This window comes from Apteryx rowi, unplaced genomic scaffold (assembly GCF_003343035.1).
Source record: "Apteryx rowi isolate R43461 unplaced genomic scaffold, aptRow1 scaffold_46, whole genome shotgun sequence".
Lineage (NCBI taxonomy): Eukaryota > Metazoa > Chordata > Aves > Apterygiformes > Apterygidae > Apteryx > Apteryx rowi.
Window position 1 is genome coordinate 798,319 of NW_020450716.1, and position 71,741 is coordinate 870,059.

Below are 71,741 nucleotides of genomic sequence, written 5' to 3' on the forward strand. Positions count from 1 at the left end.
CCCTGTCGTCTTCCTGCGTTGCCGAGGCATGGGGAGAAGCTGCCCGCGCCGGTGAGCGCTGCAGCCCTCAGGGGGTTATCGCGGGCAATGGTACAGCCCAACGGCTTGGCCGGGCGCTGAGCGCCCCCTGGCGGCGGCGGCGCGGGGGGGCCGGACCTCCGCCAGGCCCCGGCCCGGCCCGGCCCGGCCCGGCCCGACCAGCCCGGGTGGCCCCCGCTACGGGCCGGGGGCGACTGGAGCGTCYGGGCCTTCGCGGGGCCCCGCCGCGCCAGGCGACGCTTCGCAGCGTCCCAGCCGTATGCTGGGGAAGCGGCTTCCCTCTTTACTGCTCCCCACAGGGAACCTCGGCTCTTTGCTGGAGCCTCAGCACCACCTCTGTAGAGCTTCCAAAGTTGCTAAAATCAAGCCACTTTCAGAACGACAGACTACCAGGAGGAATCGGCAGCAATATGGGGATTAACGTGGGCAGGGTCTGGCAATGAACCTTCCRTCGTGACCCCTTAACTGCTATCTCTGTTCCTGATAGCACTAATGCTTCCGAGGCATCCTATCAGCTGCCACATTTCTGTGCGTCCTTGTGCATAAGGCCCTTTTTTTCCTGCTCATCCTGGCAAAGCAAATTTCAGTATTGCCATTATMCTGAAGTTAGTAAAGGCATATTTAACTATTTTCCTTTTGTTCCAACTGGTTTTAGGCAAGAAGTACTTTGTAATTGACAAATTTTGTAACTGGCAAATTAGTCTAAAAATTTTGTAGACACAGCTTTCACAGAGTTTAAATTGTCAAATTTAAAAAACGCTCAGGTCAAATATAAGAAGCCCTCAGTTTTCTTTTCTAAAGGCTTAAAAGAAAGTTAATGATATGCTAAACTTTTAGTACTCTCATGGGGGAAAAGAAACTAGCAAAATACCCATGAAAAAGTAAAATACCTTATCTTGCCAGACAATTTATATACTGTGGAAACACAAAATATGTCTTGAAGTAGAGAGGTTTATTAATTTACATAACCTCAGCTTTTTAATTTCTTTTTCTGTTGCTTGCATGCAGCTCYGGTAGTTCAAAGTGGCTGAAAAAGTCAAAGAAAATCCACTTGTTTGATTACTCAAAATGAGAGACTAGAATGTGGCTTTTGAAGTTACGATGGATACTGTTTCAGCAATGATCTTCAATAAATTTTATGTTAATATACTCTCTTATTCTCTTGAGATCACCTGTCTTTTCCCTTCCTAGCCAGATTTTAGTAGTATAATTTGTCATGTTGTTCTTCTAGCAAATAAAAGCTACTGTTAATGGCAGTTAGGCTGCCTTATGCACACCTCAGAAAAATGGAAACAAGATGTGAAGCCAAGAAGACTTCCACATGTCCTTTCACCCTCCAATTGTGTACATCGTTGTCACTCCAGAGCTGGAGAAGGTACCAAAAAAACCCAGTACTGGCCTAACTTCACCAAATATTACTTACTATAAAATCCTAGCAATTATTCACAAGCTTTTATATAGCCCACGTGGCTATTGCACATTCCATCCATTTGGGAAGTCAGTGTCTGCCTGAGGTCAGCATGCACACATAAAATGTTGCATAACTCCAGAGAAATGTGTGACACGTGTGGAATTTGTGTGACAAAACATGAAAACATTTTGCAGTAGTTTACAACATTATTTACCGATCTGTCTTAGTCATAAAAGTCAAAGCCAAATCTTCATAAATGGGGTGGAATTAGAGCATAGATGCAATCAGGGTCTTAAGTTTCAGTTGGGGCTCCCTCCTAATGCAACACCTGTTGAACAGTTAAGTATAATGTTTCCCCTTGTTTAGACATGAAAATAAATATATTCAGTACCATGGCCATGACCTTAGCTTATATTTTAAACTGCACTGTCATCAATTTAAAGTTTAAATTTCTAAATTTTAGTTTTGTGTAACTTCCAAAAAGAGCAAAGAACTCAGATTCTTGATGTTGTCTTTAACAAATGATGTGCATGTCCTAAAATATAGCATGTTGCTTAAAATATTTTTTTAATTAACCTCTGAGGGTTTGCTCTCTTTTTAAAGGTTTTCTCTTGCAAAGTTTTTATTATTTGACTGCACCAGTTGTGTATGGATGCATAAYTATATTCATCTTGTTATGATTTCCACCTAACTTTTCAATCCATTTGCCAATTTTACAACAAGACAGAGGTCTTCTAGAATTTCAAAGAAATAGGTAGTCAGGAAGAAGAGACAGATCCTACTAGTCTCCCACTGAGGGAACAGTGGCAGCATCACATCAGTTGATAGCAGGCACTGGAGACTCTCCTGGTGGGAGAGACCACAGAAGTGCTCAAACTGTTGGTAAGCTTTGTTCAAAGCGTGCACCCAAACCAACCAACCTCCAGCCCAATCAGCTTGCTTAGCTCTGGTGCTCATGAATCTGCTGCTTAATAAATCATTTAAAAAATAACTGAGAATGTTGGGTTTTGCATCAGAAGTTAGGCTAATTCAAAGCATACATATCATACTAAGCATTTGGGACTTCGTGTCAGGAAAGTAACCCCATTTATTACATGCACCACTGCAGCACTGCCAGGATTCCAAGGGCGTCCTGGCCCTTGGAATTGGATCAAGTAGTAGATTTATTTATGAAGTTACCTCTGGAGATGGCCTGGCTACTTTACAGTCTAATGAATGTTCACATCACCTTTCATATGATGTTGATATAAATGTGTTTGTTTCATACTGGAAAAGTCCATTTTATCTACTACAATGGTATATCACTTGTCAGATTTCTTTAGAAATATCCCTCCTGATTTCCAGTGCTAAATTTCTACCATGAAACTGTACAGCATTTATATTATTTACTGAGGGATGTTTAACAAGTTGCTTGCTTTCTGTATTTCATCTCCCTCAAGAGTCTAAAACAACACGTATACAAATAAAACCAGAGCCACTACTGCTATACGTTCCCTAAATACTGTACAACTCCAAGCAAACAAAACAGATGATGCCCATCAAYTGGTTCAGGGTATCTGCGTATGTGGGTACCTACCTGAAAATAGCCAGGATAAGATTTTAAGAGTGGTGAGTAACCACCACTCTAGTCAAGATCAGTGGGGTCCAAAGAAAAGATAACAAAATTCCAAAGTGGGAAACGTGAAGTTTCATTTGGGTACTATTCCTTCAGGTATATAAGTGCTATGAATAGCTAACCTTGTGAAGTCGTTTGTAGACAATAAAAATTGGCCTCCAAGCCTAGGACTTTGTCCATCTGGCAGTTTCATTTACTGTCAGCTCCAAGATGAAGTACAGTCTTTCCAGAATAAAAAGGAAAACTGAAAAAATTCCAGTGTAAAATATCATCATTTCTCCTACTGTTTTTTCATTGTTTGAGATTAAAAGCTAAAAAAAAAAAATTATGCTGATGTGAGATTGGAGTTTCAATTATATTCTGCATTTAAATGTTTCAAGTAATACTTGAGTAGCACATATTATCTAATTTTCTTAACACATTTTTAAAGTGAGAGGAACTCCACAGCATTAGAAGTCAGGACACTGCCTGTATGTTGGGTCATACTACTGTCAGTGTTGGGTTCAATTAAAATTATCTATGGATGTAAATAAATTCTCAGTGTTCTTGTCATCTTCATTATTTATGTAGGAAAACAATGAAATAGAAGATTTAAGGAAAAAAAGTTGTTAATTTATCTATATTTTCTTCATATTTTAGTTAAGTTGACCTCAGACCCTGTAGGCATTTGTGCAGTGCAGTTTTAAAAAATGAATGCACTGCACTACACTGTGCCGTACTCTTTACTGTTGGAACCATATGGCTACAAAAGCGTGGTCCACACTACAGTTGTCAGCATTGCAGGGGACCCAGACAGAAATCATCTGGCTCCAATCCACCTTAAACGCTGGAAGTTTTAGAGCAGACCAGTTGYCTTACTGCTTGCTCCCATACATTTCGATCACTGGCCTTCCAAAGCAAAGCTTGGCGGAACAGCACACTCAGACCTCTGTACTTCTCCTTCAGAAAGCCCCAGAAGCCTTGCACGCTGTTTGTATCCAAACGATGCAGAAGCAGATACAGCTTCCATTCCCAAACTTTTGCTGCTGATGCCTGACCACATCCTGCACAAGCTACGGCATCCCAAAGAAACGGCCTCCACTGAGCTCTCACAATTGTGAATGCAGTTCCTGTATTGTCTCATGTCACCACAGTTACTGCATTGCCAGACATTCTCTTTGGCTAATAAATTCCAAAGTAAAAATGGTAGTGCCACCCTCTATAAAGAAAGGCAGTAAATCATGTGTAAAGGTTTTCCACACTAGAACAGACTGTTATTACTTCATCTCTTTTCTAACCCTTAAACTTTATACAATACTCATTCTGCAAGTGTGCTGGAATCTGAAAGCAACAAAACACTTTAGACATAATGGACATGGGAGAGGAGCAARGAGGCAGCTTTAAAAACAAACCAAACCATATGGCTGAACAATGTAAGCCCTGTCCTGAGATCCAGCCTGCCTGCCATGCACTCTGTACAGCCTGTTCTCTACCTTCTGCTCTCAGCAAACAGCCTTCCCCTGGAAGTGTGCCATGCACAGTCCCAGCGTCCATCACAGGGGGATCTGCTTCTCTCGCATAAGCTCCTTCCTGATTCTGACTGGCCCTGTGAACAGCCACTATTTTCTGTGTCTTCTCAATTATCTGACACATCTACTCTCATCTCCTGCTGCTGAGGTTACATCCACACAGCTGCTTCTCCTTCTTCTAGTACTGCATCATTCAACTACAAAGGTTGTGTAGAGATCTGTYCCCTGTTCCTCCTTCTGTCATCTGAAAAACCTGTCTCTATTATCACCAACTGCACCATGAGAAATGACATCTCTGAATTTGATGGTGACTGCTTAGCCATCATCTTCCACTTTTTTTCCTTTCCCTAAACAGCTTAAGTAGATTTAACAGAGAACAAGCACTGTGGAAAGGCTCAATACAAGAGTTTGAAAAATATCTTTCGTACAACTTTCAAACACATAATTCGCTTCTCTTGAATGCAAAAAACAGTTCTTGAGTTAGACTTAAGAGCTTTATAGAACATAGGGGATACTTTGAAACTGATTTGTATTTGATGATGGATACTATCCAGCTACATTAAATTTACCTGGGACTCTTACAGTCTGATCTGTGCCCCTGTGAAAGTCTAGATTGGGGTTCGGTTGGAAAGTTTGTACATCCCAACTAGAAGGGCACAGAGCTTTTGAAACTTAATGATTCAAACAGTGTTTCAAATATGAAGAACTAGGTTTGATTTTCCACTATTGGATTACATCTTTTAAAATTGTATACAAACTATTACTAAAATAAAACAGCCAAGTTTTATTTTGCCAAGATATCAGTAACTACAAATAAAAGAGCATAGCAAAACCATACTCCTTCTGTTTTACATCAGAACGATAGTCAAGTTTCTCTATTACCCAGTTTGCTTTTGGAGCTATGACACTGTAGACAGTCTGCTTGTAGTACATAAAATGCATAAAAAGCTTTATACAGGGATTTTGTAATTGATCTGTTGCCCTTAAACTTCAGGCCTCGATAAGCGATTTTTTTCTTCATGGAAAACAGATTAACATGAGAGCTCCAGGGCAGCGCTCATCCTCCTCTCTGACTATCTGTGGGGCAGGACTCACATGGCAATTCTTCCAAAAACAATAGCTACTGTATCCTTAAAGGACCAACTAATAATCACACCTTTGTTTTGGGCTGATAACTGATTACTAAAAAAACACATTATTATTACGCACAATGCCTTTTGATCTAAGGCTTCCCTGAACACAAACTGTACCAGGGGAAACTGATGAAAAACCCAGCTCACCACACCACTCTGGCATCATCCGTTGACTCTTGGTTAAGAATTAACATGCCTTTTACTGAAATGACAGATTTATATGCAATTGTTTCCTGCTCCTTCACCATCTCCTAGCATGAGGAAGAGGGTAGCAGCCTCCTCTTGTAGAGGGCAGCCCTGTGGGCACCTCGGCCTGACAAGGAAGACRGGATGCTGCAGCAGAGCACCCGCCACGGCTTTCCTGCTGGCTGACAGGTTGCGGTGGAGAAAGAGCTGCACAGTTATAGCCTGGCAGTGGCTGAAGCCTGCCTGGCTCCTGCTCTCAGCAGCAGCACCCCACAGTGTGGGRATTCTCTGGCCACCCTGACCTGTAGCTCTGCCTCCAGAGCTTTCAGCTGAAGCCCCGGGCTAGTTAATGATCCCTTGCCTTACACTTGCATATAATACCAGTTTTCATAAAAAGGGAGACAAAAAAGGATAAGGCTTTCTCTTCAACCCCAATGTTTGCAGACGAAAATCGGAAAGTAAGGCACAGCCAGTTCCAATGACAGGAAGGAACAATAAAGCACTCTCAGAATTTTTAAACCACCTTCCTTGCACTTGCTGGTCTCGTGATCTGCAGCCCTGGGGTTGGCGACAGTGCAGGCCAGGACACTAGTTTTAAGCCCTGCTCTACTACAGCTTGTCACTGGCTGGATGGATCAGCGAGCTCTTAAAATGGTGCAGGACTACAACCAATTTAACTTGTCCTCCAACACAGTCCAAAATCCCATGCAGATGTGGGCCTGTACACATTTAGGCAGGCTCTGAGCTGACTTGTGAGTGTGTACAAATATGGTGGGTGGGGGGGGTTTACATCTTTTTTCTGCCTGGTCACACAATGTTTAACACTTTGCAAGGTTGAGATATTAGAGATATATGGAAAGATGCTTTGATTTCACTAGTGTTCCACAGAGGTACAGGCATATAGCTGCCCTCCTGCCCAGGGCAGGGACCTGAAGTTCTCTGGTAGCCTTTCAAGGCTAAGCATTTGAAATGCAACAGTTGAAATTTAAGAACAAATTTGGTGCTCTCCATATCATTGCTTGCCCTGCTTGTAATTTTGCTTGGATGATTTGTTTTGGTTACCATAATAATTACGTATTTCAGTCCTACCCTGTAACACTACTATAACATTCACAGTTCACTTTCTCTACTACATGGACAGCACTTAATCCAAGTTTTTAAATATAGAAACTTCTGACTGTGCAATAAATGAACTGCAAGTCCTAGAGAACAGTTTTGTAAGTTAGTTTCGTAGTTTATTTTCTCTTTATATATTCTGAACATCACACATTCCAGCAACAAATCTGGGTGCAGAAAGTGTAGACATACGTTCAAACAAACATTATAGATTTTTACCATGAGGATAAGCTAGTTGTACAAATATAAACCAGTAAGAAATCATTTTTTGATATGCATGTTAATACAGACATTAATAAAGTCAGATTATTTTCTTCTGTTAATGGTAAAATCACTGATATTTTTATTTTCACCTAGTTCTATTTTGTAATAATAATAAGGAATCTCTATATAGCAGTGATTCTGTTCCAGTCTTATTAACCTTCCCCCAAACTGGTCAGACTGTAGCAAAACAAAAAACCTCCTACATTAAAAAAAAAAAGACAAAAAAACCCACCCTACAACCCCCAAAAAGCAAATATGGTCCCCAGAAAGATCTACTACACTGAAAAAGGGTAAGGCATCTGCCTCCTCATCCCAACTCCATGTCAGAGTTAGGCTATTTCAAAGAGAGTGAGAGAAAGGCTGGCAATGATTTAATTAAGAGCAAATTCAGGTAAAACAAGGTCAAATACCTCTATATTACGGCAACACCACATTAATTCACATCATCTGGGCTGGAATACCCACAAATCAGATTTCTGGCAACATGGTCAATGGTGTGTGGAAGCCAACGGACATTGCTGTGCGCTGGGAGGTGTGCCCTAGTGTAGATATGATCCTGGAGAAGTACCATAACTGTAACCCTCATTGTAATGATAACGGAGCCTGGTGCTGCTAGGGACAGGATGAGACTGCTCTGGGTAAATGCCCTCCCAGGGCACAGTCTGAGCCACAGCCATGTTACCACCTCTATGTGGCTGCATACATAAGCTCACCAGGATCGAACAGTTTTGTTACTAAGAAATTGGCCATGAGGACCATCAGCATCAGCAGGCAAAAGGGCTAAGTAAACTGGGGTCTCAGCCCCTTCATCTGGTGATTTAGTGGCTTTAGGACCTGCCATGTCTGTTCTCACCCATCCGGGACAGCAGGCATTGAGAAGGATGTGGTCACCTTTTCTTTTCTCATTTAACATCCGGGCTTGAATCCTGGACAAGACTGTGACACCAATTTTGGATACCCCATAGGCAGTATTTGGCCAACCCTCCTTCTCATGTGCACTCTTCGTGGTATCTTCTACAAATTTTGTCATGAGTTTCACTAACTCTTCCTCGGTAATTGTGTCACTGCGAAACTTTTGCTGAAGTTCTTGGCTGCAACTTGCCAGAGCTGAGCTACTTACCATACTAGAAACATTCACCACTCTGCCTGGTAAAAGAAAATAGAGACTAATTAATTACTTTTACACACACTAAACAAGCCCAAACATTGAAGTGAGCTTGTTCTACAATTATGTATTCACTACTTAGGTGAACACCTGTAAAACATTTCATGTGGACTGTTTTGCAGAGCCTCTGGAAGATCACAGTTCACTCAATGTCAAATGTTTCCAGTGAATTCCATTATAAAAGGTAATTTAAGGTGTGAACCTGCAAAAGCTCTCTAAGTTAAGGCATGCTTCCATGAAATAGCCTGTTACAATCTGCAGGCATATTCATAGTACTAAATAGTTTCCTCAGTAATGGCTGCTAGACTTTAAATATAATCGTGATGTTCTGGTGGAAAGCCTTCTCACTTCTGCAATAGTTTGAGTAAGGTGCCACAAGAATGTACAGTACCCCAAAAGCCAGAAGAATACAGAATTCAGCAAAAGCAATCTGGGTCCTAACGCAGAGAGACCATCAGCTTGTACGCAGAGTACCTGAAGATTTACAGATCTCAGCATGCAAAACTGCAGTATGCTATCTGTCTCCCACCATTTAGTACAGAGGGATGAGTCAGCTGGATCAGTAACTCACTAATCTTCCCCACAATTGTTTGTTACACTGCTATCCTGCGCTTTTTTGCTAGTGCACAACAATTTGGGCTGTGAACTAAGGAATTAACAGAAAGATTTAGATCTGAAAGGCCACAGAAATTAATACTTTCTGTTAATTATTTCATTAACATGCCTGTCCTTCACCCTTAGCAGAAGAAAACTAGTTTACAATTTTGGCACTTTATACTCTTCCCCTCCCCCAAAAGTCATTTGCTCTGTCCTTTCCCCCCTCCCTAGAGGCTAACAGTCCCCAGCTTCTATCCCATGTACTGTACTCCTTTTTTCTTAAAAACCTAGATGTATTTAAACATTAATATACACTATATTTTATTTACAGCAGCAAACACTTATTTTTACATACCCATGCAAAGATCTGTTGCTCACAAATCTTGAAAATACTTSCATTAAAAACAAACAAACAAAGAAAACCCCAACCCTTAGATTTAATGTGGGTGTTTAATCCAAATATGTCCCTTTCAAATTATCTGTGATGCACCAGCAGAATTCCAGGGCACTTTCAGTGCTCCAACGTTAGGAAAACAGGAGCATTCTGTGCAGGACAGTAGTCTGATAAGTACAGATTATTTGCATGTTGCTAACACCTTCTTATTATTGATGTCTATCTTTTTTGATCTTGGTCTCCTCCACTCTATTTACCACTTTTGGTAAAGTGTTTTCCTCCAGTTCCTTCTAACATTACCTAAGCATGGTAACTTAAAGTGATGTTAATCTTCAAGTGCTGTTTATAACTACATCTCTTGATATTTGCAAATACTGGATACAAAGCAAAGGCTGTGACTCTAGAGACAGACCAACAAGCCTGTGGAGGTTTCTTCAGCAGTTGCAAGGGCAAATGCATCACATCAAACTCAACTGATACACTCCATTTTTAGGTACTTCCTTATGGTAGCTGTATCCTCAAAACGTCCTTTCTTAAGCAAGAACCCTTTATGTAGGCAGATGTCATGGAAAGAACGTGGGTAACTTCTCCATTTCTTCTTAAGGATGCCATAAGAATTTCACTCCAATCCATAACAGAAGAATGGGACCGGACAGAAAGCAGATTTAAATACATACAATAGAGAACATTTGGGACAAGAAATCCCACAAGCTATCTCTGTTCTCTTACCTATAATGCAGCAAAGTGTTAGAGAATATCGGACTGAAGCTGTCTAGAATTAATTGCTTAGCATAACTTGCTTAGCATTAGTAGCTAAGTTTGCTGAAGCCTTAGGCCTCAGGCTGTGAACTTTTACTTAGATAAGTAAAAGGGGGCCCCAGGGCCGGTTCAAGCTGGAGGGATAAAGAAGTTACATGGAYAGCAGGAGTAGCAGACCTTGAAGATAAGAAGTAGCCTGCCTAGAGACAATGAAGGGGCCCAGTGAAGAAGGGGAAGACCCCAGACCTAACTATTACTATTGGTCCAAACTATCGCTTAAGGGGTGGGGAATTTAGATTGTAAGTGTATAATTGCCCAGGGATTTCTTTGTTCGGGGTCCCTCTTCAGAGGCACCCAGCTCGAGCTGTAATTACCGCACGTGTATCATTAAATTTTATTTCTCTCCAATCTGACTTCGAACTTCTGCCTCAGCAGGAACCTAGGGTCGGACCCTGTTATGGAGGCCGGCGAGCCTGATTTTCCATAACAAAAGTATATTCCTCCTGCTATGGGGCAGCGTACTTCTGAGACAGGACAGGATTTTGCCATTTAATGAGCAGCAAAATTCACATAGAACTATTTTTCTACCTGTTAAGTTACACATACCATAAGGCTTCACAAGAGGCAACAATTCTGTGCAAACATTCCTGGTTCCAAAAAAGTTTGTCTTCAGTGTGACCTCTGCTTGGACTGCAAATGGAGTAGTGTCGAGAACTTTTTATAGGAGGTGGCAGCAAGGGAAGGGAAAAAAAAAAAAAAAAAAATCAGAGTTATACTACTGTTTGAAAAGTAGTTACAGAACTACTGAAAGACAAAAGTTTATCTTAGTTCCTTCTATTAACTAGGAAACAGACACTTGAGCAATTAAAATACATAGAATAAAAAAAAAAAATGCAACATCACTAACATTAGCTGGATCTTTTCATTAAAAGGAATGCTAAGCAAAATTATTTTAATAATGGGCCACTGATGTTTTCACCTCTTCTTAGCTGAAGATTTTAACTTTGCCTCAGGAGAGCTGATAGTGTAACACTGAAGAGTTATTTGCAGACCCATGAGCCTTTTATGTGGAAGAGAYGAGGAAAGACTGCTCTCAAAGGATATGCTGTCTCAGCCTGCCTAATGCCTTTCCTGTACCTACTCACACCCAGTGTTCAGAGACCAGGTGGCCACTGCCACATCCAAGTAATCTTGGAAGTGCCTTCTCCTCCTAGGTGCACAATGGAGCACTTTGCTGCCGCACTGACAGGGTTACCTGTGTGTTGGGGGGGGGGGAGGAGGGGTGGGAAATCATAGGGAAAGAAGGTCCTAAACCTAGGATGCTGCTTCTGAAGCCGCAGAAGTTAGACTACCCTGGTATTAACATAAAATCAGGTCAGACAACTGCTTCCTCATCCTGACTGGTATGTTGTCATGTCTACTGGATTGTCAGCTGAGTCTTGGGGGCCAGGGCAGTGCAGAATTGCAGCAGGCATTGTAAAAGCAGAAGAAAGAATGCAGAGGCAAGATTTAGTGCAGTTGGGGGGGGGGGGGGAACAACACACGACCCAGTAAATGTTTCATAAATCATCCCCCCTGAACTGACAGATCTGTGCTGACACAATGGAAAGAGTGGGTATTAGCAGCTAGGAAAGAGAAGGGAGCTGACTTAGGTCAGTGTAAATGGACCACAGAACTGCAACATAAGCGTATGATTTCACAAGACAGCATTGACAGCTTGCCACCACCAAAAGGGGGGCAGGATGTGCCATCAACTGACAAATTGGCTCAGCAATAAAGCCATATGCTAAGTCTCCTCCACTATGAGGGTAAAGCAAGAGTTACAAAGTGACAGTATTCCTCTTCATCTGCTACCGGCTCAATCTGTGCAGTGGTAAAGGCCACCTACATAGATTAGGCAGGTCTCCACTTGTCTGGACATAGCTGAGACCTGTATCAACTCAAAAGTGAATCAATAACACATCATTCAGCATTTAATCTAGTTGTGTTTTTACTGCAAAACACAGCTTTAATTACTGACTTGTCCACTCTCTCGAGCAATAGGCATTGAGTCAAAGGTTGCAGAACACTAGCTTGCATTTAAACCTGAGACAAAGGCCAGATCACAATCTATTTATTGCAAGAGGAGGAGCAAAGAAACCAAAACCCCCCCACAACCATGAATTCCTGCTTTCATACCCACTCAGCAACAGAGAAGCTCCCCTACGCCCCAAAAACCCACTCATTTGTCTGACAAGATATATTGCTTCTAACATCTGACTGATACACTCTCCCTAGGCTTAACAAGCATTACAACAGTTCTGACAGAACCTCACTCGGAAGGCAATCCCTGAGTACACATCCATTTCATACAGGAACTTTTTTTGCTGGACTAAGGACTTCGCTGGACTATCTGTACAGCAGCACAAATAAACTGAACAGATAAATTAATGACAAATCTAAGGTCTGACAGACAGTGATAACACACAGTACAATAAGGAAAGGAAAGCATATAGTCTGAGATGCTAGCAGAAACCTGGGGAGGCAGAAAGCAAGCTTGGGTAGAAACGCCAATCTTAGAAGCTAGAATTAAAGCCAGAGTATGAGATAAGCATCACAGCAAGCTGTTACATAGGTACTAAGCTCTCCAGCCTCAGTGCTAGACACGTATGCAATAGTAGTTACAACTGGCTCCTCTATCACAATTCTTAACTGTAGCACCTACTGCTGACATATAGCAAGTTGTCAGCTTGAAGAAAGCCTAGGCTAAACATCTAGAGGTAACTTCCGAATAGAAAAATATATGATGTTGTAAAGGAAGTAACAGGACCTCCACTGCTCACAATACTTTACCTGTTTATCTGTTCAGTGCCCACCCCATAATAAATCAGTTACTAAGATCTCTCACAGATGAGCTCTGGCGAATCTTGCTGCAGCAATTTGAGGAGCTTTTATTTCAGCTGTCCAGGTATCCTCCTTGATGGAGGATACAGCTTCTGCAAAGCCAGCAACAAGAAACATGCATTGCACTTCGACTGCTGCAGTCACAGTCCAGTCTTGCTCAAACTCACTGTCACAAGTAGGTTGAGCTAGGGCCCTGATTACGAATTGAAGAAATACTGGTCTGAGCACCTGCAGGTTTTTGTATATCTGTCCAAGCTTATCATTCCAATCTCTTAACCACTGCTGCAAGGTTTTAGCATCTCTCTGTCACAAGCTCACCCTAGAGCTCAACTATGTTAAGAGTTCAGCCCTGTGGAATATATCTTGAACATAAGCAGTCTTGCTACAAAGTACCATGTAAAACACACAGAGTGACTGGAACTCAGAGTTGCTGCATTCCTAATACATGAGAAACTCAATTTTCAGCACTGTGTGAGACTTGATCCATACTACCTGACAGGCCTCCTTAAATCATCCTTAAATCATGCTGTGAGCAGATGAAAGTCAGCACTTACGCTGTGCTGGAACACGTCCCAGCTGAAGATCAGGCAAAGAAATAAACAAAACAAAACAACCTCCCCCCCCCCCCCGAAGACGTGGGGAAAAAAGTTTGCACTGACAGGGAAATGAATTGATAATTGGTCACACTCAAGATCTGCTCCATCTGGAGCTAACATGATTCTCCATTTGTTTTTAAGAACACATACGAGGCAAATGCACTCTTCTACCTCATAACTGTTGTGCCTCCCTCACTTTCTCAACATCCCTGTCTGCTAGAGAATGAAGGAGTTAATTCTTACTCAGGACTGTGGCTCAGCAAGATTTAGGTTAACTGTTTGTAGGTAACTGAATGRCCTGAGGAAGTCAAAGATAGGTTAGGATGTTAAGAGCACGCAGGGCTGAAGGTTGTTTTTTAACAGCTGTAATCCTTGAGCAGACAATGCATAAAAGATAGTACAAGGAGGCTTGCAGAAGGGAAAAAGGGCAGGGCAGAAGAGAGAAAACACAGATCCCAGAGGAGCATGGCTGATATTCATGCAAATGATGAGTTCCCATGGGCCTGGTGAAACTCAATGGCACAGAGGCAATAAACCCAACCCTGCTCATATACAGCAAGCTGATTGTGCACCTAAATTACTTTCATGCTCTGTGCATGAAGTAAACACCATCCTCCAGGGAAGCACTTTTACATGCACAGTTGGCCCGTCAAATCCTAAATGAAGAGCCATTTCACCTTGCCTTATTGCTTTGCTTGAGAAGATAGGTAACTTGTCCAGCCAAAAAGTCAAGCATGGCACCGGCACAAAAGCCCCATACAAGAAGCTTCATAAAATCCTTAATGCATCTAGTATCTTTCTACACATAACTTTATAGCACAGAAGACCTTCCAGACAATCAGCTTCCTACCTTTGAAAGCAATCCCTGCATTGTTAACCAGCACATTCAGCCCTCCATACTTCTCCTTTAGGAAGTCCCGGAGAGCTCTGATGCTCTGCAGATCATCAACATCCAACTGGTGGAAGAGAGGATGAAGCCCTTCCTCCTGCAGCTTAGCCACTGCTTCCTGGCCACGTCCAGGGTCTCGGGCTGTCAAGTACACATCCCCTGGGAACTGCTTGCATAGAGCCCGCACAATTGCGAATCCGATCCCTTTGTTGGCCCCTGTCACCACAGCCACCGGGGTGCTGGACATTGTTTTCTCTGAACGTATGCCAAAGTTACACTAACTGCAAATGGAAAAGAAGAAAATTTCAGTGTGGGACAGACAGAGATGGATGTTTGAAAATGGATTAAAATGTTTTTCTTAAAAGTCCTATTTAGAATTCCATTTTGAATTATGTAAATCCATATTAGAACATACACTAATTCTAACCTACTAAAGTAAATTAGAGTATTAGCAAAGAAATACATGTTTTGCGTTCATGTTTTGAAGAAAGCGCAACCACTGACTGGGTAAAAATCACTGACTAAGCACCTGAAGTGCTCAGTTAACTTTTGATGGGAAAAGCTCTTCTGCAGGTACACCTTACAGGAAGGCCATTTCCTTCTTTCCAGGATATTCAGCTAGTTCAGTTCAAGCACTGATGCAGTCAAAGTTAAAAAAAGACAGGGCTCGGAAAAGCAGAAGAGTGGCTTAACCCTGAAGTGCCAGGTAGAATTAGTTTTAGCATTTTTAGAGAGAAACAATGGTCCATGTATTGGCTACAATGTTCTTTCTGTTTAACACATCATGCTTTAGATACAATACGTTTGAGAAAATTACTGCTTTTCTTGTAGCCACAGCACGCTTGAAGAAGCTGTATTTCCCCCATAAAAACAAGTGTAAAACATTGTTTTGTTCCTTTTGACTGAATTCCCATTTCCCCTCCCAATTAGCTTGTAATTAACCACGAGCTGACATCTAGCGAGGAAGAAACCTTAAGCAGCTGCTAAAAACACACACGTAAAAGCTACGAGGCCCGACAAACGCCTGCCCAACTACTGACTGACTTCACCAGAGCCCGGAGCCACCCTCCCGCCTCGCCATAAAGTCTCGATTTCGTTGCAAATAGGCACGCTTTACTCTCCACCAGCTCCCCGGGACCGATTTTGCTTCTTAATGGGAACCCAAAGCGAACCGGCAGGCCAAGATTAAACCCGACTCCTTAGCGGGCTCCGCTTGCTCGTGGGCCGATCGCGGCCGGTTGACGGGCGGCCGTTACCGGGGGACCGACCCCCCTCCCCACCCCCCACCGCAATGGGGGCGAGGAGGATCTGCGCGGGGGTGCCGAGCTCGACGGGGCAGCCAACACGCCCCGACCCACCTGCAGCGCTGCGCGGCTTCCCCCACCTGCTCCGCAGCACCGCGGGGGTGGACGAGCTGGCCGCCGACCACAGAACCCCTGCACGCTGCCGCGGAAGAGCGCAGCTAAGATGGCACCCGACGAGCCCCCGCCTCCCGCGGCGGCGCGAGGCGGGCAACGGTCGGGAGTGGCGGCTGCTTCGTCCAGTCCGCCAGGTGGGCCGGCGCTGGGAGGGGCGGGCAGGRTGTGCGCTTCCTCTCTTTTCCCTGTCACGAGTTCAAGCCGGGAGGGAGCCGGGAGCTGGGCCGCTGTTGGCTGCGCCCGGGAGAAGAGGGATTTCTCATTGCGCTGTTGAATCTTTGACTCCTTACCCCCCTCCCCCCCTTGAAATGTGAGGGGGCAGGAATGGCCCGAGGCGGTGCTTGTTTCGGTTAAGCAGCTCGCGGGTTGTCTGGAAGACCGGGAACGCAGTGAGAGGCCTAGTCACGTGGTGGTAAAATCCTCTCTCTCTCTCAAACCCCTAACCACCAAGAAGGAGTTACGTTGAGCTGGAAAGAGAGGTTTTGTTAAAAGAGCAACCTCTCTCCTAAAGAGGTTTGCCTCTCTTCCTGGATAACTGGCATCATCAGGCATGCTCACAACTTACCAGGGTTGTGCCTTGGAAGCAGAAGTGAGTACGTTGGTGTCGCTGTCTTTGCTCGACTGTCTGTTACAGCTCTAATTTCAAGCGAAAACCGCTGTTCTGAAATTCAATCAATGGTGTTGACAAGGAGAAATTAAACACACGTTTCCATTATGGCCTAAGCTATAACCATTAAGGTTGATGCAATTTATTAATTATGCATGTTGAATGAACATGAATAATGTTTGACTACCTGAGGTGTAGTATTATTGTGGTGTATGATGTGGGATTTTGAGATCATATATATGTGGGGTAGGATTGTTGTTTCACACGTGGATGATTAGATGTCTCCATTCTGCTATTCTTGTTGTTAGAAGAAATAAACTACAGAGGCTGTRTATGTCAGTTAATTCTCAAAAACTGTAGTACATTTTTTGTTTGAAAAGTGCTTTAATTCTGTGTATGTAGATAACAGTATCCCTTTTCCTGTAGAGGACTATGGTCGTACCCTGGCCAAGATGACAGTTGGAGATAAAGCCTTCCCCCCTTCCTTCACCCCCATCATTCACCCTCATTTAGGAGTTTGCTTGTGGCATGTTTTCTAACCTTTAAAGAGCAGTATGTTTAATAACATACTAAATAAGTAGCGCTCTGACTTCTCTAATTGAGATAAAAAATGTGCAATAGGTGAAAGAAACTAAAGATTTTTTAAGGAACTTTTTTTTTTAATTCAGGTTGTCTAAATAAGGCAAAACTTGTTTCTTAATATGAAGAAAAACAGAGGTCGGACAGGTCGAAAGAGGAGAAGGAAACACTTGCAGAGTTTTATGAATGGAGGTACAATTCATGGAAGTAATGCTAAATAATAAAATAATCAATTGCTTGTCCAGGTGCATATTTGTCAAACACCTTTGTGTTCTGAAAATAACTTTTATAAATGTTAGCTTTTTCAAAGATTCTGGTATTAATTTACAGTCCCAATCAGAGCATGGTGAATATTGTGAGCTCTGTTTTCTGACTGATGGGAAGTACTACATTATTCTTAAATTCTTTGGCCCTGGAATGTGCTGAATAACTCCTACAGTTCTGAGAACTCCCAGTTTCCAGAGGCCCAGAACTTAGCAAGCTAATGAGAGGGGAGCCTTTTTTGCTGTCCTATTGTGTTATGCTAAAATGTCCAAAACATATCTTTTCTGGGCATACAATAACGTTTTTCAATTTATTTTGTTTTCCGTTAGAACGATATTTTATAGCATTAATTCACTTTCTTTTTAATTTTTAAGTCGACTGTAGTCACAAGCTGGAATACATTAAACTAAAGAAGTGGCTGAAAGACAGAGGATTTGAAGACAATGATATAAGGCCAGCAGAGTTCTGGGGTAATCTTTTAATTATTTATTGGTGGTACATACTGCTGTTTCTTCTAAAGATGTTAGTTTCCTACTTTTGTTTTAGATCACACACTTGGCTGTCTTCAGTTACCGTTACTCTTTCAAGGACTTCTAGCAAAAGCACAGGAATATCGTTTAATGCATATGAATAAATGTGGAGGCCTGAAGTCTTGTAAAGTGTTTCTTATATAAAGATACTCTTGTGTAAAGCTTCAGTATGAGAATCTGCTACAAAACATATGCAGACCTATGCAGAATTCCTTGTAGAAATTGAGGTTTTAAATGTTAATAACACAGTTTTCAAGAAAAGAGTATCTCTTAAGTGTTTCCAGGCTTAAAACTTAACCTTGTTATCATTTCTTCATCTTTTTTTTTTTGCATGCTATTTCAACAGATCTATGATATCTAATGATAATTAAATGGTTGTAGAGATGGGATTCATTTAGTAGTGATGACACATGGCTGTTTACAAGAAAGATAAATATACTTGCATTTTCTCTCTTTAATTAGACTGTATTTCAAAAACTTTTGTAGTATTTTATTTAAGGAAAGTAGAGAATATAGTATGAATCAGACAAAAATATTGTGAATAGAAACCGTAAGGCACAGTTAAATCGCTCAAACCTAGAGCAACAGCCAGTGATGAAGGATGTGTTTAATGAAAAAGTGGAAAATAAAGAAGGTGAGTAATCTATTAAACTGGACAGCAAGCATTGCTGGGGATGTAGGGGAGAGGGCTTTCGCAGGATCCTGAAAAATAGAAGAAAAGTAAAAAGAGACTCAAAGAACCAAGAAATGAGCTGCGTGTCTGGAACAATCCGTAAGTGGCTTTTACGATTTGTAAGAGATATGTATGTTCTTCTAGAGTTTTGCCTTGCAGGCATGTTAATTTCTGCAGCTTATTATAGTTTCTATATTTTACTATAAGCATCCTCTTTGTTTCTGCTTCTTCAGATACAGGAAGAGGACTGATGACAACAAAAGCCCTTCAGGTTGGTAATGTTGATTCTTATGCAAGAGCTCCTCTGAGCTCTCTGGGATGTAGTGGCATTTGCAACAAAGAAAGCTCAAAAGTCTATACGAGGTCTTTGGGGTCCCTATGGTGGATATAGTTTCTAGCCTAATATCAGAATTTGCAGTGTAGTTATGATCTGTAAGATGATATCCTGTGTGCCCTGAGGACTTGTTGGATGAAGTCACTCCTGTCTTCATCTACAGCGATTTATCGTTCAGTTTCACGTTGCAGTTTAAGGCAATCAGTGGCTAGCTGATGCCAGAAGGAGCAGGCCCCTTTGCTCCTGTGTGCCTTCTCCTTCAGCTGTAGTCTCCCACGGCTTCTTTTGGGCTGGCTTTAGCAGTCTTTTCATCTTTGTGGTAAGTTACATCAAGCAGCTAAAATAGGAGAAAACCCTCTTAAAAAAAAAATTAGCTTTGCTAACTTTGCTCCTTGAAATGGCTCCTCTTGGTCAGACCAGTGCTGGTGCAAAGGGAAAAGGGGGATATTAGGGATGGAGATAGAAGAAATGGACAGGCCCTTTAAGCAGTATTTGGCTTTTAGACTAGTTTAGCCATAACGTGAAACCACTGCTTTAACCTCACCTTGGTGTCCCTCTTCTTTCTTGGTAGACCAGCTAATAAAAATGTGATTCTTTAAACATTCCCAGCAGAAAAGGGGAATGAGGAAAAGTACATTGTCCTTCAGATATTGGCACAGAAAGTCTGAGATCTGGCTGCAAAATGCATTCAGAGAATAGGCTTATCAGAAAAGTTTTCTAACTAATATGGGAGTGGTATATTAAATATTGATATAATGTGATATAATAATCAAACCAAACCCTGAGCCTTTTGCAGAGTAGAGAATGTAGCAAGAGATAGGAAGGAGACGCAGTGGATGTGCAGAACTGTGTATATTCTTATGCTGGCTCAGGGTTTGAGCCAGCAGTTGAAGCCAGAGACTCAGGTTATCCACCATGCTAGGAGTCTGGAGTGAGTGAAATGCGAGCTAGGCTTATCTGGGCTTGAGCCAGGCAGGGAAACTTAGATGCAGAATGGGAAGGGAAGAGTATTGACTTGATCTGTGCCCTCTTCCTATGGGGCTGGACACGTATGGCTCAAGCCAGACAGGAAGGCTATTTTACACAGACACAGGCTTGGTGAACAAGGACAGGATAAACATGACCTTAAATATCTTTCCCATACTGCTGTGCTGATAGAAGTCCAGGTATTTGTAAGATCTAATCTACAGTATATCTCAGTGCAAAGAAGGTGGTGATGCTGAGCAGCCAGGCACCAAACTCTGAACAGCTAACTCTCTACCAGTGACAGTTCAGACTGACTGCAGTCATCCTGCTTCCCTGGACTGTGACTGTCTTAAAACTATGCCAGTTTCCATCAAGTCGGACATCACATCCTTTTGCTTCCTGACATTAGTATTCTCTGGGGAATGTTTCTGTTTTCAGAAATCATGTACCAGACGAGCCATTTATACTTGACCTTTACTATTCTTTTTGTATGTATGTGCATGTTGTGTTTGTTCTGTTTGGGTTTTTTTTTTTGTCCCCCTCATAGGCAGGGGAACTGGTTATCTCATTGCCTGAAAAATGCTTACTCACCACGGGCACTGTCCTTAGTAGCTGCTTAGGAGAATACATTACAAAGTAAGTGAAAAGTTACGTTTGTGACAGGAAAGGAAAACAAGACTTTCTCAGCTGGCCTTTCCTGTGGGTTGCTCATTAGTAGATGAATCATCTTAAGTGGTGGTAGGATTTTACACTGCAGACCCTAACTTTTAGGAGTATTTCTTGTGGTCTTTCATGTGTGTGGAATGCTCAGATAAGAAAGATTTGGACACAGAACAGTCCCTTCTAGGTAGGCAGAGTTGGAGAGACGGTAGTGGCTTGAACTTGGCCTGCCTCTAAGGCCAGCTTGGACCAAAATGACTTCAGCCAGTTATGAATGATTTCTTGGGAATCTTTGAATGTGCTTCAATAAGAGAAGGGATTAAAATGAGGTTAAAAAGCACTTACATGAACACAGCCTTTTAGAAAGTTCAGGACAAAGGCCTATACTGGACAATGAGTACTTGTTTTGTATCTTAAAAAAAAAAAAAAAAAAGCCAAGTGGTGAACCTAAAATTGCTACTACAAGCCAGCTTTTATAGTTTCTCAATAGAATGAACTCAAAAGCCCCTTTGAAATCATCAAAGGGACTTGGAGATGAACTACAAAGAAGTTTAAAGTAAAAGCTATTTATAACATTTAAAAGTACTAGAACAGAGAGAAAATATTATTGCAGCCATTTCCTATCTTACCTCTGTGTATCTGCTGTGTTGGTAATTTTATTTTATTTTTTAATAGATGGAAGCCTCCTGTATCTCCTTTGATAGCCCTGTGCACATTTTTAATAGCAGAGAAGCATGCTGGTGAGCAATCTCTGTGGAAGCCGTATCTTGATGTTTTACCCAAGACATACACTTGCCCTGTTTGTTTGGAGGAAGATGTAGTAAGCCTTCTTCCTGAACCTTTAAGAAAGAAGGCTCAGGAGCAAAGAACAATGGTTCATGAGTTGTACGTGTCTTCCAAGGCTTTTTTCTCTTCCCTGCAGCCATTGTTTGCTGAGAACACAGAGACTATTTTTAACTACAGTGCCCTAGAGTGGGCTTGGTGCACTGTTAATACCAGAACAGTGTACATGAAACATTCACAGAGGGAATGTTTCTCTCTTGAGCCAGATGTTTATGCTTTGGCACCATATTTAGATCTGCTAAACCACAGCCCAAATGTTCAGGTAAGAGACTAAAAATAGATCACTTAGTGCCTTTACAAATAAAGAAGTTAACTCAGTACAGTATACATGTATGTGATTGATTAAGAATGTCTGGAGTTCAGTGAGAGATGGCAGAGTGGGGAAATTGTCTGTCTGGAGGACAGCAGCAGGCTGGGTGTGCACAGTCTGTATATACCCTGGGACTTGTTATTCAGCCTGGGACAGCTGAATAATAATGATTCAAACATTTTAGTTCAACAAGTGAAGCAGAGGAATGGGGAGAGCGCACAATGTTTGGGTGAGATTTGCTGCAGTGTCACTACTCGGAAGAACCATTTGTAAATAACCCTACTCTGCTCTCCCAAAAGGCTCAGGTCCTCTGGCAAATCTAAAGACTTACATAGTCCCTTTGCCTCTGGGTTCAGAGCAGCTTCTGTGCAGTCTGAGGAGAATGCCGTGTATAGAGCAGTTCCACCTTATGACAGGGACTGTGTGTCAGCACAGAGCTGGGATAGCACAAAAGTGGCCAGCCCTGCATGAGACCATCATTATTTGTGGATCTGGGGTTTCTGTCTACAGGGTGGGTGGCGCATCCTGCAGACTAAGGTTTTGATGTTTGTTCTTCATATTAGTATTTATAGGGTAATCCTAGCTTGGAATCCACTAAATCAGTTGCCTGTTCAGACATCTGCAACACTAGATGTTTGCATCCTTTTGTTATAGTATTAGAGAAGAGATCAATACAGTTGGTCTTTAATGTTCAAGGTCTAATTTCTTTTTTTCTCCTCTCTTCCTCCCATAAAGTAAAATATCTTGTTTTTAATTTCTCAAAGGTAAAGGCTGCATTTAATGAACAGATCAGAAGCTATGAAATTAGAACAGATTCACAGTGCAAAAAATACGAAGAAGTGTTTATCTGCTATGGGCCTCATGATAACCAGCGACTCCTCCTAGAATATGGATTTGTTGCCGTTGATAACCCACACAGCAGTGTTTATGTCTCATCAGGTTGGATTTGTAGATTGAAAGGTAGAATAATGGAGAGCAGTGTCTGAACAAGTTAATGCTGCATCTCTTCAAAAGGAGATCTGGGTAGAAGGAATAATTAAAAGATAGTGAAGAAGTTCACACACTTGCATTTATATGCACAGTGCACATATGCACAATGTMTATTAAGGCATTGTCAAAATTAATTTTAGTACCATCAAAATACTTTTCAATTCCAAGAAGTAGAACAGTGATTGATACCACTTTGAACTGCACAGAATTTAGAGACTGGAGATTTCCAATTGAAAGTCTTCTTTGGTAACTTTGTCTTTTGTAAAATTGTGATCCCTATTCAGCATTTATGTAAGGCTTCCAAATGGATGTCTTAGACTCTATCATTGACTTCAGGATTGAAGCCCTGGTCCTGAATAACTGAAAGTACTGCAAGTTTTTCATCAGCTTCAATTTGAGTCAGGATTTCTGTTATAAGGATACAATCTTGCAGATCGCTGATTGCTTTTGAGAAGTAGTGAGCACTTTTCAAATTAATTTTTGATTATATTTAAGTTCACTCAAGTGTAGCAGTTTTTGGTCTTTGTCCTGTAGCCACTTGGAAAATATGGCTGAAATGTTATTTCAGAATTGAAGATTATGGTTTCTTCTGCATAGCATTTATTTAAATTTTTAAAATGTGTTTTTACGCAGATACTCTCCTCAGATATTTTTCACCGCTGGACAACCAGAAAAATGCGAAACTCTCCATTCTAAAGAATCATGATTTCTTAGAGTAGGTATCTGGTTCAGTGTGGGCTTTCATTTCATTTTTTCCAGGAGTCAAATTTTGCTTCTGTTGTCAAAATCCAACATGAAATAATTACCTGTTTTTTAACAAACTGATATGCTTGCTGTTTGTGGAAGAGCATACAAGTGGTAAATACCAATATCAAAGCTTGAGATAGGCTTCAAGGTCCAGTCTGTCTCCTAGCTGTGGATAGCAGCAGAGTAAGGGGAGTCAGGGAATCCTGTATTCCCTAAGACCAGAAATTATTTCTCCAGTGACACTTGTCAGAAGCATGGTTGTCATGCTATAAAAGATCACATATACTTTCTGCTTGTTGGTAATTCTCATTTTTTAGAAACTTGACCTTTGGGTGGGATGGACCATCTTGGAGACTCCTCACAGCCCTCAAGTTATTAAATCTTGGAGAAGATGAATTGTAAGTTTCAGTACTCTTTAAATATTTAGAAAATGAGCACGTTTCATTTTCCTTTACTTGTTCTTTCCTGGTTCCATGTATGAGATACTGTGATAATTGTTTTGGATCATCTTCTGTGACAATCTCATTGACTCCATGTGAGAGAGGCAAGGAAGAAAGGCCAAAGAGATTATATAATGTGACTTCATGGCCTACTTGTTGCTTTGGTCTTTTACTTTCCTGTTTTAAACACTAGGCATACACTATTGTTTTCCCTCTCCATTTCAAGAACTGGGTATTACTTTAAGGTTCATACTCCAGACCATCTTTTTGTTGGCTTGAGGTACTTGTAAGTGCTATTAACTCTGCTTGATTTCTCTGAGGTATGCATTCCAGAGACTGCTTCTGAAATTCTAGGGCTAAATATGTTGCTGAAGTTCATCTCCAGTGACTCTCAGTACAGTTTTGATCATTTATTCCAAATGGCAAACTTGCCTCAACCAGCATTGATACAAAAAATGTTCAGGTAACCATTTTCTAATAATAAATACAAAAAAATGTTTTCTTGTGGTTTTAATTTGGATGACCATCTATGCTTTGAAGATTCATTGCTGAGTGGAATAAGTTGATCTACAAATAAATCCCTGTGATGCTGGTTTAAAGCCCATGAAGTGTGTCATTATGTGAGGTGACGTTTAGTGGAAGCCACGCTAATAAGTCCTACCTGAATGTGATTAACTTTTACTCCTTACTAAGGTGCTGGTGAAGTTGGTGGTAGCATGGCAGAGCAGTAAGGCCCAGAAACATTAGACTAAGTGCAGACTGTGGCCTTGGCTGAAAGGGTGGGAGTGGAAGGAGTGTCATCCCAGCAGTGGAACCACTGCTGCAGACCATTAAATCTCTCTTCTATTTTCCTTGCGTTATTAGTTTGATGTCTGAATGTTTTGTGCCTTTTTTACATATGTTAACCTTACTTGCCTTATGCCAGTGACTTTATATCTTAGCATAACCATTGGTTTATTGCTCAGTAGGGGAATACAGCAAATGATTGTGTATTGTTTGAATGTTTTGGTTCTAGTAATTGCTGGAAGAGAGCGCTGCTTGGTGATGTAATTTCAGCCACAAATGAAGAGCAGACTTTGAATGTAACAGAAAAAATATGCCTTTTTTTAATAGAGGAGACGCAACATGTCCTTCTCCAGGTAATTTGTTAGAAGAAAAAGGTAGCCCAGATTCTTTTCTCTCCTAGCATAAATGCATGGTAGTGTAATTTTCAGGGGTGAGAACAGAATGAGGGGAGGGTATTGACTTCACTGGGGAGATATAGGCTTTGTTACCACGGTGACTGACACCACTGAATTGCTCAGCAGAATTTCAAGCTGCAGCAAAAAAAAGGGATCATGTTACAAAGCTTATCCAAAGCCCTGTAAACAGGTTAAAAGTGTTTAGCCTTCCGTTGCCCACTGTGTGAAGGCATTTGTTGAGGGTAACCTCTTAGAAGAGAATGTGAACTTATATAACGTGGAAACAGAAGATACTGCAGAGCTGCTGTGAGGTGCACTTGTTGCAGAAGGTGAAGACTGTGCTCTTTAGAGCTGGTCAAGCCAAATGAACTACCCTTGTCAGCCAGTCTTCTCTGAGAGATCTCCAAGACCAAGTAACAGCTCTCTTAAAAACAATCTCTCCTTCCTTTCTGAATTTTGGCAAGAAAACTTGTGTACGTAATGTCAAGTTGGATAGTCATCATTGAAAAGGGTTATGATTTTATTTTGTTTTTTTTTTTTTGCGAAGGAAACGCATGTAGCTCATGACTTGGTTAGGTTCACACTCTGTGCATACATCTTGAGGCTTGTATAGGCTTAGGAGCCTGATGTCAGGGAGACATTTTCCATCTCCCTTTCTCTTCTTGGTTCCAGTGTGCTTCCTATCCATGCGATGATGTTTTCCAATTTTTTTTTTCCATTCGCAGTTATTCTTGTGGAAGATATAAAAATACTGTATTTCAACATGGTTGCACAGAATCTGTACCACAAATCAGCTTTCCAGAATTGTCTGTTCATGTCTTATATTAAATAATGTGAATTTTAAGTAATTTCATACCATTTTTATAAACTTCAGATTTACCGGTTGAAAAGGGACAAAGAAAACCTTAAAAATCACCTGACTTTGGTAGAAGCACTACGCTTGGAAGATCTGAAGATTCTACAAAAATCAGCAGAGATTCTGTGCAATTTGAAAATGGCAACAACTTGACCCATCTGGAATTGTGATAGCTGCAGTTGATTTGTTCTCATTTGCCTTGGACCTGTCTGGCTCAACTGTTTTTAATGGACTTGAGCAACAAAGAATAATGTAGAATGTCATCATAATATGCTCAGTTTTGTTTACAGGTCACATGGAATATGAAGTCTTACTCTGTTTTTTGCTGAACTTCTCCAGTAATACAAAAGGTTAGCCCAAAGGGTAGGGAGGAGCAGAGGTGGCTTTCTGTACATCTCATCCAAATCACGACTGCTATAAGCTAAACAACTTCTGGGGTAATCTGAGCAGCCCCAGAATTGTGGGCTCTGGAAGTCCTATAGTTTACAGCTCTGAGTGATCCACAGCGTGGATCATGAAGTCATCAGATACTCCTCAGTGTGTGTTTGATTTCTGGCACTCATCAAAGAGGGGAAAGGACAGAGCTGCTTATATCTGCCCTGTATTGATCCTGCACCTTTTTCCTGGCATCCATACGTGTCCCTGAGATTTAGTGGTTTGTATAGTGTCTGTTAATTGCTGGAGCAGTAGATGTGGACTAAAGCACAGATTACTGTCAGTCCTGTTGTGAACCCAAGACATTCCCTTCTCAGTTTAAGCCCAAGTGTTTCTTGGACAGGCTGTTATTGAAGGTTCAGGCTTGAAATGCCATAAAGAAGTATGAATTTCCCTCCTTTACTCAAAGCGCTCTCCAAATTCACTCATTTGTGTTCTGACTCCTCGTGCTCAGAATGTGAACTGAAATGATACATCATTCTGAACTGTTTCTTCCTTGCATTTTGATCACCTGGCAATTCATTCTGTTTCCATTCAGTTCCAGTGATCACACTGAAATGTTCTTACCCTGTTGAGAAGGGGATAGTCTCATGAGCTGCCTTTCAGTATCTAGTTCTGCCTAAAGTAGGGGCCTTTAGGCGGCAAAGACAAAGACTTCTCCAAAGGACATTTAGAGCAGGACTCTTATTTAAATTTTATAAGCTTTGTTTTTAATGGTGGTTGTATTGTGATTATTTTCTGTTGTATAAAGTATCAAATTTCATAGAATTTTTCATTAATATTTTTAACATTTTTTTTAAGAAATAAGTTTTTAAAGACTGGTTGTTTTTATAAATATATTGGTCCATTTTCTATGACTATGCTCTGCTTTTTAAAATAAAAATTAGAATTGTATACAGCAGTGAAAACATTTTAGGTAATGACATCATTTGAAGAAAAAAAGTGCAACAAGATAAAGCTGTTAAGAAATATTCAAGGCCAAGTACAACTTCTGACTTTCTCTGGTACCTAGTAAACAAGAATGTTACTGTGGAAACTTGCTTGGATTTGAGGATTCTGAAGCTTTTCCCTATTTTTTTTTTTCTGTTGGTCTATTTGGGACAGGAAGTGTGTGTTTGGATACCTCTCCTGTGTTAACTGCTGTTCCTAAAATGTAGTTACTGAGAGTCCACATAAGACTACATGAACATGTGAAGCATTTTTTTAAGCAAATCATCTGTGTGTGCATCATCTCCATAAGCTGCTCCTGCATTTCACCAATATCCCTGTCCTGTTGAGGACATCTGCTCCTATGCTATCTCGTGCCATTGCTTTGAGGCATGTGGAAGCTCTTCAGCTTATCTCCCTTTTTGTTTTTCTTGCTATCCCTTCACATTTCCAGATCCTGGAAGTCTGAAAAGGGATTTTCCTTCCCTATAAGGATATATTAATTTTGGTTCAAAATGTTGGGGGAACAGAGAATTATAGCCGTTGGCTATTACTCAGTTTCCATGCCACCAAAGACAGAAGTTCTCCTTGGTTTTGAGATGGTAGTTTCATAACCTCTTCCCAGGATTCAGAAATTCTGAAAATAAGGTATTTTCCACCTTGTTTACCCTAGTGCACTGAGATTCTTTTGCAGTCTCAGGCTGTCTGTATGGCTCATGCAGAGATGCTGACAGTGAGTGATTACTCTACATATCAGAGCAGAGGGCAGGGTGAATGGGTTGGGAAAGGAACTGGAGTGCTTCAAGGAGCTACAAGTGCATATATTACATCCTTTGAACCAACTTAGTTTCACATTTGCTTAAATTGTGGTTTTAACCCCTGAAAATCACTTGGCTCTGCCTTATTTTACCCTGTTTGGGGTACAGTACTTCCTGGGCCAGGTTATGAGATGACTGCCTGGATGTGGGTGTGCAATCTCTGCTACCCCACCAAGGGCAATGCTCATCAGCTCATGTAAGGGTCCTTCTGTACCAGTGAGCATGGCTACAGCTCAGTAGCTTGGAGAAGCTGTGTTCAGCAATAACAGAAGGTAGTAGTTCTTCACACTATTGGAAACAAAAGTGTTGAGGTCACTGAAGGATATGGATACAAAAAGTTTACATAGATTCAAGGTGAAACTCTATAAATGCATGGAATACAGATTTGTTGACAGTTACCAACCAGACAAACCACTTTGGTCTTAGGATGTCCCCTGCTCTCAAAATGCTTGGAGGCTGGGAGGGTACTAGTGGTAAGTATTGTATATGCTTGATCTGTGCTTGCTCTTTCAAGGTGTTAGTTGAGACTGTGAGAAACAGAATACAGAGCTAGAGACTCTTTCTTTGAACATGTACTGCAGTTTTAATGATTACTGTTGGGCTGCTTGTCCTTTTAGATTCATTTTATAAGATCTTCATTCTCTAAAAACTAGAAGATGTGATCCTCAGCTACAGTAAATCTGTATAGTCCCACAGTAGTCAGTAGGGTCATGCTGACTTAACCCAGCTGAGCATCCAGTTCTGTGTGTTTGGAATACTGACTGGTGTTTTTTTCTTAAGTTGGGGGTTGTGAGACCATTCTGTGATGAGATGGTACTATAATTAAAGAAGAAGAGTGGGATTTTGTTTTTTCTGGAGGCGGCTATTATAAGAACAACCTCTGTACGATGGATCTTGCAAGATGGTTACTAGTTTAACAGAAGTTTATTTGCTTTAATACTTCAGTATAGGCTGCGCATTTATATCAGGTAGTTTAAATACAGGTTCAACTTCTGTAACTCCTACATTCCCTCGAGGGACTATAGGAAGGGAATCTGGCAGTGCAGGATAGTAGGCAGTTTGAATTGCTTTTCTGTCTCTTGAATATAAACACTGCAGTAAGCCCCCAGCTTTACCTTAAGCACTATAGCAAGTATTAGGAACACAGCCATGTGTTTCCTGTCAAAGGCAAAATCCTGCTTGAATAAATTATGGAATTGGGACTGGTGCTTTTATAACACACATCAATAGCAATGTATCTTTAACAGGAATAAACAAGCATGACATAGGTCATGATTCAGCATTTATATATATGCCTAATCATCAAAAGCTTAACATATTTTTTGAATCAAACCTAAACTATGTGCGAGACAGGGCATCCTAAGCTGGTCTAAGAACTTGGTTGCCTGAGGAAGTAACTGCATTGGGAGTGCTCTCTGTCTTAGAGAACACTAAAGCTAGTTTTCAGAGTGAAGATGCTTAGTCTCTACTTTAGAGCTCTTTTGAGCTTCTAACAACTTAATCGTTTAGCTTTAGTGACTTGCTGTAAACATTTGGCTCTGGATATCCGTTAGTTTAAAAAGGGATTTAGCCATGATCCTACTGTGGAAAGACATATGGTATTTCCCTTTTTCTGTCCTCCTTTCAAATCAGATCAGCAAACTTCAGCAATACTAGGAATAAAAACACAGCTTTTTACCATTAGCAACGCAAAAATTAATGTAGACCACGGCAGTGAACTAGATTCTCTTCTGGCTTATGCATCCACAATATTATTCAGCAAGAGCAAAAGTAGGACTGCGTTCTGTGACTGCAGTGAAGACACTGGGTTTGGGTAGGTGTAATGAGAGAAGTTTTATTTCTTGTGATAACAGTATGAGACAGAAATAAAGCAGTTTGATTTTTTGGGGGATGGGGGTGGGGAATTGATGTAGTTCAGTCTGAAGTCACTGAAAAATGATAAACATGAAACCCCATGATACTATCTTTCCTCTGTCAATTTATGTAAATATGGCATGGATTTTCTTTGATCTCCTACAGAGAGTGGCTTCTRGTTTACAGTTTTCTTCAGCTATAATGTGTGGAGATCATTCATCATTGCTAAGTGCCTTTAGACCTGTCTGTTCAGGACAAGATAAGGGAGTATCAACTCTCATACCCTGGTAATTAAAGCTTTTGGGTACACTATGAAAACATTTCAAAGATGACATTCCCAAAGAAAGAGCTTTTAAAAATGATTTTTCCCAGGGTATGTAACCCCTCCCCTCCCAGAAGGTAAATGAATACCCCTTTAAAGATGCCCAAATTTGGCATAATTTGAAGTGACTGTATGCACTCACTGCATCTGTGACTACAGAGATGAAGACGATGAACTCTAGGACTGCAGGAAATAGTCCCAACAAAGCTAATAGTTTCGTTTTGCACAATAAATATAAACTAATGCTGTTAAAAGATTTACAAATTTTGCATCATTTTTCCGTGCGAGTTTGGACCAGCAATTGGTTTTGAACCATGTGAAATTCATGATTTTTATCATTCCAGTACAAAAGCAGGGAAATGACAGCTCAGAGATTGAAATTATCTAGAAGACCTTGATTTTATTCTCATCTATAACAAAGCTGAGGTGATATCAATCTATTGCAGGCTGTAGTGGAAAGAAAAAATTTAATTTCCATGTTTCACTTCTGAATGTTTTTGAAGACATCTTTAATGCCAGAATTAAGTTTTAAAAGACACCACAATGAGCTATATTGAGTGCAAATGCAAAGATATTTAATGAGTCTGGAACTAAATTGTGTAAAACTAATGTAAAACTAGTGCAATCTCTGTCTTGTCCACTAGATGATGCAACTGTACTACAGAGAAATAAGAAATTACAGTATGTCCACCTGCAATTGTAATCCTATTTACTGTATTCTATAATTTTAATAGTAAAAACGTTGTTTTTAATGGATGCAGAATGGTGGTTTTAGATAAATATTTAAAAATGTAGTTTTCTTTCTGCTGGGTTCAAGTGAAACTTGAAGCTTTGTAATCTTTTATCTTTCCATTTTTTTATTGTATTTTAACTCTGTTGGAGTTGCTCCTTTCTCAGGTTAAAGCATGTTGTTCTTTTCTGAAACTACCACCTGAGACATAACTCATGGGTCAAATCATCTGTGTTATATTGATTCAACCCTAATGGTTTAGCTAGTGGGGTTGTAATTGAGAACTGTCTGCTCACGTGTTTTTCCTTCAGAGATTAGGGGCCAGATTCATCTTTTGCACAGATCTCTTTCAATAATGTCCTTTGATGTGGCTGAATGAACTCTGATTGAAACATTTCCTCTGTGTGTGGTGATTTTGTGGGCTCTACCTTGTGTGAATTCTCAAGTGTCTAATAGTAATAAGCTCATGTTTGAGCCTTTCCCTCGCTGGGAGTCTCTTCGCCTCCCATTTTCATGATATGTGTGACTGTTTATTACTTTTGATATGTGCTTGTTGCCTTGMTCACATCTCCCAGGGACTTCTGAAACAACTAGTGCATGTCTACATTGTACATCCTTAGAGCACCTTCAGACTGTCTCAGTTGCCACATAGCAAAAAAGAAGAGGAAGGGAGGGATCTGCTGTTTGCAAAGCTAGAAGTTTATTGTGAAGCCCTCTCTCCTGTTCCTCTGCTCTTTTCCTCTCCACAGCAGAAGCATTCAATGGCATGCTGGTCTTAACAGCACTGAAATGGATTGGCTCTAGTGCATGGCAGGAGGCCATGCACTTCTTACGTAAGATTATTTTTCCCCTTTGCCTATACCTGTGCTTGTTCCAGATCTGCAAGGGCCGGGTGTGTTTCTAATGCTTTACCCTTCCCCTAGGACGTCAGAGTTGGGCTGGAGAAACTGGTAGATGAGCACTGCATCTCTGCAGATACATCCAACAGGCACTGGATGTGCTATTTTAGTAGCTCCCTCCTGCTGGGACTGCTCTGGAAAGAGCTGGCAGTAGCAGTTTGGCTCTTTTGACCCTTGGCAGTCAATGATGACTATGGAGAGGACAGAGGGACATTCTCAGCATGAGGCTGGTGCCATGCCTGTCTGTACCACCCCGCCTGGGCCAGCTTCACAGAACTTGTATCTCTGTCCTTAAGAAGCCCTCTTTGCAGCAGGAGAGTGCCCATGAATTTGTGTGTCCTTCCCAGAAGATGAATTTTGCATAGGCAGAGATGCTTGGGTGTGAGTGGATTGGCCTTCAGAGGATATTGGAGAGAGATCAGAAGGGTCCATGCCTTCCCAAGATGACTCATGCTCCTCTGAACTGTTTCTGATGAGTGCTTAAATGCTGTGCTAACCAGCGCCTGGCTCAGGAGTGGGAAAACACTGTGTAAGTTATGGGAGACAGTATTTGACCCTAGGAGCACAATTTGGACTGAGCTATGGAGGTGGAAGGGGAAGTGTAGGCTAGGACAGGAGGGGTAGAGTGGGCCCCACAGGAGAAAGGATGTTTGATACACTAACAAAGAATACACACTCCTTTTTGTCTTTTCTCTGCAAGTTTGTGTGGATAACTCTGGATAGCCCCCTCAGAAATGGCGTGGTGGTCAGGGTGGCTGTTTCTGTGCAGACTGGGAAGAGGGTAGGAAGGTGATGGGGTAAACCCAAGCATACTGTCTGGGACAGTAACCATCAGAAAATCATATAGCATCAGGCAAGTGTGTGTAACTGTGCGGCGTTGTGGCTAGCCTGTGCCATCCTAGCTTCATGAGGGTGTTGGATAAAGGTATTTGGGTTACCTGCTTGGGTAACTTTGGTTTGGCATTTAGTCTGTGGTGTCAGAGTGGGAGCCTAGAGGAGAGAAAAGACAAACGCAGTTTGAGCCAGAGCTGATGTGATAGATGGAGTCCTTTAGCCATGCTGGTCCATCTGGATGACTGTCTGCTCCATGCTGTCATGCACATGGAGATGGGCATGGATTCCTCCGTATTGCCAGGTCGGAAATCCCTTGTCAGGCATGCTGTTTATGGTATGGCAGTGTGGTGAGCCTGTCTGTCATGGAGACATGTGCAACGCTTCTCACAATTGTTCACTGGCAAAGTTGTGTGGGATGGGAGTTGGTGGTTGAGCTACTCTGGCTGAGACACTCTTGGGTGTGGAGCTGTCCAGTGTGAAAGGGAGTGTGTGTTGGAGAGTGTGTATTTAAGGAAACAGAAGGGAATGAACAATCTCCAGATTTCCTCTGGCATTTCAGACGGAGTGCTCTCATGATGACCCCTTTGAGTATACTCCTAGGCTGAGACAGTGTGGATGGTCAGAGAGCTGTGTTTTGAGCGTACAGTCAGCAGCATTCACAGAGACAGTGTGGGTGGAGCCTTTCTACATTTGGTAGAAATTGGCTACTATGTTTAGAAAACACAGGAGAGAAGAAGGGGAGAGTAGGATATTCAGATATACAGAGATTTGTTTCCAAATTCAAAGCTGGGCTAAAATCCCACCAGGTAAAATGACACACACGTATGTTGAACCTGACCTTGAGCCTAGCTCTGTTGGAGATAATTGCAATGATAGGTGCTTATATCCCTTCCAAATAGGTCTCCTCCTTTGGGAATGGTCATTCCCTCTCTAGATAGTTACAGAACCATGTGTACCTGGCACTAGCCCTGATGAGCACAGCAAATGTTTAGTCTGAGCTGAACTTTGGGAGATTTAACATTGTCTCTGTCCCTGGACTCTTCTGGCAAAATCTGTGAAAAATCAGTTCCTCCCATGTCATTCTATGCTGATTTAACTCCACTGACTTGAATGGAGTTACACCTCACCTTTGATATCTGGCCTCAGGGATTCATTAGGCATAGCTGTGGTCCAAAGCCTACTGACAGAAATCAATTGGTTTGTGTGGGTTCAAGCTTCATTTCCATATTTTCAAGAAAAGAATGAAATGTGTTGCAATAAGTCCCCTATAATTGCAGCCTAGTAGGAGGATCAGAGAATGTGACTCGAACAAGCTACTATTTGCACTGGAAACACTAGGGTGTAGGCTGAGCTCTCATACTTGGGGAAAGCTGAATGTGTGTCTGTGAGGTCAAACTCCTCTTTGTGCAGTCTGGCTAGATTGGGTTAGAGGTGGCTGGGTATAGTACAGCTCAGCCTGCCAGCAGATATCCCAGTCTTCGCTGTCTTGAAGCACCTTATTTTTGAGTCATAACTGGGCTAACATCCTGCGGGTGGAATCCTTTCATGTGGATGGAAGTCATGCAGTGTACAAGGTTTGCACCACTTCAGTCTACTTATTCTTGAGGTAGCTCATAATCTCCTAACATAGAGACATAGAGGAGAAGCACCTGGCACAGCTGACATGCCAAGTTTAGGCTGACATATGTCTGAGTTTTTCCTGAAAGGAATGTTGTTCAGGTGGAAAAAGAATTTGATCTTTTTTTTTTTTTTTTTTTACTGGGATTTCCAGATGCCAGAGAGCTCCTTTGGAGCAGTAGTGACTAGAATGAGCCAGACCAGCTGCATGTATGTGGTCAAATGGTGCAGCAGAGGTTCTTTATGTCCAGTCAGACCTGCACATACTGGACTGAATGTATGTGTGCCAGGCAGTAGATCTGCACCTATGCACAGTCTGACACATCTAGATCACCTATACATGGACTGGCCATCTGGGTAGTGTGTGTATAATAAGGCCGCTGCATTCATGCTTGTTGGACTCACTGGCATGTGAGTCCCTGGTTTATGCCTTCGCATTCCTCCATGGGATAATCAAAGAGCCCAAGGTAGGAGTTCTTCCCTGAAGTCTTGAGGAATATCTATTCCCCCCTCAAGTTTTTAGCTGTAACATCAAAAGTATATGGAAACTCATGTCACAACATTGACTACTTTTATTAATATATTTTTCAAAGTTCTTTGGAGAGTCACCTGATGAGGATAACTCCCCACCCCATTCACCTACAAAAAGAGAAAAGTGGGATGCAGCAATGGAAAAACAATAGGCTGAGCATTCCGAATTTCAAAATAAAATGTTTTTGTTAAAGAATGTGTAGAGAACTGCGAAACAAAGAAACCCCAGACCATTGCAAAATGATACAGCATAAAAAATGTTCTTAATGTACTCACATTCTCAGGATTTTTTCTCCCTTACTTCTCCACTGGTTTTAGACAAAAGTAATATTTGAATCGAAGTCAATAACAAGATGCAACTGTTGAATGTCAAGTAGGGAGGAAAATGTGAATGTTACTTGGATAATTCAGAAAACAGCTGCTGCAGTTATGCAGCATTGTACAAGTTAGAAAAAGGTGCTAATTTTAAAAGAAAAAAGACCCACAAAGAGCTACTCCACTTGGTAGGAAGAGACTGATTTCCTGTAACTCAGTGTCTAAGGACACCAGGCAGCACTGTAATGTGGAATGGATTGGTTGTTGGTACATGAACCTTGAGAGTTGTGTGCTCAGCTGCCTGCTCTGTCCCAGTCTGCGACATCTGGGATGTTGTGTGAGCCCGGGCTGAGCAGAGATTGCAATGGGGGTACTTTTGAGGGTCTGGGCTTTGGTTTCTCCTTGCCATAGTTCCTTCCTAATAAATGCTTGCCTGCTTCCGTGGGGGCTGTGGAGTTAGAGATTATGTGGTGAGCAGATATCATCATACAAGGATCAGAGACAAATACTCTTGACAGCCTTAGGTAGTAAATGTGGAGCTAAATGGACCACAATTCTTTGTTAAAAAAACAAAAAAAAAAAACCCAAAACCCCCAAAACCCCAAGAAAGGTCAAAAGAGTACTAATAGTGAGTTGTTTAAATAATTGTTTAAACACCTCTTCTAGTCATACAACTTGAACTGGTTTTACCTGTCTGAAAGGATCTCCATTACTAATAAATATTATTAAAAATATAGAATGTGCTATAGTTGTTACCAATTGCAGGTTGTAGTTTGTATGTAAATCAAGTGCCCCTGACAGAAAGATCCACTGTACACCTTCCTTGCACTCTGACCGCTTTAATATTGGAGAATCATTCTCTCCATTAGTGTACTTAAATTATGAAAAATGATGTGGAACAGAGGTATTAGCAACTCTTCCTTTGTTTATAGCTTAAAAATATCTGACTGCCTTAAAGAACATGAAAACGAGTTTTGTCTTCCTTTCCTATTACTGTCAAACAAACTTCACCTCAGCGCTCAACATCACATGGAATTTGTCACTGGCAGGAAGCAAAAGCCCTACCTTGTGAATATATAACTTACAGTCACTTCAGAGGGAGAAAAAAATCCTTTCATCATGTTCAGTTTTCTTCACTGTTTTATTTCACTTAAAACATCACTCACTACCAAATGGTATTTGTCAGTAGTAATTGGCAAATGCTGGAGGCGGTTTTCAAGGCTGTCTGAATGGAAAATCTCAAAGCAGTTGTCTGCACTGAAAGAAAATATTACATTTGATCTTTTTATGATTCTCACAGACATGATGTATGTCTGCATTCCTTAGCCTGAAGAATTCGTGGTGTTTGGGTTTCTTTTCCTTTAAATGACAGGAAGCAACACTTCACTGTTATTTTGCAGTATTGTCTGAGAATTAACCACAACATAATGGTAATGTACATTTTTTTTATGCTTTGCAGAGATTCGTTTTTATTAGCCATTTATTGTGGTTTTGCTTGTTGGCAAGCTGCGATACTCTGAATGATAACTGTGGCTATTGCGTTTCATCTGCATTTGTATGTAGACATGTATTTCTCCTCATGTATTTTTTCTGAAAAAGTTCCCCTCAATGATTGCTTTGCAGTAAATCACCTTTCTCTTAATGCAATTGTACAAGTGTATTATTGCTCTTGTCACCTCTGCCCATGTGCTTTTTGATCATCAAGACTAAGGATAGATAGCACTTACATTAACACCATGGTTTAAGTCCACAGAGTTGGGTTTTCCCTAATGCTAAGTAAAGCTCAGTACGGGAGAGTGGAGGAAACAATAGTGTCAGCACACCCTTAGAAATGGACTGTAATCCCATGGGAGGGAAGGGATAGCTTGTTTGCAAACAATGCTGTGTGCGTTTCATTTTGTACCAAAAATGGATTCAGTAACTTTCCCTTCATGGAGGATTATGGGTTCTGCACTGACTCATTGTGGGACTGTTGGCCAAGGGAGGTCAGATGAATGCTTGTGTGGTCCCATTGGAGGTTTGGTGTGCTAAAATAGGTATTTGGGTCCTATTGGGGTTCCTATTGGGTGGCTGTGGGGGTATGTAGTGGGCCACAAGTGGGCTGAGTCAATTCCCAGGTTAGGGTGTGGGAGTGAAAAAGCCAGCTGAGGTGGTGCCTGCACTTCAGAGAGTTCAGGAAGGTGCGCTGGGGTGCTGGCGCTGTGTGCTGGAGTCGCCAGGGGCTCCGGGGCTCTGATGGACGGGTGCTGGGTGCAAGCCATCCTCCAGCTGTGACTGCCTCTGCTGGCACAAGGCACCATGTTCCCTAAAGACCTCCTCTGTGAGCCAGGGTACAAGCACACACTCGCTGGCCTGCTCCCTTGGTGCTGCAATTAAAAACCCAAGCACACAGGCAGATGAATCGTTTAAATTCCAGCTGTACATTTTGCTGGAGCAAAGGCTTCTCATAATGTCATAAAATGCTATATTTTTAATTCAAATTTCCTATGGCAATGAGGTCATTATGTGTCAGCTGTTCCCCAAAACATTTGGGCCCACTGGCTGGCTGCAAGTAATGTTGGGCAGAGGCATGGGACCTTCGCAGAGGGTTTTTTGTGTCTCAGGAGGGTTGGGGACTGGGCACCAGGGTGGCTGATGGGGCCGTGGTGGTGCATGGTGCCGAGGAGCCGGGGCTGCTGGCTCTGAGCCAGCAGCAGCACAGCCTGCTTTCAGCTGAGCCAGAGGTAAGGGAGGGCAAGAGGCGGCAGCTGCATGAGGAAGAGGTTTTGAGGGGCAAAGGGAGAGCACTGTGCACTGCAGGGGGGAAGGAGAGGGTGGGAGTGAAGGGTATAAACCTATAGAGAATGGGGTTTTGTTAATTTTGCTGCCTATGGAATAATTTGGTTTTGGTGCAGTGTCTGTGATGAGGGCTCTCTCTTGTATGCAGGCACATGCTCCCACTCCTGTTGGGCAAAGTTCAATATAATTTATTTGCAGCCTGTGACTTCAGGTCTTCAGCCCTTTATCTGCTGTGTTTGAGGGGGACTCTGACTGTCACGTTTCCACAGTTCCCAAATTAATGGTGCATCCTAGATTCCTGTCTAAGTCAATAGCACAATTAGTTAATAARGCTATGCAACAGCATGAACAAAATTAAAGACAAGCTGTGACAGCATTCTATCCCCAAAAGTTTTGCAGGCCTTGTTTAATTATTATCCGCAGACAGTTACTGTTGTCTTCTTGTAAATCCTGTGTGAGAGTATTCAGGAATGTTTTGTTTTATTTTTGTCACCAATCAGTAGAACAATAAATGCACATAGAGGCATTTTTCTCTTTTCTGTTGTCACATGCAGCTGAGGACTCAGTGATGTGAATTACAGACAATCACAGTTTTTTCCAAAAAAGTGCCAGTCAAGCCTTTTCACCAGAAGGACAGGGTATGATGCCAGACCCGGTAGAACAGGACTGCATTATATCACTTAGAAAGTTCATACTTCATGTGCAACACGTACAGGGTCATATGTTTAGTGGAAAGGTGTGAGGAATCATGTATAGGTCCCCAGAGATGTTAGAACATCCCTCAGAAATAGAAGGGCACAGCAGAGAGAGATGCAAATAAGGACTCTGGATCCAAAACCTGTAAGATTTTGGGGAGTTCAAGTCAGTCTGGATGCTGTAGTCCAGATTCATTTCTAGGAGATGACTCAGGAAAAGCATTGCATCAATGAAGCTGGCAGTGCTGAAAGATACACCTGCATATGTCATAGCCTGGAGGAATGGAGAATATAAGATAATACAATATAAATAATATAACACATGTCAATCTGGTTATCCCATGTTGAATATAGCAAGGGCTATAAAGGTAAAGAGGAGGGCAGAGACTGAAATGGTCCCTGAAAAAGTGAGTTTAAACAGACCAGGTTTCATAAGTCTGGTAAAACAGGTAGGTTAGGAAAGGGTTATGATAAGAGACTATAAAATCATGAATAGTATGGGAAAGGCAGATAGGGAAAGATTATTTATTCTTTCCCAAAACACAAGCAGTAGGGGGTGCCTAGTGGGATTATAATGCAAAAAAACAAAAGGGAAAACTTTGGCACAGTAGCGTGTAATTAGTTTATTGAGCTTATTGCCACAAATGTCCTGGAGGCCAAAAGGATAAATGGTTTCCAAAAGGGATGAGTCAAGAACAGAGCCAATGGCCTGGATGCAAACTGGAGCAAGGACATCATGCTTATGTTATTTCTTATGCTTTTCCCTTGAGCTTCTGTACTGGCTGCTGTCAAGAGACTGGACTTTGGGACAAGATCTTGGTTCTGATTCAGAATTGCTGTTTTATGCTATGTTTTTATATTCAGAAATTGTCAGGTGGTAGCCTCACTTGACAGTAACCAATGTGTGTTTTGGTGCTCTCTCTCTTCCAGTTCCACAACTCTGAAAGGTGTTACATGTCCGTAGGCCCCAAAATGGGCAGGGGAGGTGGTTTCTGCTTCCTAGATGAATAGTTTGTGTGCTAAACTCCTATTAAAAGCAGTTAAAACAGGAGTATGTCACTATATTTTTCAGTCATACAGCTCACAATAGAGCTAATTACTGTGTTCATCACAAATAATTTCTGAAAGATGTCCAGGGGGTTGGATGATCATAGTACTCAAGGAGCACACTGATAGAGAGCAGTAAAACAGCTTATTTGTGATTTTGCAAAGGATTAACTTGAGAAAGAGCTCCAGCGAACGAACTGAATTATTCATGGCAGAATGAAGGGAAATGATAATATAGCTTCACAGAACAACTGAATGATACTACTGTACTGCAATAAACTTGAGAAAGTTACAACAAAAGAAGGAATTGGCACAGGTCTACAGTTGTTTCCAACGGACCAAAATGCAGTGCAGTGTCCATACATGTTAGCAGGTGATACGGTTTCACTTTGGAAACTAGCAGTGTCTATCCCTTTATGCAGACAACCGTACCTGATAAAATATGCAAGTCTCTTGTGTCTATTTAAGCCATACAACTTTGTGACTTAAGAACAGACAAGAATTACTCAATGTTTTTATTATTTAAATCCTAAAGAGCCTTTCTTTGGCAAATCCTTTCTGAGTTACAAATTTAGTTTAGTCAGGATAAGTTTTTAAGGGAGAAATGCTGGTAAAATAACGATGTCCTCCTCCTCTTTAAGCTGCACATAATTTAAAAACTTATAATCTTTAAAAAGAGAAATAGAACCTGTACAGTGAGTTTCAATGTCATTTTAGGACCTTAGGATCCTGAAAGTCCATCTTAAAACAAAATGACATTTTATTTCAGCCTTACAGTTCTCCTAAATATGTTTTGAGACCTAATTACAATTTTAGAAATCATATTAGTAACTTTAGCTCAGTGAATCTCTAACTCAAACTTTTCTCTCTAATTCCTTACTCTTATTTGCATTTCTTAAATTATTTAGAATAGTAAATACTAATGAGTAATTGGCTTATGTGTGTGGCTTGGATCTGGTCCTTCATCACTTAGTTGCAGACATGCATCTTTTTAAGACCTTCTTGTAAGACTTGCAGGAATTATATATGAGATTTAAATGTCAGGTCTCAAGGGAGCTGAGAACTATGTGCAATTGTTTTTAGTGTTTGACTTGCGTGATACTACTAGTGATGTGAATGATGTTTCTTGCCTCTTTTTCTCCTCTTTCCAGGATGCCTTTGCAATGAGATTTTCACTGAAATAAGATTCTCCTGCAGAGAATCTTAAAATAATGCAGTCCATAAGTTATTTTAAGAAGAAACCAAATGAACAATTATGGAAATGTAACTCTGGGGTCATAATGACAAGGACGATAGGGTCCGCCATTAAGCGGGGAACAGGAATCAGAAGAGCTGACTTCTAGATCTGCCACTATGTGCCACTGAGAGCTACCTTTAACTATCTTTATCTGGTTCCCTACCTGTAAGAACTGGAGCAAAAACCATGTAGGATCCTTTGAGTGTTAGTTTAGCGGTACTGAGGGCTGACACTCACTCTTTACCCAAAACAATCTCTGCGTGGAATTCCCTCATCGTTGTTCCTATTTGTTGTTCATTTTGGGGAGGAACAAAAGCGCTTGTAGCACCTGCTTTAATGAAGTAATTCCTCTGTTTAGTGTTCAATGATAAAGTATGAATCACAACATTAAACAGGGCTGTTTGCTCTCATGAAATACACATGATGCAAGAGGGGTCACATCAGACAGGAGGGTATTTGCTTATCTTTTGGCTTGTTTGAAGACCAAACCGCAGCCGTGTTGGGATAAAACAACTGACGTTAGATAGTGCTAGCAGCATGCTGTTAACTCCTCTCCCAGCTTACCACGAAAACCTCAGTACTGATACACTTTTGCAGTGTGTACAGACCAGTATAGTAATTCAAAAAGAGGAGCTTAGTGTAGCATCAAAGTTGACTCCCACTGAATGGTGTAAAGGAACTGCAAGTGTGGGCTGCAAAAAAATGCAAGGTGTAATGCCAGTGCGTTTCCTAGCGCAGTCACCCTCCCTGGGGGACACAGCTACTCAGAAAAGCACGACAGCTGGAGTTTTCAAAGATGTGTTAGCTCTTATAGGAAATTAACATAAGTTGAGTGCCAGACTGCCTTAGGCACCTTTGCGAATCCAAAGCAAAGGTGATATCACAGCTCATTCTTCCAACAAACATACTGAGCCAAAGAACTGTCTTAAAGACAAGAATTTTACAGCATTTTCACTGTAATAATAGCTTTTATTACACTTCTAACTGATTTATAGAGGACTGTATCAAGGAAGCAAGACAGTGGATCTATGTAATGACAGCTTCTGCAAATGTACCTGAGCTAGCTAGTTAATGCTAGCTCAGATGCTGGCAATAGCATTGGCAAAGCACCCTACAGCACTTGTCTGAGAAGTTGGTCAGTTCTCAAATAATTAGATTAATGATCTCACAGATTTGCAGATGTTTAAAGCTCTGTACTACCTAGCTATCCAGTTTACTAGAACCTGACTTAGCTGCCTGATAGTTATCTTGGTTATGCCTACACAAGGCATAGACACTTCTTTGACTACAGTAAAGATGCACTTGCTGTAAGATGCACTGATACAAGTCACCACATTTGAGTCAGCACTGCCTTGGGCCTCATACTGCATTGTGCTGCCTGTGCAGGTAAAAATCTACTGGCTGAGAAAGGTGAGAACGGTTGCATTTCATTCATGTGTTACACATATCTAGAGGTCTACAGGATGCACAAAATGAAAATATCTATGTCCCTTGCATTGTCAGGGCTCCTTCTCTCTGTGACATGTTTTAATGTGCAGTCTGCAGGATTTGTGCACTATCCAGGTTCACCAGGCAGCAGAGCATTGGGCTAGTCCACGGTGCAATTACATGCTCTTAAAGTAATAGCAACAAGTCCCACCTGCTGTTTGATGTGGAAAGAAGGCCATGTTGAATATGTGTGTCTGAATGAGAATAAACTGCTCCGGTAAATGCACCCACATCCATGTTGAGGTTTCCATCTGTTTTTACTGGTTCTGGAGGGACACGAGTGACATGACCCACGATTATTTGAAGATAACTGCACACATTTGGTCTGAAGAACAAACAGTTCCTTGATGATGAGATCCTTGATGACATACAGTGATTTTCTGCAAGGAAGGATTTATCATGTCCTGTGCTATCAGGTACTACACATGGAAGAGCTGCTGCTTTTGTGGATAACCTGCTCACTGGATATGACATGCTAGCAGCCTGTTCCTTGGGAATGCAGAGGAGAAGAGCTATATATCCTAGTGCAGAGAAAAACGGCAGTAGGAGGCAAGGAATAATATGAAGACCACGGGTGAGTTCATATGCCGAGATCTGAGCCATTTTTTGGCAACACCACTATTCAGTTAAAGAGGTAGTGCACCTTATTTTTGTATTGAAATGTTAAATGTGGAATTTACCACAGCACTTTCCAAAATGAACACACCCTGCCTTTTGCGTAATATGAAGTGTCTGTACCTGCTGCAATATAAAACATGGTAAAGAATAGCTCAAACAGATCATGAGGCAAGTAAGTGACAGGGTTAAGAAGATAGCTGCCGCTGTTCTGCTGAAGTTTTTCTTTTTTTTTTTTTTGAGTTGGACATACCACTATAAGACAGATTTTGATAAGTTTACTCCCTTTGAAAAACAAATTCTTACTTTGCAAATAATTCTCCTGGAGTCAACAAAATGATCTTCTACATCTTCTCTCAGGATAATCTCACTTGTAAACACAACATTAATCTTTGTACTCATGACTCAGAGGTACACCTCTCTAATCCAGGTCATCACCTTCTGTCCAAACAAAAATCTTGGCTGCCTCTTGGCCATCTCCTTATGGGTGCCTAGCTGTCAACTCAACAACGGCATAACTGAAAGTGTCCAAAGCATCACTTTGCCTGTCATTCAGCCTATAATCTGCATAGGGCTATGAGGCCAATTTCTTGTCCAATTCAGATAGCAGCAAAATCCACCTCCCCCATGCCAAATTAAAAAAAAACCACAGAAGCCCAGAAGTTATTCAGGAACAACTGCAATACCTTATCTTGGCTTTCACAGGTCTTTTTCTGTTAACTGCAAGATAGATTACACATAGGAGGAGATGCCCATATCTTTCAAGCCACCTCATTATCGTTCCTTTGCCTCACTGTTTACAAAATAATTATACTTGTTTCCCTGCCTGTATGTCTCCTGATTTGCACTTCAGCTGTAAACTCTTTGGAGCATGGAGGAGTGTTTTTGTGCTGTGGTTGTACAATACTGAGCACAGTTGGGTCCTAGTCCAAGTGTAAGCCTTGAGGACACTATGAAAAGCTAAATCCACACAAAGTCCATTAGGAGCACTGTGGTATAATGTCTATTAAACCACAGTATGGGGTCAGAACCTCAGCCTGTTTAACTTGCTGATTTTTTGCAATTATGTAAGAAAAAAATGGCCTTGTGTCCTTCATTCAGTTCACATTTATAGAAAAAATTGCTGCTTAGATTTAAGGACTGCGTCTTCTGGGCTGACATGCTGCTGCTCTGAAGCGCTCTGAGGTTTCTTGGCATTACAAGCACCCAGTGAGACAGGCTGAGTCTGAGACTGTTTAACTTCTTCAATCTACAGTGCTCAGTATGTCTGAAATTTATCTGGAAAATTGTTTTCAAAAAATAATCTTCCTTGTTGGTTTAATAAGCGTCAGCCAAGGACTTTTTTCCTCCATTCCAAGACACAACTGCAGAACAGGGCCAGTTAACGCTTCTGCTTTACAGAAGCATTATTACCACTTTACAGTTTGTACATTTACAAAATTTACACTTTGTAAAATATCATTACCATTTTGTTACTCAGAAGGCAGATAACAAAGGCAGTCTYATACTTCTTTGCAAAGCAGATGACCATGTGAGCAAATGTGTATACAGCATCACAACTCAAGCTCCAGCCTACTTTCTGGATCCCATATGCTTTATGGTAAACTGGGCTTAGATATCGAGTGGGCAATATGTGCCCTAGCCCTGGGCCTTCAGTGAGCCTTGTTTCTGTGCCTGGTACCCTTCTTGGGCAGCTTGACTCTTACCTAGCTACCGAGCTTCTGGAGCATGTGCTTTAGGCTTTGCAAGCCTCACGTACTAAAATGCTTTCAGCATCTGAAGCAGGTCAGATATTACATTTATATCCTCCTGGGTTCAAGTGGCATTAAATTAAGGAACAGCTAGCCTTAAAAAAAGAACAAAAAAACCCTCAATGCATTCACTGTTGAACAGCAGAAGAGGCACAGACCCAAGGAAATTAATGAACTCCTGAATGCAGTTCTGCAAAATCTGATCTGATCATTCCTATGGTGGTTTAATCTGAATCTCTTTCTGCATGGCTGCATTGCTCTCTGCCTTATTCTCCTCAAACAGAGAACATTCTTGTTTTCCAGCAGCTGTGGCCACTTCCTCAATCCAGGGACTACCTTTGAGCAATTGCTAGGCTACATATTCCCTTTGCTCTTACATTTGTGTAAAAAGTTGTTCCAAGTCACTGTGTGTTAAAAACTTCCTTCTTTAGCTGGACAGAAGCATCTAACTTTGCTGGACCTTGACTCCTCTGTCACTATTTCCTGGGCTTAGGTTAGATATTATGCCCTGTTAGAAAATGGATGCTGTAAAGTCACAGTGAAGTTTACTTTTAAAAAGAGGTTGACATGGCTTTCTCAAAAAAAGTAGTGTCTATAATTTGTCACAATCATCTCCTTAATTCTTCACACATAATAACACTGGCTTAGAGAGCAGGCATCAAGGCCACAGGAAGATGTGGTCAGAGAAAACTTACTATAGGTTTGATTTTGCTGTTTGGACCATTTTTCGTGTTCATCGACATGTAGCAAAACATCCCTTAGACCAGAATTCACTGCTTAGGATTTCAAAAGGCAGCTTCTGTCAAGACACATGAAAGAGTTTGAAGGAATAGAGTTAGTTCCCCAGCGTTGTTCAGCTACATGATCTGTTTTTGGAAGCCCTGAGGTTCAAGCAGAGGAAGAAAACAAGTAGGTTTATTTTCACTGTTGGGAATGAGTTGCGGTAGCTCAGCAACAAAAGCTGGAAACACAAAAGATAGGACGGCTGCCCACCCGCTTTGTAAACTCAGTGCAGGTGGCTGAAAATAATACCTGAGCAAATATCACCAGTCACTTCTGAAACTTTCATTGTATCAACATTTGCTGTAGGTGGTTCACACATCTATTGGCGTTTGCTTGGCAAACAATCTGGTTTGGAACAAAAGAAAAAGGCTTCCAAGGAACAATTACGCATTAATTAACCTTACAGATAATGTTATCAGCATTACTTCTGCTATTATGAACTAACATGGTTCTCCGTTTTAATCTTAGCATAGATTCTGCTTGAGTAACTTTAATGTTTAAAGGTGGTGAAATTTGCCTGCATGTTTTGAAAACCCATCTGTAGCTTTCACTTGTTTAGTGGGCTCTACAAAACATTTTCAGCAGTCTGCAAGATTGCATTTTTGCAAAGGAGGAAGAGTCCAGCAGATCAGATAGCAAACTGTAGGGTGTCTGTTCACCTCCCTAATTCTCTCCCCTCACCTCATTCTCTTCCAGGGATGCAGGCAATCATTTAATATTTATGGGTCTCAATTTTCCTCTGTAAAATTGGAAAACTCCACTGTCCTGTCTTTAGAGAGTAAGTCCTTTCCTGATTGCGGAGTGCTCAGACATTATGGGAGTGAGAGCTGACTTATAAATGAGATGAAACTGCCCTTAATCCAGCAATTCTTAAACAGATTTATAAATCCACCTATTCCTTTACTGGACCAAATTGGGATTCTTATGAAAGTTAATGGCCCTAGTCATCAACTTTAGCAATAGAAAACTCCTTGTGCTGGCAGAATCACAGCCTGAGCGGAAAACTCCCAGCTGGCACATTCCAGAGTGTGTCAGGATGATTATAAACAATTATGCCTCAATGCCCGCCTGCAAAGAAAATACTAAGCATTTACAGAGAGGATCCAGAGACATCTGAACTGCTACATCCCAGGAGGTCAATTATCCTTTGCCTTTGCCATGCATCTTTAAAGTGATCTTGAACTATTAAAGACCCATCCTGTTAGTCTTATTGTGTAAAGTTATCCATAGAAAGAAATACATATATTGTGAATATATATTTATTCCTGCAGGTAGACTTTATTCACATTTTTGCAAGCTCTATTTTAACTCATAAACCATTAATATTAAGTGAAGTGGTAGGAAGGCCTGGAAAAAAATTTCCATAACTAAAAGATCTAGCCTTCTGCCTCACCACTGGGTGGATGTTTGGAGAAGGAATTATTGATTGCTTTTTCATAAAAAAAGGGTTCTGCAACAAGGTCTTACCCTAATTTAGATTGTTGTGTCCTTCCCATGTTCAAGTTCAGCCCTGAGTGACTAATTCTGGGGTTTTGGTCTAGGCCTGTCTTGCATATTAATCAGTTCAGAACAATTAATTAAGATCTTGAGGAAGAAAATTGTCTGTCACTTGATTTTTAGACACCCACCAATTATTTCTTTTAACCGTCATCATTCAGCACAAAGGTGTCTTGCTCCCTGAATAAGGCCTGTAGCTACTTTAGGGTGAATAGAGAATAGAAAGATCATTTGAAATATGCCATATAATTATTTTGGGTAAAGATATGGCAGGTGCCCAGAACATTTATAAAGGATATATACTTGTATCATCCCTTGAAGTACTGCATTTTTAGGGCCTGTCTGAAGCGTTGAAGATCTCTCTAGGACCAAACCCTACAATACTTTTACTGGAAGCAGTTTTTGAAAACCTCACGTTAGTTTGACCTTTTCTGTTTTGTTTCACTCGGGCCGTGAAGTAAATCTTTTTGAGTGAAGAAGCCCTCGAAAACTATTGCAACTATTTTTGCAAACTATTGCAAACTGACTGCCTATTGCAAACTGTTTTTTTTTCCACAGTGTTATCTCTGCAACGAAAGGACTCAAAACAGGGAGTGCAACTTTCAAACCAGCTCTCAGCGCTGTCCCCTGGGTGGCTCGGCACAGCATCTCAGATCTATACCTTCCTGTCCCCCTCTCTCCTTGCATCCTATTGTGGCAGCAAAGCGTGGTGTGAGGCTTGGCCATGGGCAGGTTTCCCCTGAGGGCTGACAAGGCAGGAGCCTTCCTCCTCCTGCCCCTTGCTTGCCCACCACAGCTGCTGCGCCGTGCATATGCAGAGTCAGACCTCTGGTCTCACTCTGAACCATCCCCAGGTTGCACGTAATGAAAACACAGCCCTTTCCCTTCTGCTCTGACCAGCGCTGTATAACGATATTCCCGCAAGATGACATTCTGCCTTTAAAATAACTTTATTATGCATCTGCCAAATAGCCAGAGCTTCATGCTCACGTATGTGAAAAGTAAGTTTTTTTCATAGGAGAAATACAGCTACTCTGGGGATAATTTCATCTCTGTCAGCTGAGGCGTTCCTAGCACTAGTGGTTAGAGAGTCTCGCTCCCTTTCTCAAACAGAGAAAAACTGGCTTCTTCAGGCCCCTTCCCCCCAAGGCTGAAAGCACTCGGGACTGCGGGGCTCTTCTCGTCTAACTGATAAATATTTTAAGTTTTAAGCTTCCTTTGAAAAACACATTCACAGAAACAAAGGTTGAGCTCTGAAGGAAACAGAGTTTGTTTCCGAGGTGAGCTTCCCATTTCGCTGCAGTGTTTGATGATCCTGGAGAAGCTCAAGCCCCCATTGATGGGCACAGACAGTGCCGCTGGCCAGGGGCTTCTGCCTGGAGAAAGTCCCACATCCTTGGCAATGCAGCATGTCAGCACAGCTGGGAGCATGGGTGCTCCAAAGCATCTGTTTTGTACTCTCCTGTGTCGAGTACTGATAACAACAGCAACCCTAATAATTTCAGGAGCTCCCAGAGACTTTTGTTCTGATCGTGATTGGACTGGTTGATGAAAAAAACATACAGCAAGAAGCAGTTGTAGCTCCACGGAGTTGGAAATCTTTTTATTCCAATGTTAAAAATATACTGGGTAGCCTTTATTTATTAATTAATTAGTGGTCAGATGTTTATACTTAGCATTAGTATTTATCTCGGTTGATAAAGCCCTAGAACCTGGTAATGTGTCTTTCTCTTACAGCATATGCCTCTGAGATTACTGGAAATGCTCACCCTGTTAAACATCCACCAGCTCACCCTGTTAAACATCCACCATAAAAGAGGCCTTCTGGATGTTCTTAGAAAGGGCACAGTGTGATTTTTGAAACTGTTGCTAGTTGATGCTCTATTTTCGTTGGAGGCCAAATGGGCACAGATTTTGCTGCTTCTTCAGCTTTTGCTTGAAAGTCATATTCCATAGTCTTTGCAGTCATCATTTCATTAAAGACATTTTTCTATAAACCTTTATGCTCATATAGTCATGGTGTGCCTTCCACAGGCTCGAGTGGATTGGGTCTGACCCAGAACGGGCTCCACTCCACAGGCTTTGGAGCATCCTACAGGTGAACCAGCAGCACCCATTTTCTCCTGAGTTAGAAAATACCAATCCATTTTCCTGGTGATCCTTTCCAAACGGGACAAAAATGAGGTCTTGAAAAGCCCTTTGGAATCATTCAGAAATACAGAAGAAATGAAGTTAAGCCTGGTATTCTGCCTAGATTAAGAACTGGCCACTTGTGTCCCTCTCATGAGTGTCCTAAAATTCATAGCATGGTTTGGATGGTTTGGACTTTCATTCCCTACTTTATAATGCTGTGTTGTTGCAACCTGTAGTCAAAAAGCTTTGTCACATGTTAGTCTGCAGCTGGCCCAATTTCTGACTTGAAAGGTGGTGATTGCTGTGTATGGTTTAAATCTGCAATTCCCATTATTTGTGTATTACTGGCTTTCAGGTTTGCCTGGAAAAGTGAAAATTTTTGAGGAAAATTGAGCTTTCTGTGTACACCTGTTTCTTGAACAAAGTAGAAAGCTGTGTCACCTTGGTCAGCTTGCTCACCTTCAACACCAGCCAGCCTCCTCACCTTGCAGTAAAGCAGTTCAAGGAGCTCAAAAGGCAGAAAACTGATCACCCTCTTTTGTAGGGTGAGTTTTCTGTTGGGTTAACTCTGTGAATGCCCCTGTTGTGGGGTTAGCTGGAGGAGCAGTCAGTGCAGGCAGCAGGGCTCCCTCTTCAGTAATGACAATCCGTGCTCTGAAGCTCTTTGTACACTACAGAAGTATTTTAAACTAATTATAGTGGTAAGAGAACGCAGAGGGAAGGAAAGCCTGGGTTAAAATTCATGATGAAGTAAACTTTTTCAGTGGAAGTCATTACCTGATCTCATTGCTTATGCTTATCTGATGCTGTTGCTCATGCTGGCTGAAATGCAGCAGCTGCCTGTGCTAAGAGGGGCACCAGGGTCACATCCCTAACTGTCAGCCTGAACCCATCACCGCCAACCTGGGCACGGGCTGTACATTGCTTCAGAAATGAAAGTCGAATCGCAGTCCTGCAGACCCCGCGGGTGCTTTCTCCTCTGAACCCCCCTCTGCAAACCTAGTTTCCTGTGGCGGTAGGTGCGGTTTGTGCCACTGCATTGTTCACAAAGTCACGAGCCCTATTTACCCAGCTGGTGTCAGTTCAGAACGCTATTTAGACTGCTGTATAGAAAGATTTGCCTGAAAGGTTTGCATATTCCAAGAAACCACAATGATTAAGTACACATGAAAGAAAGCATTATGATGAATAATCAGGACATAATCAATGATACCCTTTTTGCATTATAAATGATGACGCTTATACTCAACAGCTTTTAGGCAGAGTGTGGGTGTGACAGCTTGAAAAACAGTGTACAGCATGACATGAGACCTGTCAACTCTTAAATGAAGTAATTAATGACCTGCTAAGCATGCAGATTTTAAATGTCAATTAATTTTTTGAAATATTTCAAGAGTAAAAAAAAATATTTGCAATTTATCATTCTTATTAGTAAAAATTCAGAATGAGAACACGAGTACAAAGAGAAATAACACTAAAGGTTATGAAGAAAATATTTTATGCTTTTATCACTGATAAAACACTAAACAAAGCTCCCTCCAAGATTCCTCTCACAGCATCCTCTTCAGGGTATCACTTAAGGAGTGGATTGTTCTATTTTTGCATACAGGATGTGGCTATATTTTAGGAGATTGTGCTCAAGGCCAGCACGAGATGCTTAAAACTGAGGTGCAAAAGACAAATATGGATTAGTTTATCCTACTGAAAGTCTGATCCTAATCCTGCAATGTCTGAATTTGTGTAGCCCTTCTTCAAGGACTTGACTGGCAGCAACACAGAACAGGTTTCACATTTAGTTTCACCTTAATAAAGCATCAGCTCTCAGGTGTTCATCAAGTCTTGCTGGGTAATGACACATCATTGACTAAAGTCTTCCTGCTCTGCTTGCTTGTTGCTCCTCTTTGTGCCTTGTTGTATTAGCTGTGGCTAACTAACCATTGCAGCTTTATACTCCTCTGTCATTTCATTTTTTGGCAACAAGACATATTACACGGGAAATGGACAATTTTCTTGTCCACAGGAAACTTTTAGATGCTGCCTTCTACTTCATGGATTAAAGAAGGTTTTGTGCAATACTCTACCAGATTAGAGGCTGTGGAGCTTTTGCCTCAGTGCTGGGAGCTGGTGCTGCAGGGGCAACTCACCCCAGACACTCTTAGGGACAGTGCATCAACCCAAACTTCCACCTATTGATAATATCCATGTTCTGGTGTGCCCTCCTTCTTAGCAGTCATCCCTCTGAGCATAGACCAAATGTCTCTAAAGCTTGTCTGTTGGCCCCCTCTCTCCACCAGATGTTAACAAAGTCCTCCTCCTTTTTGGGCTTCCTTCCCCTTTGCAATGCTTTGGGGAATGTTATGGGGGATGCTTTGGTGGGGAGTTGTGGGTATGGGTATGTTCCTTGTTGCCACACTGTTCACATCTGTGACTATAGCCGATATCTTATGTTCCGGAATGTACAGCTAAACTCTGATCTTCAAAAACCAAGAAAAGAAGAAAAGATAAAAGCTAGCTAACAAGTGAATTGTAACTGTTCTTGTAAATTAAGGAGGCTCCTGATGGCTGAAATAAGTAAATAAGTACTTGGGATACTTCCAAATTAGTGCTAATGTATCAGTGGCAGCATATATGGAGACTTTCATTGTATCCCTCAAACAACACTATGCATTTGTGTTTTGGTACAGTAAATCTTACCTTTAATATGGTTTTGAATCTTGAGTGTTTAAAATAAGCAAGGCACAGAAAAAGTAGTTTAATCTCTCTAATGACAGCTGGAATATAGTGTGAAGCTCAAGAGATTATAATTTAACAAGACCATTTCCTAGGTGCTATTTTAAGATTGTATTTACCCTGTGCACGGATGATGAAATCTCATTTAGATCCTTTACTAAATGAAAGGGAAGAAAAAAGTAGGCTAATATGGTGTGTGGAGCATTTTCTGCCAGAAATCGTAATCACTGAAAACTAACTTTAATCATGTTTTAAAATCAAAATGTATTTTTGTATTTTGTTTTGACCTCTGTCTTGTAGTGTTCATGTGACCAATAACAGCAGGTTTGCCAACTCATTGTAATAAGATTTCCATGAAGATTAACACCTATATATTGCAATGCTAGATGAGCATTTTCTTCCTAGGGAAGAATGAATGATGCAGGTGGCTTCTTAAATCTTCTTCCGTAAGCACTGTTTGGGGAGGTGGAACTGTGCTGATCTTTCAGAAGAGCAGGCTAACAGGATGTTTCAGACTGTGAGCTTTTCTTATTCTTGTGTCAGTCAGATCTTACAGTCTGACAGCTGCCTCATTTGCCCTTCTTTCTCACAAATATTTTCCAAGTTGTACTGTCACAAATATAACACAGATTTAACTTTTTGGACACTGTATGTTATGTACGAGTGTAATACAAAAACACTGATATATTTTAACCAGAACATTTACTTAAATTCATTTGCTGTTGCTTTCAGGAGAGTTCCCTGGCCTCCTGGACTATCACAACAATCATTCAGTACACATCCATGGCCATTATTTTCTGTGGAGCAGTTGTTCTCTGTTATCTCAGCCAAAGTCAGTGCTGCACTGGGTTAGATTCAAGTACAAACACACAGAGAATGACTGTCCTGAATTTCATAGAGGAGACAAGGCAGGGAAAAGGGTTGAAAGGAGACAGAGGAGAAGAGTGAAGTGTGTGGCCCAGAGTCAGGAAGCTGGTTCATGGCAGAGTCCAGAAAAATAATCCAGTTTTCTTTAGTCTCCAACAAATGTCCATATTTGGCATTCCTTAACTGAGCTAAATTCTCGCTAGCTTAGTTGTGGGCTTTATTAAATGGAAGTCATTAGACATAAATGGACCTGGCATCTGGCTGCACAGGGTGGGTCATTAGATGGCAGTGATGGTTGTGCTAGTTGGGAATGTGAGTTAAGAAGACTGGTCTCTCCTACCTGGATATTTGATTTAGTTTACTAGTTTGAATCATATAGAAGAAAAATACAGAAGCAATAAAATAAAATATAGAAAGCATAAAAGCAGCACAGTCATAGAAAAGCTATGTTTTTATAAATGTATTTCAGGGGCTGAGGGTTGGGTGCTGGCTGTTTGCTATGGAAATATATGAATCTTCAAATATATGATGCCAATGCATAACATTTAATGAAGTCTAAATTCCTATCAGTTACAGACTGATACAAAGCCCCACTGAGGTGAATAGGAGCCTTCATATGAATTTCAGCAGGCCTTATATCAGACTTATATCAGCACACAAATAGGCGGGTGTGCCTTACACAGCAGAGAGCAAAACTAATTTCTTTGGGTGTTGGGAGACGGGTTATATCATACAGCATGTGAGCCAGAAGGCTGTCATCTCCAGCTAGAGTATTACAACCAATTCCTCAAGTTCCTAACTTTATATGTTATTAAGTGTTGATTATTGTCTTTTAACTAGTTACTGTGTGTGTTGGAGATCATTATCAGCCTAATAAAATCATCTTTTTTTTAAGAACAGTACTTTTCGTTGTTAATTTCCAGCAATTTCCGTTCCTGTGTCAGTAGAATGTAGGAAGCTGTTGGATGTGTCTAACCCAAGTCTCTCTTTTTTTTTATTCTTTCTTTTGTTACTTGGCTGCCTCTTTCACTTTAGTTTATATATCTTCTTCCAATTGCAATTTAGAAAATAATCCTTTAGAGGAACATACTATATGCTTTAAAATAAGAACAATTCCCTTCTATAATGCCAGTGGAGTAATTTTACTTTGGAATAGTCTACAAATGCTTTTCATTGCACTGTGTATTTGGATAAGCTCACCCTGGACAGTGTAACCTGTGCCTCTTAAGTTAGTGCCAAACTTCCCACTGATTTCAGATACATACAGTCATGAAAGACCTAATAGGCTTTTGATGGATAGTTCATTGCCTTGAATGGGCTTTGAATTTTGAAGCCTGGCTCTTTGAAGCCCAGAGTCACTCTCCTGTCCCCTTTTTCAGATGGATGACCAATTTTCTAGGGTCTTGTAAATAGTGTAGTTTATCTACTAGTGATGCAAGATATAATAGGCTTCAGGCCTTCCTTTTGTTGACTAATTAATCAGTCATTTAAGACTGATTAATTAAAGTGTGGGAAAGTCAAGGTACTTCTTTCCAAAGCTGCTAAGTTATGGCGTCATTGTGTGCAAGTATTAGCATGAGTGTCTGCATTGATAGTAATGCCACACTGCCCTCGCCAATATGCAGTGTTTGATAATCCATTTTATTTAATACTTTCCATAATCACATACTTGAGCTTTTGCATGAATGCAATTGTACTGRTTTTTCCTCTGCCCTCTATTCAGCATAAATATCTATGGTTTCTCTCAACCATACAGTTCTACGTTTGCTTTCTCATGTTAAACTATAGCCATGTCAACAATAAAGTTCTCTTCATTATGCTGGTGCTCTCTGAGGTTTGTCTGCTGGGTAAACCTGCTGGTTTACCTGGGACATACACTTCATATTTCATTAACATATGTAGGGGCCAAGCATCAAGATCGGGATGAAAATCCCATACACTCACTTGAAAGATTACTTTGAGTTTACCGGAACTTTATTCTTTTTTTTCTTGTTCAATGTTTGCGTGTTAAAAAACAATACCAAACCCTTCTGGGAATGTGTCTAAGTAATTGGAGAATTCAATAGGGAATTCTGTTCTATGCCAGGCTATGCTATGCTGTCCTGTCCTAACCTAACTTATCCTAATACTTCCCAAACATTCTTCCACATATTTGATTGCAGAGCTTTGCTGTTTTGACTCATCCTGATCTCTTTTACAGAGTGTTGCTTTGTGTCCATGATCAGGTGATCAAATAATGACCAAATAATCCCATAGTCATTTCCATGTCCAACCTGATCTCACTCCAGCCTGATCTAGTTGGACTTGCTTTATGCAGGGTGTTGGACTTGGTGACCTCCAGAGGTCTTTTCCAACCTTAATTATTCTAAGATTCTATAAAATCACTTTTTCTGTCTTTCCCAACAGTACTACAGCAGAACATACTTAACAGCATAATTAGCTATAAAATTCTGCAACATTAACAGGCAAATCTTTATCCTCTTGTAAGCTGAAAGAATTTAGCAGCAGTATAGGCTGTCTGGTCAACCCTTCCAAAAATGGCAAAACTTTGAGGAAGAACCAGTGATTTTTACACAATGGATTCCCCTTGCTCTTCAGTGAGAAAAGAATGAAATGAAATACATCTTTTTTTACAAATGTTGTCAATGACATGTCAAACTGTCACCACAGTGGTATAATGATGGGAACATCATGGGCTAAGTCTCTACTGAGCTCATTTACAGTCCAGTTACAGTGAAGCCTGCTAGCTTTATTTAGTTGCTTGAGGGGCAGCCTTGGGTACTACCTTTAGTGAGTGTGTTACTTGCATCTGTACTAGGAAAAGGTGATACTGACTTCATTTAACTAAACCAACTGCTTCTCCTAGTAACAGTGGTCCATTTCCTCTACTGAATTCCTCAGCTTCTCCCAAAAGCAGACAGAGAAGATGCTGATGTGGTAAATGGAGTCACAGGGAGAAGGATGGGGGAAGGCTCAGGTCTTTAAAGCTAAAGGCTGGTTTTCATAGCACCTGACTTCTAGATTGAAACCAAGGCCTGCAGGTTAAGAGTCAGGTTGTGGTCCTCTGTGGAGGAGTGGACTCAGGTGCAAATTAGACTATCTAGTCTGTGACCTGAAAAAGTCTGTCAGTCCCCAATGACAGTATGAAGAGGATCCCAGGGAGGCTAGCTTTCTAACTTTGTCACCAAGCTGAGGTAGACGGGGGGTCTGCCTCTTTGCTACCATGCCTGGAGAAATGCATTCTGAAAAACAATGCTCTGAAGAGGATCCCAGTGTTGATGAGAATATCCTGTTATCCCTTTTTTGGAGTCATGCATTTAGGAARTAGTTTGGCCCCACCAGGGTTTTTCCATTAGAAACTGAGGCTTGAATCAGTCTTATGTGTCTGGATGAAGCAAGAGCTAGATAGCATCTTTGCAACAGATTCAAGCCTTTCCTGACAGTACTTGCTTTAAAAACTCCCTATCTCAACTTTGTCTCTGTGCTGAGCTGCCACAGCTCCTCTGCTTGGTACATCCTTGCTGCCTTCTTTGTTAGCTTTTCTGTTTTTTCTTGAACTCCACAAAAAAAATGCAATATGAAACTCACTTCCATTGATCAATACCCTAACCTCTACATTTTTGTATCAATCCCGATGGTTCAGTTTCTACTGAGGACTAACTCTATGCTGGTGTTTGGATCAACAGTGGGTGTTCTCACTGTTTTAGTTGCCTGGTTCCATAAAGGAGCTTAATAGCTCCTTTATGTACATCTGCATCAAACCTGGGCATTAATTACACTTATCACTAATTTAATCTATAACATCATTTTTGGCACATCATTGATTTAAAACAGGCTACATTTTCTCTTGCACTAATTGCTTTTTCTAATGTACAAATTGTTGGTGAGCCATTTTGTATCAATATTTCATAAATGCCAAATCCCGAGCCTATTTTTGCAGATATACCAGGGCTATGGCTGTCTGTGCTGTTGTTAGCTCAAGCTTCAGAGAGTGTGTAAAAGTGCACTGTTTGCACCACCAGCACCGCCTGGAGAAAGCTGTGCAATACATCCCAGCTATGCAAAGGGAAATACAGTTATCTGAGGGGCTTCAACAGAAAGTCAGTCCTCAATGAAAAGCCATGCTAGTATGCTCTGGCTCAGTGGGTCATATGCACAGTTCTCTCCCATTTCTTCCAAGCTGGCCAGTCTCACCCCGTAACAATGCTCCTCCGCGTATGACTCTTTACTATCTGACATTTCTGTCTTCCTTTTCCCTTGGAGGTAGACAGAATCAGAGCCCTCTAATTTGCACAGTTCTTTTTGTCCTGGGAGGGGGTGAATACTCCCCAGAGGGCTGGCGAAAGGGTCTGATAGTATGTGGGCTGGCTGCCACATCAGAGCCACAACTCACGCAAGAGCTTTTTGATTTCTGGGCCAGTGACACAGTGGGCTCCATTTTGGTGTTTCACTTCAAAGTGTGCCACTCAAAATGTTCTTTTTAATCTGTTGTTCAGGTGAACTACGAATTAGACATGCTAAGAACATTAGTTAAAAAAAGACTACATAGATATTACAGTTGTGGATTTTCAAGATTTACTCATTTTGCAAAATGATTCTGGTTTGTATCTGCCATATGCAGCAGTAAACTTAGCGCGGAAAACAATGCAACACCCTTGAAAACCAAACGAGGCCTCTTTCTTCTGAAGCTGACAGTTGAGTCTATTTTTTTTTATGATGTATTTTAAGGCTGCTAAATTGTTGTCTAATCCTTACCTCGGGGCTAAAAGCCTTTCAAGAGAACAAACACATGTAATATCAAAAAGAAAAGGTCTGTGCTGCACACTCTCCAAAGCAGCTTGTGTGCAGATAACTCCTCAGAGGTTGCATTCAGATGAGCAAATGTGACAGAAGTGCATTCAGTAATAACAATATCCTCAATCAAAGGCATCAGCTGCACTCATATGCACTAAGCCTGACTTCTGAAGTCTTTGAAAGAATGAAAGTTGGCACATGTGGATACTGCACGACATTTGCAAGGAGGTTTATGAGTACCCTCACGTTATCAGAAAAGCGTCTGTCTGGGATAATTTGAGATCTTTCACCTTCCTGGCCCCCAGAATTACAATAATCAACTCATTTTTTCTTTTCCATATGGCCAGATTATATCATTTTGTAGCAGATATGTTATTTAAATATATATGATAACAGTGAGATCTTGTATCATATACGTGATAACAGTTAGATTTCACAGGTCTCAGATATTTGTCTTACCTGACTTTTTAATTTAATTTTATTTCTGTAAGCCTGCTTTTTATAATGAACTACCCAAGGGAATCTTTCCACTTTCTAAAACTGAACTTTCATCTTTTCCGTCAGACTAACCAGCCATAGGTTTTCTGCAATCTCTGGGCAAAATCATAACAGAAATGCCTCAGAATAACTTTCTTTACATATCTAGAAAATTCAGGAGACTTGGGGGGGGGGGAATCTCAGATCCCTCATTGGTTGCGCAAATATGTGCAGAAGGAAGGACTAGGCTTTTCTTTCAAGGCTGGACATCAAGGGTGTAAAGTCAGCTGGGGTACTCAGGCTGGGCCAAGAGCACACATGAAAGAAATTGTACACCTGTGAGAAGGCAATTGATAACGGTGGGGAAAACAGTCCTGAGCTGCCTCAGCCATGGGTTGCCGCCTGCAGAGGCAGGTTGGCCTCCAGCTGCTGGCTCCAGGCCATGCTCTCGGCCCCTCGGGCGAGACAGGGCTCCCATGGGGTCCTGGCCGGGTGTCCTGCTGGGTGAGGAGCTGGCGGTGAACACAGTGACCTGGTCTCTAGGTCAGGGACCTCAAGCAGATATGTAAGTTGTCCCTCAAACATCAGGTGAGCAGGTTCCAAACTTAAAGTTGTACCTGCTTTGACTGGATACCGCGTGTAACTGGACCAATTCATCTCCTGACTGGGTCTTCAGATGAGGTTTCTGGTGTCAGCACTCTTGACTGTGAATGCAAATTTGCTTTCTGATATATCCTGTAGCATTCACTAAAGAGTTTCTGTCTTGGTGAGCATTTTTGCCAGTAAAATCACTTATGAGAATGTTAGTACAAAAGGTCATAGGAAATTCATTTAAATAGTCAAATGAATTTTCATGGGAACTTTTCTATTGCACTTACCCAGAATTTAAAAGATCAATAATTACTTGATGAGTAGCTCCACATACCCAGGAAAAAGAAGCTACCCATGAAATAGGTGATAATAACCAGATTATGCCTTTACCTTTCTAAATCTGTACAGCACACATCGCTTGGAAAACTTAGCACTTCACCCACTGTGGATGGGTGGTAATGTGAATCTCTGGAACAGACCCTAAGTACTTTTACTGTCTGTTTCTTGCCAGGACAATACCTGAATTTAAGAATATCCTTCTATACCTCCAGTGCTCTGCCATAGGGTGTCTTTGGCCTCAGTTCATCCCACACAGCACAGACCAACTGACCTCAGCTTTCCAAGACTTTATTTTTCTCATAGACTGCCATTTTGTACACCTAGATAAAGAAAGAGATGACATGAATGAACAGGATATATTTCTGGTGGCAAAGATGTGGAGAAGCTCATGTAGCAGAAGCTGTTTTGGGTAACAATATACAGGTTGCTTAGCTCTTAGGGAGGATCTTTCCGCTAGCTGGGCAGGCAATTCTGGATGGTTTTGGAAACTCAGGGTTGGACTGTGGGTGACCTGTCTCAGCTGTGGTGGGGAAGACAGAAAAATCTCCCCTGTAGCCCTTGGGGGTAGGAATCTTGTTGACATCAGGCATGTAGATATTGAGTGGTTTTGCTTTCCTTTCTGCAAAGCACTAAAAAATACCACAGTCAAAACATTTTGGACCCCCTTTGTCAGCTTTCTGCTGCTACACTATTTGGGATGCCTGTTTTCMAGCTTTTCTTGAAGGGGGGCAGAAAATTTCTTTAAAAAGCCCTTTCTCTTCTCTTCTTTGCCTTGCCTTGACTTTCAGGTGAGACTCACATAAGGCAAGAGCACCACTAACTGTAAGACTGTAAAATCATTAGGAGAATCACTGTAAAAGGACTTGTGCTGCTGCATTGTCCTCTGCTGTCTCATCCACTTCTGCCACCCCTCTGGGAGCTGCCTGGCTTCGGTGGCTGCAGCGACCTGCATCGTTCRATTTGTTAGACGTTCGTTCTTGCCTTCCAACGTTGGCATGACCTTCCTAAAAAAAAAGCAGAAACTCTTCCAAAGTAGGCTCCAAGTGGAAGCCTTGCCATGTTTATACCATGAAGAAATCAGCTTGTCTTTTCAGGTCCTTGCATAGTCCCCGGTGCCACAGAAACATGGCTGAAAAGTAAGTTACCCTGCAGGGAAGAAGAAGACATTTACTGAAGGCCAATCAAAGAAAGCACCATGAGAGAAGTGGGTGCTCGCATTAGCCATGCTGGAAAACTAGCTCAGCACGTTTAAAGTGAACCCCCACTTTAATTTTTCACACAGAAAAGCAAACAAACACCCAAGATCCTCACTAAAGTGCCTGTCTAACCATCCTTTGCGTGTTTAATTACTCAGTTGATATGTTCTTCCTGCCCTTCATTTTGGAATTTATTTGGCAGAAAAAACTGCAGTGGGCAAGCTGGCAGAAAACTGCTCATTTCATTTAACTTTTTAAAGCACAGGTTAGAAGCTGTTGTCCCTGGGGGTATTTGAGCCTGACACGAAAGCTTGGGAAGCGGGGTTAGAAATTTGTGCCATCCAAAGGCAGCCACCTAAAAGGGAGCTGAAGCTTCACAGGGTGCCCGGCCATGCGAGAGCCTGGGGAGCGGCGGGGAACAGCGTCAGGGGCCTCTTACGCATCTCAGAGGCTAAACTGTATTTGTGGTCAGACCTCCAGCATCTAGGAGTGCAAAGGGGCAAGTAACCCATGAAGGAAGAATTTGACATATGCTGCGAGACGATATTCCCAGTCTGACTCCCTGTTGCTTCCTCCTATGATTATTACAGCTCAGTCTGCCTCAGAGACTTGCTGCCTGTGCATGGGTTTATTCTGGAATAGCTACCCTCAAAAAGTTACTGTAGTTTGAAAACAGCTAAATAATCCAGAAAAGGCATTTTTTTTTCTGAGCTAAGAGTTACATACATATGGTGGCAACCAAGAATGGCCATTATGCTTTAAATTTGAATCCTATCTTAGCTGGAATTAATTTTCTGAAAGAGGCAAGCTCTGAGATTGGTGGGCATGTAACAAATTCAGAAGTAGGCCCCTCAGATTTATCTCTGAAATTACTGACGTACACAGCTACACATTTGCCACTTTTGTTTCTTTGCTGGTAATTTGTTTACCCAAAGAATTGCATATTTTTCCCTACCAGTCTTTGATAAATGAATATAGGAAACAGCTGCTCAGTGAAACTGTTTAAAAAAAGTCAACAAGTCTTCTGCTCCCATTTACATTTTCCACCAAATAAAAGCAATATTTAAAAAGCAAAAAAAACCCCCAAACCCATAGTTCTGCTGCTAAAATATAACTCTTGCACCCATACAAAGAGTCAGGGTAGCCACCATCTGTTAAACATATTGCTTATAATATCTTATTGGCTATGTTTTAATAGGTTATATATTAAATTTTGAACTCCTAAATAAAGGCACAGCACAGTTCTCAGTCAATGTCACAAGGCTCTCAAGGGTTCTACGCCATCACTGCTGCTTAAAAGCAGGATATGATATGCAGGAATTTGATTAATGTAACAACTTCTTAAAATAATTACACATACATTTTTGACCCATTAGGTTGTGTGGAATCTAGGAAACTTTTTTAGGGAGACAGAGTTTTCTCTCAAATTCTGAATGTTGTTAAAGAAAATGGCTATTTTAAAACTAGTACATTCTATGTGGGAATTGAATGATTTCTAGCTGGAACAAAACTTTGATGATGCTATAGACCAAAATCAGGGTTTTAATTTTAGCCTCAGTCTCATTTACAAAATCAGATTTAAGAATGTTTGGCAGAGCTTGTGTAAAAGCTCATTCCTGATATTTTCCTGCATTAGCTTAATCTGGTCACTAGATGTTGCTAGGTGTCTATGTTAGTAGTTTTTTTGGCTGATTTAACTATATGACTTCATATGTATGAAAACATTACTATCAGTAGTAACTTACAGAGTTATTTCACTCAGTTTGTAAATGTTATCAGTAAAAAAGCCCCAGCTTTCCTTCTTCCATGAATAAAGTCGTGTCCTTGTCCTCCCATACTAGCAGACTCAGCTGAGCAAAGCGGATAACCCCACCATCCAAATCTTGAATTTAATTTTTAATGCTTCAGATGTTTTAGAAAACGCCATTTTCCCTGAGAAACAAGAATTTAGGCAAAAGGCTCTTATCACGTAGGAACTAAGTTTTCTCCACTGGGGAAGAGCTAGCATGACCTGAGGGTGACACAGCTCACTGTGTAGTATGATTAGGTGACCTCATACCTTCCCTGAGGCTGCTGAAGAATTTTTCCTCGGTAGAGGTTTGTCCTCAGTAGCTTCCTAAGTAAAGGGTAAGTTTAATAGTCACAGGATGTAACTACTTCACAGTAGTGCTGGATAAGAATAGTTTTACTTAAATAGGTATAAACTAGATGTACCTTAATTACTGATCACTACCATTTTAGAAAAGGGATTTTGACAGAAAATAGTGCTTGTCTGAGTGTCAGGAGGACTTTAGACTAAAGGATTAGGACCACATAAGAAAGGTGGCCTAAATATCCTCTTTCATCTGACTAGTCTTTAGGAATGGCAAGAGGATGGTCACTGTTCCCTGATTTGGATTCACCTGTGGAGATAATATCCAGGTACTCCCTTCTCAGAATTGTGCCTTACGTCAGTGAAATTTTAGCCTCTCAAATGCTAACTCCCATACCACTGGACTCTTCACAGAAGATTAACAGGCTCCTTTTTAAACTGTTGAAACATCTCTTTCTCTTGAAATATTTCCCACATTAACAGCTTTTATACGTGACGTGTCTTGAAATCAATGAGGTACTTCAGTGAATAATAATTAATCAAGAGAGCTGTGCAAAAGTGAATTCTATTTCACCCAAAATGTTGAATTATTACCATTAAACTTAATTTTGAATTGGGGACGAAAATACACAATTTTCACCCCCAAAATATAAGGAAAGAATTGCATATAAAGAATTGCATAAAAATTTTGAAAAATTAGGAAGTGTGAAGCAGAATGTTTATAAGAGTAAATTTGGACAAAAGATAGAAACAAAGCATCACCAGTTAAAATGCCCCAAAGTTTTGCCTAAATGCATTTGAATGTTTTGTGTCAAAAACAGTGATATGTTTCATAATATGTATTTTCATTTTGGGTGGAGTTCCTCCAGCCAAACTTTGGCTCTCGCAAGGTTCAGGGTTTAATCTAAGGCAGCAGTTCAGCCTCCCAGGCTCTGGCAAACGTGATTCATCCCATTCTAAAAGAGGTGACTGAGACAGGTAGGATGAATTCACCTGGGCACATATCTGTCTCCATTGACTATAGAGGAAGCCAAAACGGCTGGTCTAACTTCTGGAAGACTAAAATTAGTTGAAGTGAGGCTGAGGCTTTATATAAAAAAAGGACAAAACATGGAGTTTAATGTTTTCCTTTCATTCTTACATGTTTTTATGTTGGAGATGCTGAGACAAAATGTTTTGCTCTTTTTTTGATAAGTATATACCCTAAAGCAAGAAATACCCAAGTGGCCATTTGTTCAAAATTCTCAGAGTTCGGGGAAAGATGGAAAGAAAAAGAAGGAATATTTCTGACGAGGACAAGTTGTGATAGGCAACAGGGCACTTGGGAAAAATGGAAAAGTGAAAAACCAAGAAGAAATCTTGAGAAGAAGCAGAAAATACCAGAATAAATCTGAAAACTTTAAATAAAATTCACTTTTTCAATTAAATGCATCTATCTGATGAAAAACAGGTCCTCATTCTTTTTCAAAACCAGCTATCATCAGAAAGAGCTTGCTGAATTGGGCTATCTGCATATTTTAATTTGTCACTGTTCTTCACCTTAGAAAAAATATTTATTTCTTCTTTCCTGCACTAGGAGGATAGTTTTACTCAAATCAGTCTGAAATGCAGAAAAATTTGAAGTCATGTTCTTGTAATTTTCTCAAAATTATATGGTCTACAAAGCTGTTTAAGACCTAGGGTTTAAGACCTGTTTAAGAGACTAGGGTAAAGTATGTGTTATGGGACTGGTAAACACAATCACAGCATCAAAAAACAGTATAATTTGATAATGCAGTATGCATTATCAAATTATTATTATGCATTATCAAATTATTATTAACGCAGTATTATTTGATAATGCATACTTATATTACTCTCCTTTATTCTTTTTCTATGTCAACTGGAAGTATATATGCTTTGCATTCCTCCTAGGAATTTCAGGCTATCTCTTACTATTAATTCTGAGACCTAACTTAGCCAAAGCTCCTCTAAAAAATATCCACTTTGCTCCAGGATTTAATCTGGGGGCAATTCTTTCTATTCTACTGCTGGGAGAAAGGGAAGCAATATTGCCTGCCATTTGTTTCCAGTCAGCAGTCTGTGGACATCTGTGGATTTCTGGTCTGTATTTAAGGGGTCTGCTAAAGGTAACAGAATCCATCAAACAAAAACACTTGAAAAACAGTTGCCGTGATTTTTGCATGCTATTGAGCAAAATAAGGAAACATCTCCTCTCTTATTTCCTCTTTCCCCAAGCCAATAAAGAGCATATAAATGAGGGGGGTTATTATTTATTATATATAGCTCTTTTACAATACGCCAGTCACCAGTAGGATGCACGCTGTTTTACAAAGATGATGTTGCTATTTTTCTCTTGCAGATGAAGTGACTGCAGCACAGAGAGGCCAGGCAACTGACCAAATGCTGCTCTGGTCAGCAGGGAGCAAAAATCATTCTGTGCCTGACATACAGGTAACTGGGTATGCTAAACTGTGGTTCAAAACAGGCAAAATTAGGTAACCCAACTCCTTTCTCTGGTTTTGGCGCCTGGATTGCCTCAGCAAGGGTTGCAGAGGGAGCGCTGCGCAGGCGAGCGCTGCTGCTCCGGCTGGTTGCAAATGGCACCGGGGCAGCTTGGTGCCTCTTCCTCTCCCCACACGTCCTCGTCCTTTCTGCGAGGGACGTGGGATTCACGGGGGTCACAGCCCCCACTTGCATGGGCACATTATAAAGTTCCCCATTTTGTGCTCCATTCCCTTCCTCAATAGGAAGTCTCCTAGCAGGACTAGCACCTCCCAAACAGAGATAAAGGCTTTTATGCCTTTTCCCTGCACGGAAATGGCTGCAGTGTCCTGCACCTCCCTGCAGATGTTGCTGCTACTGGTCTGGGCATCGCAGGGCTGGGGAGGCTCCCTCCTGCCCAGTCCACACAGCCGCCTGCCCCTGCTCCTGCCCCGGCGAAGCTGGACCAGAGCAGTGTCACTGTGCTCCCTGTATTTAGCCTGGCCCTTGCAGAGTTGCAGTAAAGCAGAACTTTGGCCTTGCAGAAGATCCTGAAACGCCCTTCTGAGTGTGCGGGCAAAGAGTTCAGCAGCTTGGGTAAAGGAAGCTGTTGGGAGGCCAGTGCAAGCACAGGTTTTTACCTGTAGAGGCTCACAGAGTTTCCCTACAGTACAGCTAGCAGGTCGTCTACTCTTCCCTTTAAGAATTTGCTTCCCAAAGCTGCTGAATACAGCATTTTGCCTTGACATCCCGACTCTTTGATTGACCTCCCGACTCTTTGATATACCTACCTTTGCAAAGCAGCCTTTCTGAGGGCAATTTCCTATGTGTAACTATGACTGCATGCTATTTATGCTACTTTTTTTTTTAATTCAGAGAAGGAGAAGGAAAAAAGAAAATTTCTCTTTGTAACTAARTTTCGCATTCATGGAAAAAGCTTTACAGATTAAAATGTGTTAAGTCTCCACACAGTTAACAACATGTCACTTCATGAGAGAATTTTCATAATTAATGAACTGGTTCAATTTGCTCAGCCGCTTGACTTTGATTAATACATTTCTGAGTGTTCCCACTGGGACCCTGTCCAGTTTGTTTAGTAAGCTCTTATGTCTATATCCAGTTCATGTGTATGGATCAAAGTGTTGGCACCAAATACTGGCAATATTAGGCTATGGTACAGCCATTCTGACTCCACTTAAAAAGAAGATAGCAATATATCTTACATTAAGTTCTTTGTGACTCATTTAAAAGAAGAAAAGGGAAAGAAATTTCACACTGTATTGTGTGGAAATGCTGTGATTTAAAAGTTCATCTCATGCAAGCTTTGTCAATTAAAGAGGTATTTATCAATCCAGACAGTAATTGTGCAGACCCAAGCTGGCAATTTGTTCAATATTAAACGCTGAGCTACAAAACTTTCATAATTAACAAATCTAACGAACATCAGCCATTTTCCCCCACCACCATGATAGCATGGGACCCTCCACTCACACTTCTGCTTTGGAAACCCCCCAACACCGCACAGGGGTGTGCACCGCATTGTAAGAAGGGGACTAATCCTGAATTAATTCAAGCCTACAGGCTGGTGGTCTGGCATGTGCAGAGCTGGCGCCAGCAGGACCAAAGCAAGCGGGGCGGATGGCCGTGGGCCATGGCGGGGGCGGACAGCTCCAGGGTCTCCGTCTTGGAGCAACCCCTTCCCTTTCCAGCGGTCTGGCCCACCCCACTGGGAGCCTCAAGCTGGCTGGGGCGAAGGCGCTCTCCTTTTGCGTCAGCCTGAGCAGGACAGCCTCACTATGGATGAGAAACACATGGCCTTGGGGCTTTATCACATTAATTCTCTCCTTGCATCTTTGGATTGTGAATAACCCATCCCTGTCAGGAGAAAGAATTAGGGTCAGCATCATCCCTACAGGATGCAAAGAGGACACAAGTCGCAGGTCAGAAAGTTTCTTTTTCAGTAAAAGCTCCGGCGTTAGGCAGGAAACAATCACTTCCTTTGGTTTTCTTTTCAAAAGAGATCTTTAAATATCATTTGCCTCCCAAATGTCATTGGGCATACTCTGTGTTGGTGTGGGTGCATAAATGTCACTGTGTCTGATTAGCATTAATGAGTATTTTAGGGGTAGGGGAGCTTTTGCCACCTAGTGCGGATGCCAAACACCAGTCTGTGTGTTAATTCAGGGCTAGCCTAAACTTATTTTGAAGGTTGGCATGTGGTGCTGAAGCACTTCTCTGGCTCTGTTTCCTGGGGTAAATGATCCCCAGAGAGCTGGAGGCATGAAAAGCATCAATGACGGTGTCAGAAAGCCCCCAGAGAAATCCTTTGTAGTAAGAAAATATGAGAAGGCTCAGAACAAGTTTTCAATCAACGCTGTGTGTATTATAACCACATCAGCTCAGGGCTCCTAGCTCTGCACCCTTGGCTCATGGCACTGCGCTTCCAAATTATGGCAGTTGGAGAAGTATATCTTAAGCCTATTGAGTTTAAATTAATTAGAGAAATTCCCCTGAGTTCAGTCTCCGCTTTCCCTGGGGGTGACAGGGAACAGGCAGTTAATCACCAGCAGTAACAAACTGTCATGTCTAGTGCCCTGGTTTTGTTCAGATGTTATAAGGCTGAATGATATTGGATAATGAACAATGGGAGACAAGCTGATGGAAATACAGAAAACACTGGCAGATTTAAGTGCACATTGTTTAGCTACTAGTAGGAGAACAGCCTCAGAAAAAATGTATTCTTTTTAACTTTTCCCATGAGGTTCCTGCTCCCATAATACTCCAGTGGGTTTATAGTTGTTTATTCCCGCTCTGTGAGGATGCCAAAGCAATGTTTACATCTAGCAGCTCTAGCTGCAGTGTTTATCTTGCAATTTACGTCTCATCATTTAAGCGCTTGTAAAGCCTTCTGTGCAGTGAAAAGAATGCATATAACATGCTGCATATAGTAAATAAAATCTGCAAATAACTTGGAAGGATGAGTCCCCATCCATTCAGCATTTTTAGTCATGTGGTTATTTTCATTATATATGTTCAGGTGACTTGCAGGCAAATCATGAGTTGGTTAATGGCCATTTTCCTCTACAATATGTTGAAAGAATTGTAAAACCAAACCACTCTCATTAAACTAAGCACACTGTCTAGCGCAGCATTCCCACAGATCTGTCCACTAATAGCTTAAACATTTGAGGGAGTCCCTTGTTTATAACTCCTTGTCTGTAAGCACTTTCTCTTCTCTTGAAAGAACCCAAGTAATCCTGATAACATAAGAGTGAGATATAGCTTTATATTTTCAAAGCAACGTACAAGTATAAAATAGCCCATCCATCTTGTGCTGTGCTTTTGTTAACCCTCTTTTGCACATATGAGTACTGAAACAGAGTGCAGACAAAAGTATTTTCTCTTTCTCAGTTTATTTGATTTATGTATTTGTCAGATATTTTTCTAGGGTTCATTTTACTCTTTGCCTTGACTATTGGTCAGTCAGTCGGTTTCTCCTCTTCTCTGCATCATTTTTAGAAAGTCCGGTAGTAGTGATATGGGATGTTTAAAAAGATGATGAAAACAAAACTGAGAAGACAGCTACAGGCTAGATAAGTGGTCAGTGAGTTGGACTGAAAACTGACTGAACTGCCAGACTCAGAGTTGTGATCAGTGTCACAAAATCCAGCTGCAGGCCAGTCACTAGTGGTGCACCCCAGGGGTCCATACTGGGGCCAATACTGTTTAACATCTTCATTAATGATGGATGAAGGGACAGAGTCCACCCTCAGCAAGTTTGCTGACGCTACAAAACTGGGAGGAGTGGCGGATACCCCAGAGGGCTGTGCTGCCATTCAGAGAGACYTGGACAGGCTGGAGAGGTGGGCGGAGAGGAACCTCATGAAGTTCAACAAAGGCAAGTGCAGGGTCCTGCACCTGGGGAGGAATAACCCCATGCACCAGTACAGGCTGGGGGTTGACCTGCTGGAAAGCAGCTCTGYRGAGAAGGACCTGGGAGTGCTGGTGGACACCAAGTTAAGCATGAGGCAGCAATGTGCCCTTGTGGCCAAGAAGGCCAATGGTATCCTGGGGTGCATGAGGAAGAGTGCTGCCAGCTGGTCGAGGGAGGTGATCCTCCCCCTCTACTCAGCCCTGGTGAGGCCACATCTAGAGTACTGCGTCCAGTTCTGGGCTCCCCAGTRCAAGAGGGATGTGGCACTACTGGAGCAAGTCCAGCGAAGGGCCACAAAGATGAATAGGGGACTGGAGCATCTCTCTTATGAGGAAAGGCTGAGGGAGCTGGGCCTGTTCAGCCTGGAGCAGAGAAGGCTGAGGGGGGATCTTATCAATGCGTATAAATACCTGAAGGGAGGGTGTCGAGAGGATGGGACCAGACTCTTTTCAGTGGTGCCGAGCGACAGGACGCGAGGCAATGGGCACAAACTGAAACACAGACAATTCCATCTGAACATGAGGAAAAACTTTTTCACTGTGAGGGTGTCAGAGCACTGGAACAGGTTGCCCAGAGAGGTTGCGGAGTCTCCTTCTCTGGAGATATTCAAAACCCGCCTGGACGTGATTCTGTGCAACATGCTCTAGGTGACCCTGCTTGAGCWGGGGGGTTGGACTAGATGATCTCCAGAGGTGCCTTCCAGCTCCACGTACTCTGTGAGAAAAATGTAGTGTTGATAGGAGGACTCAGAATCAGGTGTGAAAGGTGAAACTGCTTTTAACTTCTTTTTAACAAACTGACTAGATTCCAAATGGAAATTCTGCCTTTAGCAAATCCTCACAACACTCCACAGGGGGCTAACGACTGGATACCCATCTAGCAGCAGACCAAGGGCTGATAATTTGGGCTGCCATTTCATCGTTGTTAGTCATCTCCTTCACCTATTACAATATAATATCTCACACAACACAGTCTGGTCTGGTTGCAGTCAAAACTGTACTTAAGGGAGGATGCTACCTTCTTGTTTGCCTGTTTATCAGCATGCCTTTCCCCAGCAGTTTTTTCAACATTTTGGCTAATTATAACCAAATTTGACAGCAGAGAAGTCTTAGGAGGTGGGGGCAGTTCAGCTCCTTGCCCTTATGCTTAAGCCCATCAGAAAAATAAAAGTAAATCCAAAGACTGCTGTGCTACTGTTGAGTTTGTAAGAAATACTGCTTTCTGAATGACTTTTGGGGTACATGTATGCCCTTTGGGGCTAGCAAGGGCCACCAGGAGACTAATTCAGGAGCTGCATCACATGTCCTCTCTATAGTCTGTATTAAGTGCAGCAAAATTTGCTGGTTCCACATTCATGGGACTGTCTGACCCTATATCAGTTATGGTTACTTTGATTTCCCTATGGCATTTACTGCAAATCTCATCCTTTTTCCAGCCTCTCAGTCCAGACAAACCAAGGACCAGGCTCTGCTTGCAGCGTGGTCAGTGACCAGCCCTATTCTCAATGCAGGCTGGTGTCAGATCTGCCTGGACACTTCTATATACTGTGTAATAATGCTGTATTGGGTCAAACTTTATTCTGTATTTTACACCAAGATACATTCACATCTGTCTTTTGTCTTGCTGAGAATTGAAATTTTGATAGAAGTTTCTAGCCAGGAAAACTTCTGTCAATCTTTTTTTACCTCCCCAAAAAATCTGATGTTGGTTTCTGTGTCATTGCTACTTTTATGTAGGCTCTTCCTCAGACAGAAAACATGAGGGGTCAGATCAGATAGAGATTTAAATGTGGAAATACCAAAATATTTAAAAGAGGAGGAAAATTGGCAGCATTGATTGGAAAGGCCAATGAAGTCCTGGAAAGCAAATTAACAAAGCTGCTGTCTCTTCCGATACAAGAAGCAGGGAGGGGTTAAGCATAAATTAAACTAGCAGATGGAAGATTTACAGTCACTAAAAACATCTTAACACAGTGTGGAGGGAAGCTGTGGGGCTCACTGCTTCTAATGGAACTAATATGGTGACATTAGAAGTTTACTGTGTTCAAAAAGACAAACTGGTCATACAGGCACCTCCTCTGTGTCACCTCCCAGACCTCAAATGGAGGCATGAAAAGTGTGGCGGAGAAGCAGTGGTATAGGTGTACTCTATTCTTGTACTCCAGTTGCAGGTATCTGTTATTGACTATTCAGGGACAAAATACTGGGCTAAACAAACATTTCATCTGACCCAGTACAGCTACTTTTTATGGTTTTATGAGAAAGACAAGCTGTGCAGTTGTACAGGTGCTACTGCTTATCAAAGCAAATGAAGACAAATTCAAGTATGAGAAGGCTAAGGCTTGGTCCTGGCACTACTCTCACATCTGTGAACATCAGGGCTTTGCACCTCACTTCCAAACTGTGTCACTAGACTGTGAAAGCCTGCAACGCTTTCCCGAGGTAGGGATGCTGGTTTCCTGATTTGTGCATCTCTGACGCTGCTGAAACCTTTGATAGACAGCGGTTCCATGAACAAGGCCAAGCATGTGGTCACTACCTTTATAGCCCTGTAGTTTCAAATTACAGGAAAACCAAGTACAAGTCTGGTTTGGCTGGTGACATATAAAGTAGCTTCTCTAAATAAATTAAACTGTAAATGGGACAGTGGACAACTGTGAAGTACTTTAGCCTGAATATACCAGCCCTATTGAAGAAAATTTTATAAAGTAGCCAAGGTGCTGAAACTAGAAATGAGATCTTTCTAACCCATAGAAAGAAAACTCTTGCCAGATAAGTCAAAAAGGGACTTTTCCTTGTCTAAGTCAGGAGAAGCCAAAAGTTTTTCTTTGTGAGGCTCTACATTCAGGCTGCAGCTGTGAGGCATCCTTCCTAGCTTAGATGATTGATCCTTTTTGTAACTAAATTCAAATGTTAATGTAGAGTTATTGGTTACCTCATAATATAATATTACTGTAATGCTTAAGCACCTTTGTTATG

General features: G+C 41.4%; 2 protein-coding genes across 7 annotated transcripts; one reads left to right on the forward strand and one right to left on the reverse strand.

The window, feature by feature from the left end:
* Positions 1–7,111: 7,111 nt before the first annotated feature.
* Positions 7,112–16,023, reverse strand: LOC112971825 (carbonyl reductase [NADPH] 1-like). Its single transcript, XM_026077596.1, has 4 exons — positions 15,914–16,023; positions 14,517–14,836; positions 10,794–10,901; positions 7,112–8,418 (listed from the first exon to the last, which is right to left on the reverse strand). Exons 2-4 carry the CDS (start codon positions 14,800–14,802, stop codon positions 7,982–7,984), a joined length of 831 nt encoding a protein of 276 aa, XP_025933381.1. The 5' UTR covers positions 14,803–14,836; positions 15,914–16,023; the 3' UTR covers positions 7,112–7,981.
* A 133-nt stretch (positions 16,024–16,156) lies between these two features.
* SETD4 (SET domain containing 4) lies at positions 16,157–27,282 on the forward strand. Of its 6 annotated transcripts, none has more exons than XM_026077592.1 (11): positions 16,159–16,562; positions 17,249–17,351; positions 17,798–17,893; positions 18,860–18,897; positions 20,474–20,562; positions 21,262–21,691; positions 22,504–22,699; positions 23,363–23,444; positions 23,794–23,874; positions 24,932–25,055; positions 25,823–26,054. In XM_026077592.1, exons 2-11 carry the CDS (start codon positions 17,282–17,284, stop codon positions 25,841–25,843), a joined length of 1,227 nt encoding a protein of 408 aa, XP_025933377.1. In that variant the 5' UTR covers positions 16,159–16,562; positions 17,249–17,281; the 3' UTR covers positions 25,844–26,054. The 6 variants fall into 6 exon arrangements, with proteins under 6 accessions (XP_025933380.1, XP_025933379.1, XP_025933377.1 ...); XM_026077590.1 differs by having other exon boundaries at positions 16,163–16,562; positions 25,972–27,282; XM_026077591.1 differs by having other exon boundaries at positions 16,165–16,562; positions 22,504–22,678; positions 25,972–27,282.
* The last annotated feature ends 44,459 nt before the right edge of the window (positions 27,283–71,741 follow it).

Bases quoted from the DNA above. Each gene is read 5' to 3' on its own strand.
- LOC112971825 (XM_026077596.1), bottom strand. From the start codon at position 14,802: ATGTCCAGCACCCCGGTGGCTGTGGTGACAGGGGCCAACAAAGGGATC. The intron at 10,902-14,516 runs GTAGGAAGCTGA...TCCTATAAAAAG, and splicing joins TGCAGGGATTGCTTTCAAAG to TTCTCGACACTACTCCATTT. The intron at 8,419-10,793 runs GTATGTGTAACT...TTCTTTTACCAG, and splicing joins GCCTCTTGTGAAGCCTTATG to GCAGAGTGGTGAATGTTTCT.
- SETD4 (XM_026077590.1), top strand. From the start codon at position 17,282: ATGAAGAAAAACAGAGGTCGGACAGGTCGAAAGAGGAGAAGGAAACAC. The intron at 22,700-23,362 runs GTAGAATAATGG...GTTTTTACGCAG, and splicing joins TTGGATTTGTAGATTGAAAG to ATACTCTCCTCAGATATTTT. The intron at 23,445-23,793 runs GTAGGTATCTGG...CTCATTTTTTAG, and splicing joins AAGAATCATGATTTCTTAGA to AAACTTGACCTTTGGGTGGG.